Here is a 70,985-nt window from a genome sequence, read left to right as displayed (position 1 = left end):
TCATTACTGGTGGGGTTTCCCAATCTGTCTGGGAACCTGCATGCTCGGAAAGGTGTACTGGGTCTTGCTGGATGGGAACTGTAATGCTGTTTGTTTCTGCCACCCCCCGGGCCTCTCATCTGCACGTCAGGGCTTCCTGCAGACTCACCAGCATGTGCTCTGCCAGCCACCCTTCCTCCTTGGCCAGCCGACTGGCTATCCTGAGAGCAAAGCACTTCTTCCCGAGCAGCGAGTTCCCGCCGTACCCACTGCCAAAGGAGATGATCTCTCTGCGGTCAGGCAGGTGGGCGATGAGCGTCAGCTCCGGGTTGCAGGGCCAGTTGTTGACCAAAGGCTCTGTGAACAAGGACCCCTCCCACGTCAGTGAGCCAGGGCTCTGTTTGGGGGTCCCCGAGGCACCCGCTGGGGTTTGTTGTTCAGCTTTCTTTTTTTATTTTGACTTTTGATTCTGAAATAATACACTTACTTTGTAAAGGCAGAGGGCATCCCACAGAATGGAGGCATTTGACAAACTCCCCATCTCCCAGTGCTTCCAGGACGGGCGTGCCCATCCGCGTCATGATCCGCATGCTGGCCACCACGTAGGGCGAATCCGTCAGCTCGATGCCGATCTTCGACAGAGGCGAGCCCAGCGGCCCCATGCTGAATGGGATGACGTACATGGTGCGACCTACAGGGTGCGATGGGTAGGCACTGGTGAGAAATGACCTTGGATTTTGAACACAACCAGCATTGTTTTCCCAGGTAGACCCATTTTCACAGTCTTCCACTAACACCACCACACCCTGCTGGCCACCAGCCCCCCTAGGTTAGGGGAGGCCACTGGAGAGTGAAGAGCCTGCTGAAATTAAAGAGTTTTCATAAATGTGCAACCAGGTCCCACCAACCTATTTAAAACCCACATGCATGGAAATAGTTTCCACATTTGTATAAGACAGTCTGTAAAAGCAGAAGAGGGATGTGCATTTTCGATACGTTGCCAACTTCATGTATGGAACTGAAAGATGTCTGAGGTGGTGGGAGCTTCCATTACACTTTGAATTACCATTAGGATAGATGTAATAAGAAAAGGTTCTCTGCTATTTTTCCCAATCAAATCAATATTCCGCTCACCTTTCATGCACCCTGGGAACCTGGCATTGAACGCTTTCTCAAAATCCTCCTCTGACATCCAGCGACCGAGCTGGCTGAGGCCTGTTTTGGGGATGGGCACTGTGTCTCTTTGCTCTTGGGTGACGATAACTGTCTTGCTTTCAATCCTGGCCACATCCCTGGGGTCAGTGAGAGCCAACCAGCTGTAAAAATCACAGGCTTCCTTTCAGCCAAGCACCATGGGCAGCGAACCATCTCCTTCAATACCGTGGCTTTCCATGCCTAGCAGAGCACTGAGCATGCTAACAACAGTCCATCCGTGTGAACACACAGACCATCTAAGACATGGCCAGGTGGGCGTTTACTCAACTAGGAGCTAGTCTGTAGGAGAGGGGCTGTCTTTCGTTTTTATCAAGAATCTAGTTGGCAGAGCTTTTGTGCACACCACCTCATTTAAAGCTTGGGCTAGCCCACTAATGTCACAAAACTCAAATCTGTATTGTTCTGACCATTGCATTCAACTTCTCAAGAGTCTGAAACTCCCGAGAGGCCTTCATTCACCTTTCTCCACCAACTTCCAGGAGACGCAGGGGAGCCCTGCCTGCAGGGGCCTGGGGCAGGCAGTGGGGGCCGAGCTTACCAGTTGTCATACTTCTTCAGCCGCCTGAGGATGCCCTCCTCTTCCATCTGGCCCAGAAGCCGCGCGTTCTCCTCCTCGGAGCCGTCGCAGATGTGGATGTGATCAGGCTGACACAGCTCAGCACTGTTCTCAAGAAACTCCCTCACTGCCTTGGGCAGGCTGTCCAGGGTTCCCTGGACGACTTTGGCCGAGAGGTTCAGGCCGTTTTGCAGTCGAGGAGGCATTTCTGCAGAGTGCTGCTAAGGGGCACGAATGTGAGGTCACCTGAAATAGAAAACGCAAGCGTCCTGAACAAAAACAATAACAGACATCTTCAAACACATTCGACGGCCTTTAGCTGGGACCGTGCATTGCCAAATAGTTATTACTCTCAGGAAAAAAGTGAGTTCATCTTTGTAATTTTTCGAAATGTAAATGCAAAGCTCTACTTACCTTTCTTCTCTTTGGACGATCTCGAAGGGAGATCCAAGGTTTCTTTCCGGGTTCTTCCTGCTGGCGAGTTTGTGTTCCCAGTGGGAAGGCCGTGTTCCGTGGCAGAACCTCTCAGCTTTAAATACCGTGGAAAAGAATAGTCCTGCCCCTTGGCTGCACCCAGGGAGGCTCGCCACTGACATCAGGGGGCAGGTCTCTGGATCATGGCCAGGGTCAGTTATGCTTTGAGCCAACTCACTGCAACACGCCCCAGGGAGATAATCATTGAACAATAGTTGTTAATGAATGCTGGGAGACTTCGGGCCCTCAACCAACCGTAGTGAGTTTTGACACAACTTCCAATTGACTAAACCTTGACCCATTTTACTGCTGATGCAAAACACAACACTCTTTTCTTAACAGGCAGGTGGGGTCGGGGACAAGGCTGCCCAGGTCACCTACCGGACTTCAAGGGCTGCTGGCAGCACATTTTGTGTGCCAAGAGCTGCTGGTTGGCAAAACACCACAGCTATAAGATGTCATCCCACAGTCAAAGTTCACAGTCAAAGTGCATGGGAAGAATGCAACCTAACTTGGGCAAATATGTGGCTTATAGGCAAAGATTGGAAATACCTAACCTAACTGGGGGCTAATCACTCTATTGATTGTCTGCTGTGTGCCCCCAACCGCCCCAGATGTAAACTCCATGAGGGCAGGGATTTCTCCCTATTTTGTTCATTTTTCTATCTATAGTGCTTGGCATAGAGTAGGCACAGAATGCACACATACTGAGCACTGTTCTAAGAGCTTGGCATTATTACTACCCTCTGAGGTGGAGACTATGAACAACCCATATACAGATAGGGAAACTGAGGCAGAGACTGTGTAGCTACTCCCAGCTGGCTGGTGGGTGGCAGAGTGAGTATCTGAACACGAGGAAGTTGGGGCCTGGAGCACCATGTCCCTCCCTGTGAGGTACCATCAACTTTCCAGAACCTTCCCTGTGTCCTCCAGGGAGTTCTGGGCTGAGTGCAGTTACTCCTGCAGTCCACTAGACACTGTTCACTTCCCTGGCAAGTCTTAGAGTTTAGGGAGTGGAGGTGGCATGGCAGTTTTGCTAGATTATATGCTTAAGCAATGAAACCTTTATAACAGTTTTAAAGAATTTGCTTTGCAAGCCATCAGACTTTCAGTCCAATTTAATGAACTACGGAAGCTGCTTGCTGGAGTTTGGAGAACACGGGGTGAAACGTCAAAAGAGCAGGGCTAGGCCTCAACTCCCCACAGCCAGCCCACACTTCCGTGGAGCCTCTCTGCCTAAGATGAGGTCAGGTGGGGACTTGGCCCATCTTCCCGCTGGGATGTGGGATGATCCCGGAGATAACCCCAGGACTGGGCTTAGAAAGAGCCGCTCTGCAAATGCAAGGCACTGCGAATGGCAGCCTCCAACCAAACTCACTTAGAGGACCTTCCCAGGGGGCTTGGGTCACACTGTGTTGGGCATGCACACATCATCAAGTTCCACCAAAATTATCAACCCATTGCTAGGTTTCATTTAATCAGATTTTATTCAGCCAGTTGTGTCTTTCAGGGTAAATACGATATAAGGTGCATTTTGTTTCATTTGAAGTTATTCCCTGTTTAGGTCACTGGCATTCGTTATTAGTGGTGCTGTCATCCATACATAAGTTCGTGTTGTGTCTCAACCCAGCAGTAACGTGATGCTCAGTAGCTGAGGCCACTTCCTTAGCATCTGACATCAGGGAATTAGCCATTCCAATGCACAACCGCAATTCCATGACACACACATCACTCCTGGCGAGGCTCGTCCCACCAAATTGGTAGAAAGTCTCATTTTGCTGATAAAATGGTAACAGGTTTGAGTCCCTGAAAGAGCACATAGATTGAAAACAAAAATGGGAAAGCAGAACTCATTTGGAGTCCTAAATGCGACCCGTCCATTCAAGGTGCTTATGTTCTGAGTCTTCTGGGAGAGAAACAGCTAGTTCAAGTAAAATGTCGGAGCAGCGAGTCACCACCGACCCTCATCCAATCCTTTCGTTACCTGCGTTTACAGCGTGGAAAGACGATGTGACTCCCCCGCAACTGTCCCTTGTCGAAATGTTAAAAAGCAAACATTGGTTTACAGACTTGCCTCAAAGGACAGAGGTCTCTGGAGGAAGAATCACGATAGAGAGTTTTGAGGACACACAGGCAGAAGTATGGGTGCAGGTGCCTTAGGTCTCGGCAGATGATACCCTCGGGCCCCCATCTTTCGCTGTCCTTAGAGACCCCTGCCCCAACGGGGACTCATTGACAACAGTTTCAAGGGGCTGGCCGGAGGCATGGGTCTTGCCCATCTGACCGTCAGCTTACTTGTAAGTAAACCTCAAAACTAAGTACTCTCTGTTGGTTTCAACAGGGACTTGAAGAAGCAGCCGAACAGGCACCCTGCTGGTGGGATCCCTGAAGACCCCCGGTGAACCCCCGAGTGGACTTTGCAGCGTGTGCTCAGTGGGTGGGGCGTGGAGGTGACTCACTATGCCTGTGAGTTGCGTTGGTTGTTTCAGGGGCAGATGCTGTAGAGACCTCCTAGCTTTTTGGAGGCTCCTTAGGCTCAGATTTTCTTAGGTCCAAGGCTGCTCTTCTTTTGAAAAATGTATAAAAAGTTGAACCCAGGTACAAAATTAGGGAAGGAAGGAGAAAGAAAGACTGGACACTAAAAAAGTTTCAAACGAAAAGGGACTTCCTCCCTGCACCTTCCTGGGGCCACTCCATGTTTTGCTGTTACTCAGGTATATCAATTGCTTTTTCCCTGCTTTGTGACCACACCAGCTATATCCTGATACAAGATAATCAGACGGATTTAAAAAGATAAAGAGAAGTTTTACATCCAACTTGCTGCAATCTCATATTCTCTAGGAAGCCTCAGCTCAAACGTTTATTAAATGTCTGCTATGTCTCTAGCACTGGGCATAATAATCTTGATAATACTGGGCTTTCTCTGCATGCCAGAAATGGGATGCATTCCATGATTTTCTCTGATGTACATACCTTTGTTATCGTTCCCATTTTGTAGATGAGGAAACTGAGGGTCTAAACCCAGCTGGGTATAGATGAGGGTCAAGAAAGGAATCATTCATTCCTTCAACAGGGAATGAGCAGCTACTATCGCCAGTTCTCTAGATGTGTCCTCAAACTGAGAGCCCTTCCCTCTCTATACCCCAGCGCCTAGTCATCAAGCACTTGCTGAGCACCTACTGTATACTGATCCCAGGGTCCACTTCATAGTCAAGAGCATGCCTCACTCTTGGAAGGGGGCTCCTCTCTTGGGGTTTCATGCTCTGGGGTCACTGTCTGAAATTCATAGTGATCTTCTAAGTTTGTGTCACTTCTACATTTGAAGGGATGATGGGACATGCGGCGTGGCTCTTGCACAGTTCTGCCTCCCTCAGCCTTTCTGCTTCTGAGGATGGAGCCTCAGCCGCCCGCTCCCCTGTCTCTTCCTGCTCAGTGACCACTGCCACCCTCCACCCTGACAAGGGTCTGAGCACAAGCGCAGGGAAGTCAGGTCAGGGTTGTGCGCCCGTGAGGGTCTGCACTGGTTTCCCTGAGTATCCCCTGCCCAAGGGAGTGCAACATCAAACAGCAAATGCAAAATATGCTGCAACAGATAGACCATGGGAGAAAGGAATATGGGTTTTTTGTCCTTTTTGAACAAGGGGCCCTACGTCTTTATTTTGCACATGATCCCACAAGTTATGGAGCTGTCCTGCATAAGAAACAATTTCCTTAAAGACTTAAGATGGGGAGTTGGGGAGACCCACACCCTGATGTTAGAATATTTGGTTTATCATCAGACCCACATGATAGTCCAATTAAAGAAGTTGTACATGGCCAAGCGCCACATAGACAGTTCCAGTGGGAGAGCCAGGGCCACCGTTCGCTATCTAAAATGTAATCAAGACACGGATTTGTCAGTAATCAAATTTAATTTGTCTTGATTTGTAATCGAGACAGAGCTTTGGAGTTAGTGAGAAACTTCCCTGAGCTGCTCACACGTGGCCCCTGCAGGAGGGGGCCAGACAGTCATGGCAGACCTAAGGAAGCAAAGGGAGTTCCAAACACAAGTCCTCTGGGTCCCCTGGGCCAGGGTGTGCCTGTCCACCACACTTGGTCTACTGAGCATGTGTTAGGGAAGAAGTGGTCAGTGGCAGGGCCACCTCTCAGGTGTCATTTTGCACCTATGATGGACTGTAGCCCAGTTTCTCCCAGCAGGCTACCGTGAAGCGTTCTGGAACAGTGGGCGAACTGGACTTTGAAGAGCCTGTAGAATGTTGTGCAGAATGGAGCAGTGACAAAGACAGCAGAAAACACAGGCAGGGACAGCCAAGATGCAGCAGATGTGACCAGGGGAGGTGGGTATGGGGAATGGCTGCATTCCAGGTGAGCAACAGAAAACAAAGTCATGACTTTGGTGAGGTCTCACGGTGGAGGATTCAGGGGACAGTCTGATTGCAACACACGTTGGTGTTTCTTGGTTACCTGGAGGCCAATAAAAGAACAGAAATTCCAGGCCAGGTGCGGTGGCTCACGTCTGTAATCCCAGGACTTTGGGAGGCTGAGGCAGGTGGATCACCTGAGGTCGAGAGTTTGAGACCAGCCTGACCAACATGGTGAAACCCCATCTCTACTAAAAATATAAATAATTATCCAGACATGGTGGCACATGCCTGTAATCCCAGCTATTCAGGAGGCTGAGGCAGGAGAATCACTTGAACCCGGGAGACGGAGGTTGTAGTGAGCTGAGATCTCACCACTGCACTCCAGCCTGGGCGATAGAGTGAAACTCTGTCTCAAAAACAAACAAACAAAAAAGAACAGAAATTCTAAAGACTCTCAACAGCAGTGCTTGGAGGTTATGTAAAGTCAAGGTCCATGTTTTCCCAGCTGGGTTCTCAGTGATTTAGGGTGATTCCACTCACCCTTCACAGAGGAGAGAGAAAGGTTGCGGGAGACGGGCTCTAAGCCCTCCTCACCCATGGCATCTCTGATTTGACCTGTTGCACATTTTCAGCTTCCATATTGGATGTTTGTAGTACAAGGAATTTCACAGCTGGAACATGTTGAACCAAGTTGTGCTGAAGAGTCGAGAACCAGAGATGGCAAAGACACCATTTTCCCAAGCTAAGGCTCTCAAACACACAGCCACGACCTCCTCGTTTCACCCCAGCCACCGATGGCAGTGACAGGGACACCCAAGGGATGACCACAAAAATGCCCCTTGGTTCAGGAATCTGAATTTGCAGGAAAGCCTGACTCTTATCCGGTAAAGAGAAAAAGGGACAGTGGTTTTCCTGAAGGTGATGAGAAACACACAGTGTAAATCCTGTGTCCTGGGACGAAAGGTATTTACGCAAATCCGCCTGGGTCTCTGTTGCCAAGGATACTACTCACTGGACACCCGACTGGCCCCATCGTGAAGCTTCTGACAGCAGGAAAACACCAGTCAGCCTTGTAATGATCGGCCACAGAGTCATCCACCAGGGCGATTCAGGTCATCCACCCCACCTCAATTGTGTTTGTTAGGGACAAATATTTAGAAGTTTCACGTTTGTGGGGTTATCTCAATGTCTTTGCAGTCTGGAGGGTATCTTCACAGAGTTGAATGAGTCAAGTGCCTATTCTGATGTCATAAAATCCTATAATTGAAAATGTCCTTAAAAGATGACATTACTCCAGCTCAATGGGTAGGGATGTCTCCTCTGGGAATGATGAAATGTTTTGGATCTAGACAGAGGGGCATTACACGACATTGTGAATGTAGTAAATGCCACTAAATTATGCACCTGAAGATGGTTAATTTTATGTTGTGTGACTATCACCTCAATTTTTTAAAAAGATTATATTGTCCAGTCTTTAATTTTGAAGATGTGAGAGCAAGGGGTTGGAGGATGGTATCCAAAGCCCACTTAGGGTGCAGACAGGTCCCTAACACACCCATCACCCTGTCCAGCCTTCAACCTAATCATTCCCATTTCACTACACAGCTTGTGCTGTCGTAAGACAGTGAGCTCAGGGCTGGATGTACCCGGCAGAGACAATTCACATCCTCAAGAACTCTTTCCCCAGAAGTGTTGTGATCTTGTTTGTTCTTGTATTTTTTCCCACAATAAAGAAATAAAAATGAATCTAGACTTACACCACTTTGCTTGGTGCCTGTTATTAAAGCATGATTCTTGCTGCAAACATGTGCCCAGAAGACAAGTTAAATATCCAGGTGTTAGAACCTTTGAGAGGCCTGGGTGTCTCCTGTTTCAGTCACCACTGACCCACAGCAAAGTGACTCTGTAAAAGCTGGCTTATTTTCTTTGGAGCTTTCTCTGTCAGATTTATGGGGAGGCCTAATGGTGCCCCAGCCATGAGAAACCACGCATGTGCCACAGCCCAACATTACACGCCACCTCCATCCCAGGAAGGATCTCGCCCTTCAGAGAGCCATGTCACCTCTCTGTGACACTGACCATTCGCTTATATGAAGGCTGCAGCCCAGGGCGATAATAGGAGAATCAGCCTCAGAGTCAGGACAAGCAGATTCTAGAGCTACTCTCCTGTGTTAATCTTCTGGGTACTTCATAGAGTATGAGATAGAAGCATCCCTTGTCCTTTAAGCTGTTTGGAGTTGGGTGGCCTTGTTGTTTGCACCTAAAAGCATCTTAATGAAGACAAGATCCCATAGTCAGTTTACAAGGAACAAGACTCAAGAGACCCGGGTTGGTTCCAGTCTCAGCTCCCCCAGAAACCTGCCCAGGCCTCATTCTCCTCACTTGGGCGGTGCAGACGTGGATGAGACATGCTCTAAGGTCATAGCCACTGGGGATGTCCTGTCCCTTTATCTCACTGTACACATTCCCTGCCGTAGATCCTGAAGCCCATGGTGGGTTTGATGTCTGCCTCACTCCCCTCTCACCTGTGCTGGATGATTGGCGGCCCAGTGTCTGCTAAGCAGCCCTTCTTGTTGGAAGCTCGGGAGGTCTTTGCTCCTGTGCAGCATGTGCATGTGAAAATGGGCTGCTGAAGAAACCTTCCAGGTAATTTAAGTCCACAGCTACCTTAGGTGGAGAGGGATGACTAAGGAGGACAAGATGAAAAGCAGTGTGAAACTCAGGCTTGCCCCCATTTTTTATAGGCCTGCCTGAGTTCTCTCCTTCAGTTTGCATATCGTAGAGCATATCCAGATTTTTATTAACATCTTTCCCCATTCCCATTTTTTCCCAACCTTTGTTTGCATATGACTTTTAGAGTTGAGGGCACTAGGTGGCTACATGCGGTCTTTTAAAATGTGTGCATCATCTGTGTTAGAATCTAGAAGGATCGACGGAAGATCTGGTACACAAACAGATGGCTCCATCATGGCACTGCTGGGCATGAGGTGTCCGTTGGGCAGCTCACTAGGCTTTGGTTTCCGTTTCCTCCTCCCTAAAATGGAGACGGCCCTGGGGATCCACAGTGCCCTTGATTTCAGGTATTACAGAGTAAGCAAGTCCATTCTCTGAGTGAGAACAAATTTGCCACCGAATACTGTTTCAAACACACTCACAGAGAAAAGACAGCAGCACCAGGCAAGGCATGAGCAAAAAGAACTAATTGCATAGTTACCACAAAAACAATCCAATGCGCTTATTTTGCAGTGAGAAAATGGATCCACTTTGCAGTGCAGTTAACTCTATTGGAAATAAAGATAATTGCTTGAGAACTGAACGCTACCCTTCCCCGGAGCTCCCTGGTAACTATGCAAATTGTTCCGCTTGCCTGTAATAGTGCAGCGCGGAACAAAAATGTCTTTTCTGATCCACGCTGGGGACAATTCCAAAAACTCGGTAAATCTAAGTTACCCTGTCAGCTCCTCTACCAAGGAAGGTAGAATTCACATTTGTCAAGGCTTGGGCGATTGGACACATCTCCCAGGGTAGGGGTCCGGCCTCTGCATGTCTTGTCAGGGTCAGGGGCCTCTATCTTAACTATAGAAACCTGAAATATTTCCAAGTTGAAATCTAGTGGAAATTGAGCATCCTCGGGACTGCTGTTCTTGTAGCCTGGTGCAGAAGTAAGGTCCATTCTTCTGCACACAGAAAACACGATTTGTCTGAAAAATGACCACAGAGTCTCATGGAAAAAGGTGCCAGTTGACAAACGTCCTTCCCAAAACTAGCCTACATTGCTTTGAAGAAGCAGCCTAGCAAGATCAATGGCAACGGGGAAAGAAATGTATACTTTGGTGTTTTGAATATTTAAAAAGCAAAATCGTGAAGCAGATGAAAAATCTGCTATGGGATAATAGAATCACAAGCCAACACAGATAGGGAGGGCTCATCTTCTCAGTAAGTTGGTGTTTCAAACAGGAACCTGGGAAGCAGGGTTCAGGGACACCTGCACGTTCTCATATATAAGTTCTGTAATTCTTTAACTTTCGATTCCATGGATTTCCACCCTCCAGTTTTCTGCCGAAAGCTGGCCTAGGTTATACAAGTTTTCTTTCCCTGGCTTGGCACAAGGAAGCGATGATGCAAGAGGCCTCCTTCCAAATCCCTCGCTGCCTGTTGGGAGCTGACATGGCAGGGCCAGCAGGGTGAGGACATGGCTATCTGTTGCAGGGGCTGGCCTCAGCTCCCAGGCCTTTGGAGCTCTCTCTGTAAGTACCAGAGTCAAGTGCTCATGAATTGGAAGACAATAGGGTCCCTGGACTTTTGGACACTCACTTCTATATGGTCTAATCAACTTCACTGAGCAGTTGATCCCACTTGGTCAGTAACAGCATCAGAAGTAAGGATTGGGCCGAGTGTGGTGGCTCATGCCTGTAATGCCAACATTTTGATAGGCTGAGGTGGGAAGATCACTTGAGTCCAGGAGTCCAAGACTAGCCTGGGCAACATAGCAAGACCCCATCTCTATGTTAAAAATAAAATCATTTTTTAGAAGAAGTACAGATTGGCTCAATATTTTTTATCTGTAGGGTCCATGGGGTGCTTTGGGGAGGCAGCGTCGTGTAGAGGCCAACAGTGTGGGTTCCGGAAGCAGGTGTTTCCTTTTACATCTTGACTGTGTAGCCCTAAGCCAAGGCACACCCTCTCTATGCTTCCTCGGTTTCCTCATCTGCAAAATGAGGATAATTATGGCACCTGCTTTTTCACAAGGATTAGATTTGGGAACCCAAATAAACATACTTAACATAGTGCCAGGCACATCTGAGCTGACACTCCTAAATTCTAGAAGGGGGAATTACAAATCACAGTTCTTTCGGGATGCAAATTTTTTTATTTATTTAACCATTGGCTCCTATGGAGTGCTAAGTATGGAGGGGACAAGAAGTCCAAGCAGAGTTGCCAACTTCTAGGAGTCTGTGTTCTCACTCCTCTTAGCATCCTCATTGCCCCCAAACCACACCTGGCACATAGTAGGTGCTCAGCAAATGTCTGCTGCCCAGGCCCAGCCAGGAAGACCAGCTCCACACCCGTGGGAACTCAGCTGCACAAGGCTACGAATGACTAAGCAGCACGTGTGTTGTATGGACAGTAAACACACCCACTCCCCAATAAATCTCTAGACATAGAGTAATGGTGATAGCAGCTTGGGTTTTTATTTAACTTTTTCCATATGCTTTCCTGTCGACTCCTCTTGTCTCTCACTTTTTTGAATCAGATTTATGTTATTATGTGCGTGGAATAAGCGGCTCGTTTTTCACTCCTGACGCCGCTGTGCCCCTTGCTTCTTCCCCTCCCCAGAGCACATGCCACCTGGACTTCCTCAAAGGCTCCCGCCCTCACGGAGGCATTTTTCTGAACTGCACTGGTAACTTTTCTGGAAGTCCCACTGTGCATTCTCATAAGTGTCAGCATCAAGAGTCACACTTAGGCGAATTCAGTAAAATAGGTATGCGAAGTCACCCAAGTCGTTTCCCAAGTCCTCTGAGTTACAGTCGAACGAGCTCCCATTAGCAGAACTCGGAAGCTCGTGGTGAACACTGGTAAACACTTCTGGTGAGAGACCCGTCCTGACAGCTTTGATGAATGGCCGAGTTCATTTTCCACCTGGCCCGACTCATTCCAATTGCATGCTGCTGCAAACAGCTTTTTCATCTGCCCTTCGCTGAGTGCTGAGGCACGAACAAAAGTCCATTCGCTAGCTGGGTGCCTAATTTTTATTAATAATGTCTTTACTCTATCAATCATTGTTAACTAACGGGAACATCTGAAGAAATGAATTTAAGCCTGCCGAAAGGAAACACGGCAGCCGGTACACACCCTCCCAAGTGGATGCTGAGGCTCCGGCCACATCCCAAATGTGCACAACAAGTCAGGCTCGCTGGGCCCGATTTTCCCCAACAGAGGACAGCCGTTCCCTCAGAGACAAGGTGCTCTGTACAAGTGGGCTGTGTCAGCAAAACAATTTCTTAATTGCTTCCCGTACCCCACCTTATTCCCAGAAGCCTGGGGTGGCTGCAGCCCACTCATGATGTGGAGGGCTGGCCCGAGCATGAGAGTGTGCTACCCACTCAAGTCAGCTCTCCACATTTTAACCCAAAGACAGAAAGTAGTAGAAGAGGAAGACATAGTAGAGGCTAAAGAGCTAAATGAATGACAGGTATGGGAACAGCTGTAAGGGAGCCCCTGACTCCCTTGCATCCCTGGGTATCCATCCCCTAGACCTGCAACGTCCATTCAACCTGAGACACTGCAAACCACAGCAAGCCTAGCGTTTGTCTCCCCACGTCTGGAACATCCTGGGAACAAGATGAGTGGCGGTCACCTCATCTTTCAGGGGCTCGTGTTCATTTCTATCCGGTCAAATTCAACGTCCAGGACACAAGTTTAAGGAGGTACACAACCACCCCTGCACACTGAGTGCTTCTTTAACCAAACGGAATGTGTACAGTCACAAAACAGGCCAGGCTGGATTTTCAATGAGCTGCCTCATGGTGGTAAATAAAATGTTCGGGTGCTTTGAGTCAAGCATGTCTTTAAAATACATGTATTTTTCTACATGTGTCAAACACTTCTGTGTTTAGACATTCCTGCAAACATATTGAATGTGCGAAGCCTACTTAACAGCCTTAATGCATTGTTTTTTCATTTCAGGTGAAAAGCCCAAGTGTCCTTTATATTAAAATGGGTCTTCGCAGCCTCCACTTGCAGAAAAAGAGAAGGAGAGGGAGAGAGAAAGAAACAGAGAAATTAAATAATTGCATTTAGTAGGCGACCACATATAAAGTAGCTTGTGTGAATTAATGATAAATTCTTTGGAAGAAAAACTTCTTGACTTTTTTTGTTGTACTTTTAACAATTGAATGCAATACTCATCAGATGGCTTCTTGTGAGCTGTCAAATTATTTAAATGAGAGCATATCTGACATTTCCAGAGGAATGAGCTGGGTGAGTACTGAAAAGACAGTGTTCTCTGTGCTGCTTTGATGGGCACCGTTCGGGCTTTTCAAAATAAAGGTTTTGAGCACTTTAATTTTGGAGTGACTTGCCATAGTTCAACACAGAGATTTAAAATGCTCTCAACTACTTTGGCAAAGAATAGAGAAAAAGTTTTGTGCTTCACGACAAACAGACGAACACTCCACAAGTGACATTTGAAAGGCACTGATGGTGGGTAATAACTGCTCAAAATACACTCAGGAAAGCGCAGCTCCCTCATTGTTCTTTATGTATCTAATTATTCCAGGTATTGTCATGTCAAAAAAAAGTTTTATGTGACATGTGTTGTTCCTTAACAAAAAAAAGTCTAAGTCAGAGATGAAAACTAATTCTCCCCGGGAAGCCAAGGCCTGCATGGGCCATCTTGGTGAATGGAGAAAGCTGATCATCTGTGGCTACAGACACTTGCATTCTAACAAAAGTATTTAGCTACTGCAGGGCTGTCCAATCCACTCCACTCTGCTTTCTGCAGTGCCGCGACCATTTGTTAACATGTATCTGAGTGCGGTCAGCAGTCCGGGCACCATGCCAACAGCTTTGAGGGGTGAGACAGCCATGGGAAATCACATAGAACAACCAGAGGAATCCTGAACATTTCAGTCCATTGCTTTATTAACCTGTTCCGTCTGCTGATTCTCTGCTCTGTCTCAGACCATGGTCCGGCCTTCGAAGCTACAAGGAGCTCCTTTGAATTTCACAATCAGCTCCCCCTTTGTGAGTTGAACTTGATCGCATCCTTGAGCCACCCTCATCCCCAGTTCAAGGCCTTTGCACCTGCTGTGCTTTTGCATGGAGCACCCTTCCTGGCCTGCACATGGACGGGTCTTCGGGTCATCCGGGCCTCAGCCTTTCCCAGCTCCTGCAACACACGCGCCTGTTGTGTTTCCTTTCTGACAGTTACTATTTGACATTTGCCTTCTTCATTTTTCTAGGGATTCAATCCCAGAATCTACGACTAACTAGAACTTAAGCTCCATGCTCGACAAAGGTGTTGTCTGTCTTGGTCACAGCCCTGAAAACAGTTGCTAGACCAGAGTAGGTGCTGACTAATATTTGTTGAATGAGTGAATTATTTCAGTTTCTGTAAACAGCACATTTGCTTGATTCTCTGGCCCTGAGCCCCTGGAATTGAGCTTTGGTTTCCAAAGGCCATGTGGATCCTGGAGACCAGAAGCTCTCGGAGCCAGCTCAACTCTGGTTTGAGCACAGATCAACATGTCAGCTTTCTTGTTCTAGACATCGCTGTCTTGAGTTTGGTTTAGATGAGCATCCCTTTAAGAGCAATCTCCTCCTAGGATATGAAAAGCTGGAGGTCATAACTCTGAGACCTGGAAAGATTAGGTAGACGTGAGTGTCTCCCAGATGCACTTGGGACACCTTGACCAAGGCTCAGCCTCTGTGCACTACTCTACCTTGTTTGAGCCTCTAAACACATCATTGAGAAGGTTCTGGGTTTTATTTGCATGGATCACTTTTACTTCTCTGTTTTCCTGAGACCTCCCAAGCCTCTTTCTGCAATCATTCTTTATTTAGAAAACAAAATAAAATAAACAAACTGTGTCTTGCTGGATTTAAAAACAGCACTAAATTAGATTGATTACAAGTTAATCCAAGAGAGACAAATGGGCACTTCACAGCCTGTGCACATGGCATCTTTAGGACTTGGCAGAACCTTACTTTGTGAACATGTTCTGAACCTGAGGCAGATCCCTCATCACCACCTGCCAAGGGGCTGCCTTTGAAACTATGTGGGAGTTTGGGGGGTTGTCACAGAGTTGGGGGGAGCGCTACAGGCACATGGTGGGTAGCAAATCCTCCACGTGGTGCAGAATGCTGAACAGGCCATGTCACGGTCCTGCCCTGCAGGGCGTCTCTGTACCTTTAGTCTCGGCGGAGGGCACTGAAGGTGAACCCTGCCCACAAGAGGTACTTTGCATCCTCCTGACACATGGGATGACCTCCCTCGGGCAGGCAAACCTGCTCCACACCCCATCTCCTTTCAAGGGCAGTACCATGCAGTGAGTCACCTTAGACATCAAAGCATGAAGCAGGAGCATACTTTGTATTCATGATTGAGTTATGTTTTTGAAATTAAACAATAATTTCCCTCATGCTCTGCTCGTTTACATAACCATACCGGTAAAAACTCTTATGAGTCATAAGGAGACAGTTCAGGGGGCTTAAGTTCATCTTTCATCATAAGAGAGTCAGCCCCCATCCACCGAATGCCAGCTGAGCGTCCCAAACACATGCTGTTTTAATGAGACCCTTCTCTGGGCATTGTTAATTAATGTATTCATTTATTCATTAAACCTTTCAGGGCAATTTACCATCTGAAAAGAGAGATGATGGCAGAACTATAGGCTTGTTGCAAAAGGTCTACAGTATAAGCCTGAATGAGCCAGTTTAGAAGATGCTGAAAAGGTTTTCAATATTGAAAGTACAAAAATTAATTAAGAAAAGAAAAACAACATTTGTGGTGGTAAATCATAATATGCTAATATAAAAGAAAGGCAATTATATATTCATCATTTTCGGTAAAATGGTTATTATAGTGTGGTATTATAACAATGACGCAGTTATTTTAAAATAATAGGAAATTTATCTTACCTTTTCTTGCATTAAGATATAATAAAATTATGCTCTGAAAACAAATGATGCCTTCTATTGTCCTCATGAAACATTAGGTAGGCCTGGACGGTACGCTAGGAACTTTCTTTATTTTGCTGAGTGTTTCTTTTAGTGGAAACCTGCTCAGGAAATGCCCGGTCCATGGGCATTCCCTGAGGTCTTGCAGCAGGGAAGACAGGAAGAGCAAAGCAGGACCCTGCATGGGGGTGCAAGAGGCCCACACTCAGTGTGGTGGCTCCAAGGATGGCATCAATTTCAAAGGAAGCATTCCTTTCTTCATTTGGGTATGACATTTGAAACTAGAGAGAAGCTTCTGGAAGGACAGAGAATCCTTCCTCAACCTGCAGAGGCCACTGTGGCTGAGCATGGTTACTGACCTCAAGATAGGCTCAAGAGCACGTTTGCAGGAGGAACTCCCATCTCTCTAGATCCCACTCTTACCACGCTCCCAGAGCTGAGCTGCTCCACAAACTTAAATCTTATCCAAACTTCAAGTCCACCAGGGCTGGCAAGGCACGGCTGGTGTTTGAGTGTGATGGAGTTCTCTGTGCAATGTGTTCCCATGACACAGCGAGGGTCACGTTTGTGCTTGGGCAATGCGTTATTTTGACTGAGAACCTGATAGAACTATTGCCAATGGAGGAGGGAAAAAAGGCAACCAAATGCCAAAGAAGAAAAAATGTTCAGAGTGGCCATGCCAGTTTCCTTTCTGGTGTCAGGACAAAGGAAAACAATGTCATCCAACTCCAGGTGGGCCCTGAAAACGCCTCCCTGTGGCTGCAAGCCACACACCCGCCCTCGTGGGAGATGCACATTCACGGTGATGCAGTGGCTTCAGGAGGCAACCTGGGCAGGCAGGTGTCAGGGAGATCGGAAGCAAGAGTCCTTGCTGCTCATGTGATCTTGAACAAGCTCCTGGCCTCAGTTTTCTCATCTGAACTAGAGGGATAAAACCAGCACCTATTGCATAGGGCCCTGGTGAAAATTCAATGAGAACACCCGCATTGGCCCAGGGCCCTTAAGAATGTTAGCCATGTTCTTCTGCTCTTTTCTTTCTGAACAGAAGAATCAAAGAGATCCAATGAGCCCCCACGCATCCCCTCAGTCTTGCACTTCATCGCCACCTGCAAATGTTGGCAAGTCCTGGTCCTTCCCATGTCAGGTCAGAGCGAGCTACTCACAGGCACCTACAAGCCATGATCACTTCACCCAGGAGCACCCATCTCAGACTGTCTGATCATGTTTCCAAATGAAAGTACACTTATAATTTGTCTGCTTCTTAATTTCTCCTAAGACAAAGTGACAGACTCCTCTGCTCTCCCCCTCTGTGTTGGCTTTCATTATTCTCTCTTTATTTTTCCATCTCGCCCACTCCTTTCTGTGGCTCAGCCTCCCTGCTGCACTGCCGTTATCACTTCAGTATGAGCCCACTGTCTACCTGGCAACCCACTATTATGCACTTATTTTATTACTTGGTTTCCTACCCCGATCTTGTGATTCATTTCTAACCTTTACTGACTGCAACATAACTCCTTTGCCATTCTTTCTTTCCTCCTCACCCCGCTCCTCAACCCTCAACTTTCCGATATCAGTATCTGTTCACACCTAGTGTCCTCATAGTACAGAAAAAAAGACTTATCACAGCTCCAGGTGGACAACCTTGTTTTTCACTCAGAGCAATCTATTTAATAAAATGAAGTGCTGTACTGGGTGTTTTCCTGTTCCTTTGAGTAGGAGCAGGAGAGATAAACAGGAGTTAAGAAGGGAAATGAGGTGATAAATGGGTCCCAAGGGCAGATCCTGGACCCAAGACAAAAGTCAAGACACTCCTCTTTTTAACGTGAACTTCATTGCCTGATTACATAACCAAGTGATTATATAAATGTGGGTTAATGTTCACAATTCAGGCAGTCCATACATGGAGTTTCAGGGTATTTTCAGGATCGTACAGGACAGTTTAAAAATAATGACGAACATCCTGTGTTAAGGATGTCCCACTCAAAGAAATCCCAATGCAGTAAACATACAAAGTTATAGAACAAAATAAGTTCTTTTCGTGTAAATACTGGAAAGTAGATGTCAGAGTGGGGTTTTCTGGATAGATGCTGGGAAGGAAAATGACCAGAAGAAAATCTTGGAATCACGGGGTACTAAGAGCTGGAAAGGCAGCCAAGAATCTCCACACTGAACTCCCTACTATTTAGACAAGGAAACTGAGGCCCTGAGAGGTTAGGAGACTTGCCCAAGAACTAGAGCCTGGTCTCTTGACTCCAACACCCAAACTCTTTCCAGCAGTCACATTTATTTGTAAGTGTGAGGTTCAGATTGAGAATTTAGATAAAAATTCAAATCTGGCTGGGTCTGTTGCTGTCTAGTCCTATGAGCTCTCCAGTAGAGCCAGCACATGTGAAAATGAATTAAAATTTCCTTTCAAAAGTATTTATTTGCCAAGTAAAAAATCAACAGATAAAACAGGACACAATTAAAATGGGGTGCATGGAATTAAATGATGTGAGGCATCTATAAAAACTGTCATCATGTGAACATTGTATATGCCGGAAATGTAGAATGTTCTGACATTTTGAGTAAGTTCAACAGAATGGAAGTGAGCCAACTAAACCTTCTTAATTCTGGATAACTCTAATTCATAGTGATTCTGACAGAGGCTGGGTGGAAGTTTACCTTTTAAGATCTTAAAGAAAGTCTTTGCTGAGCAAATTAACAGTGTCAACAGGATTTTGGGTGACTATTGAAGCTACTTAAAAGCATAAGTTGTTTTTAAACACGGTAAGCATGGTGGGAGTTATAAATGAGCATTTCTCAGTGGGTATTTTATATGGACATAAAGCGAGTCATTAATACAGAGCTTACAAAACAGAGTTCTGAATCATTCTCTTCTGGTTACTTACTGTTTCCCTAAAGAATTTTTTTGTCATAGCTTCCTAGCCCCATTCTCGCTGGGTTTGAAAGTCATAAAATATCTCTTTTTTAATTGGAAAATAATTTGACCTTTTACTCATGCAGGCCTTCTCAGACATTAGTCCAAATTACAATGGGATGGGCTATTCTGGTCATGATACAGAGATTTGCAAACCACTAAGTTCTGTTGGTAAAGAACTTAACATTTTAAATCGGATAGTAATGCAGATAAATACAGGCATAGGGAGAACAGGATTCTCAAAAAACTTAAGTTTAAACACATTACGTAAACTTCTGTCCTTAAAAAGCTCTTATGGCAAATACCAAGAGGCCATGGTGAGGTGCCTTTGCAATTTAGAATAAAGTTATCATTGGAAAGGAGAGAACAGGGGTAAGAGCCTACAGAATCTCAGTTAATCCACTTGCAAGCACCGCTGAAGGGAGCATATCATTATCCCCATTTTGCATAGGAACTTGAGGTCCAGGGTGGTTCATGTGTTCCCCCAAGGTTTTCATGCTAATAAATATCATCAGCATTTGCACAAGGAAAAAGGTGCACTCTTGGAAGAAGTATTTAATAATACACTGCAGAGAAGTTCTGCCTTCAGAGAAGGGCTGAGCAGTGGCTTCCCACAGACGGCAGGGTCGTTTAGACAGCTGTGATCTAGTCAACAGCATTGTGCCTCACATAGGGAAGGGCAGTGCTAAAGAAGGGGCTGAAGGGAAAAGGTCTGTGAGGTGTCCCTGGGGGCAGAGGCCAAGCCTTCTTCTCCCACAGATTATGCCCAGGTGCTTGTTCATAGTGGCCACTCAGTCTTTGTCATCAAATGGACTAAATCTAGGAAAGAGAGAACTGAAGCAAAGCATCTGGCAGGTAGGAGTGAGTGCAGGTGCAGGCACCGGGGCGTGCTTTGGAGAACCACAGGTTTCCCTGTCATCTAGGTGACGTATTCCCCCAGACCAGTGGTTCTCAGCTGGGGTGATTCTGCCCCTGCCCAGGGACAATGGCAGTGTCCAGAGACATCTCTGGTTGTCACAACTGGGTGATGCTATTGGCACCTAGCGAGTAGAGGCCAGAGATGCTTCTAAACACCCTACAGTGCACGAGAACAATCTGTCTAGCCCCAGACATTGGTAGTGCCAGGGCTCAAAAGCCCTCTACACAGTCCACCTCTGTTCCAATTTCATAGTCACCGACTGACCTGCACCTCCTGGCTGCTTGTGTTTCTTGCTGGTGGTGCCACAACAGCTGCTACTATGCTACCATCAGAACGATTAATTTTCCCAGTAACAATGAGAGCTGCCATTCATTTGAGCCCTTACTGTGTCTGGTCATCATGCTATGTGCTTTCTATAGAGCATCTTATTTGATACAACAACAGCAACAAGCCCACGAAGTAGATAACATTCTGATCCCAATTTAGTTTGTGGATCCCAAATGTTAGAAATATACAGGAGTTGATTTCAGGCCATGCAGTTGGAACAGGAATCCACACACTGGCTCCAGTCTGTATTCTGCATCTGCCTGTCCCATTCAAATGATTCAGTGCTTACTCCTGGACCCAGCAGTTTACATATGTGTTCCCCTTTTAGCTTTCCAACAACTCCCGTCATAGGAGGCATGATCACCACTTACACATGAGGAAACTGAGGCTCAGGAAGGTTGAGGCTTCTCCAAGGTCATTAGTGGAAGTGGGACAAGTCTTCTGTGCCAGCTCTACCTTTCCACCCTATCATGGCTGTCTCTAACCTGTCATGACTGTCTCTAACAGTAGCTGCAAGGAGCGGGGCAACTTGGGTGGCAGACCTGGGGTCTGTCTCCCTAGAAAAGCGGTGCTTTTGCTGTAAACTAAGACATTGACCCCCTGGTTGATACACCAGTGCTTCTGAGTCTGTCTGGCTCTGCCACAGGGTCCTGACAGCACCAGGTTCCTGGCCTCCAAGGCTGCAAACCAGAACCCAAGCCCAAGCAACAGCTCCCAGATGACCCCCAGGCCTTCTGTGACATTGCTTACCACGTGACATCAAACCATGACAAGATGCAACAACTTAACCAAGCAAAATGTCACACAATTGCAGAAGAAAACACAAAAGCCACCTTATAAATATTATTGTGTATAAGTTTGACATTTCTGCAGACAGCAACTGAAAGGAAAACTTTCACTTACAGATTAAAGTTCCTGTGAAAAAATGTCCCAGTGATATCTTTAGGCATTATTATCTAGAATAGGCGTCAATAGCTATTACATCTTTAACGTTTGTACTGACAATTCAGACTCAGAAGTGTTCCATCAAATGAAGATGAACATTTTGATATTGCTAAGAATGCAGACGTCCTTGAAGCGTGTTCCTTTCATCAGTTCTGCTAGCTTAACTTCCGCAGCTGGCCCTGTTTGAACTCCATTCTCAAGCAGCCAAACTCTTCCCAGCACTGTCCCCACATTAGCAAAAGAAGCAGAAAGTTAATTGGTTTTTAAGCTGCTTGTCTCCCTGCATTCATCACCAAGGCACAGGACCAGCTCCTGCTGTAGCGAGAACTCATTTCTGCCCAGGCAAAGACTCGGCAGTCTTTTGTCTCAGTTTATTTGACAACTGCTAGTAATTAGAAAATTACCTCTAAATTCATCTTTCAAAAACAACTAAAGTCCAGTCTAATTGCCGAAGGGTAGCTTAGTCTATAACTCCCTGACAGACTGCTGGAAAGAGGCCAGGGGAAAGTCTTAGGAAGAAAGCAGGCCGAGGGTGGCAAAGTCAGCTATAGATAAAAGGTGCGTTGGTACACATTAACCACGGAGCCCAGAGCCCTCCGCCTCATGCCTGTGCCATGGAGTCCATTTGCAAGAGCCGAACGCTCGCATGGGGCTGATGACTGAGGAGACTGAGGTTAGGGAGTTACGTGTGCTGTGTCTGTGGTTGTCAAGGTCAGAAACACCAGCAGTGCCCTGCCTCTGGTTCACAGCAGGAACTCAAGACTCAAACGTGTGGGTGGCATTTGGACTTTCTACGTCCATGCAGCAGATGAGTGCCAGACACTGCTCAAAGCTCTGTAGGAAACTGGAGAGCAAGACAGACAGGGCCCTGCTTTCCTGGGGTCTGTATGCTAAGGGAAACAAACAACCAACAGCCAAACACATCAACAAGAAAGCAGATAGGAAAGATCCAGAACATGGGATTGTGATAGAAATTGTGTCTGGTGAAGGGGAATATTTTAGAAAGCAGTTACTTTGGAGAAAGTGCAGTTTGGATAAGAAGGAACGGGCCACGTTTACATCTCAGGGAAGATCTCCTCCTCAAGTGGGCCTGAGCTGGGTGTTCACAAGGAAAGCTGAGGCTGGGGAGGCTGCAGCTCAGGGAGCGGTGTCACAGGAAGGGAAGGAGGCACCAGGCCAAAGGAGCCACTGGCAAGCTGGTGCACACAACCGACGTGGTGAGCCGAGGTAAAATGATGCTACCTGAGAAGAAGAAGCCAGCACCTCATCCTCCTTCTAGATCAAATTTTCAAGGTCACCAAACCAAAGGCTAATTCCCTCATGCTTCAGCCCAGACTATTTAAAACAATAAAGACTAAACAAGTCCCAAGTGGGCATCTCCATTAAGAATAACCTGATAAGAAAAATGTTTCAGTCATAACAATGTTTGTGTCATTCAGGCCTCGAGCTGGGGATCAATTCATTCATGTTTCTGATCTTACAGCTGTAAGAAAATAATTACAGCCTCCTGACACAGACGGCGGCCGGCCTGCCCTGCGCTGTCACTGCCGCTCACTGAGTAAAGCACATGCCAGCAGCACCCTCAGTACAAGGACACCTTGATCAACTTCTCTTCTGCCCCGACATGAAGATACCACAGACATTCCAGCTGCAAAGATCACAACGATAATGATGAAGTCAAAAGCACCATCCTAGGTACTCTGGAGACAAGATAAGAAAGAACAAGAAAAGAATGTTCTGAAATATAAATGGTTTCAGCCAGGCACAATGGCTCACGCCTGTAATTCCAGCACTTTGGGAGGCCAAGGCAGGCGGATCCCTTGAGGTCAGGAGTGTGAGACCAGCCTGGCCAACATGGTGAAACCCTGTCTCTACTAAAAATACAAAAATTAGCCGGGCGTGGTGGTGTGCACCTGTAATCCCAGCTACTCAGGAGGCTGAGCCAGGAGAATCGCTTGAACTGGGGATGTGGAGGTTGCAGTGAGCCGAGCTTGTGCCACTGCACTCCAGCCTGGGTGACAGAGTAAGACTCCATCTCAAAAAATAAAAAATAAAAAAAATACATAAATGGTTTACGGCTTCATGTCACTCCCTCATTTAAACCCTCCAAAGACTTCCTGGGGAACATAAATAGAGTCAAACTCCTTACCGGGGTCTGTCTACATAGCTCTACAGGAGCTGGCCTCTGTCTCTTCCCCAGCCTCATCAGGGCTCTGAACAGAGGGAGAAGAGAGGAGAAGGTGCTCAGAAGCAGCCAGTGGGACCCAGGGAGACACAGGGGAAGGGAGACTTGAAGGCGTCATGAAGGATGCTTGGATTAGACTCAGATAAAGAGAGGGGCAAGTGAGAAAACAGCTTGGGGAGGAAATGTGTGTCAGTGTGTGTGTGTGTCTCAGTATGTGTGTTTCTCCTTCTGTGAATGTGTGTGTGTTAGGGGCGGATGTCTATAACAAGGTGTGTTTGAAGGAGGTGAGATAAAATTTCCTATGGGAATTACGTTCTGAACACAGTCAAAATTACATATGGTCTACATTCTACATGAAAATTCCTCAGAAAGGTGCAATAACCTCTCAGTTTCAACACAAGTTCAGCACAGCCAGCTGCTCCTCTGTGTTGGAAACACACACTATTTCTCTGACTGGCACCACTGAAGTAATCGTCATGTCCCTGGGAGCTCTGGCAAGACCGTCGTAGTGCCCCCACACCCTGCTTTTGTACGTACCTGTGGTGACAGCTCCGTGTGTGTTCAGGCTCCCCAAGCTCCAGTGTGGAGCCCAGAGTATCCTTCTCTGCCTAAGGGCCTTCCTCAGAGTGGGCATCCCTTTTAATCCATGTGCAAACACAGGAAGTGGGGGGACACCCCAAGAGCACCCCTTGACTGCAAGCATGAGAAGGAGTGGTGAACACTCCTTGCCCACAGGCCTTCTGGCAGACAATCTGGGAAACATTCTGGAAGCTTTTCTGGCATTGAAGCATCCATGGACTACAGCAGTGGCCTAATAATTTTCCCTTATGCTGGCTTTCCCTTCTTCCCCGTGCCATTTCTCTGCTCCCTCACTTCCTTCCAGAATCCTCTCCAAGTAAACTACCTGCACCCTAGCCCTGGACTCTTAGCGCTGCTTCTGGGGGAGCTCAAACTAGTACAGGGCTAAGACTTGAGGACAGTGCTGAACCCCTCAGACTGACCCACCCCAAAAAGAACATGGATCTGAAACTGACTGAGAGTGAGCTGCTGGTTCATGTCTTTGACTCCACACTCACTTGGGGGAGTGAGCATAGTTGGTGGGGCTGAATTCTCCAGCTTGGGGCCAGAAGGGTCAGAAATGCCTGGCAAAGAAAACTGAGCTCTGCTATAGGCATACTGGTTTGGGGACAGGAAGCCAAAAGAAAAGAGGATTGGGTATGGGATTGAAGTAGAGCATGGGATCTGAAGTCAGTTTTGGGTTCAAGTCCTGGTTACGCCACCCACCTCCCTGCTTTGAGACCTTAGACAAACTATCCATGCCTTAGACAATCTATCCATTCCTTTCTAGGAGGAAAATCAAGGCAGTGTATTCCAACATGACTTTGGTAAGCCTTACAGCATTATGCAAATATTCATTATTATCATTTCCACAGCTCTCATTTCAGAAAAGCAATGACTTAATAGGTTAGTAAGTGCTTACAAGTACTTTCAGGATGATTTCTTCCTTCTGTGTTTTCTTGTTCTGTGACTTAAAAAAATGAAAGCAAGAAAGAGAGAGAGATAGGAAGAAAGAAATAAAAAGAAAGAGAAGGAAAGAAAGAAACGAAGAAAGAAAGAGAGAGAGAGAAAGGAAGGAAGGAAGGAAGGAAGGGAAGGAAGGGAAGGAAGGGAAGGAAGGGAAGGAAGGGAAGGAAAGGAAGGAAAGGAAGGAAAGGAAGGAAAGGAAGGAAAGGAAGGAAATCAGTGAAGAAATATCCAGGATAAAGGTCACCAGCTGGCAGTGACCAAAACTAGTTCACACATATATTTTGTCTGGTTGATGAGAGAATTTGAAATTTCTATTAATTAATTGCCACTGTTTGAAAATCAGAACGTACCTGGGACAGAGGACACCTGTCCCTCTCCAGTTGCCAAAGTCATTGACTTGCCTGGTTCCTGAAGGCAAATCACTCTGCAACTTTTGTCCTAGGTTTTAAAATATATCATTTATTCATAATGTAGAAACCTGTGATGTCTCATTTATGCAATCAGTGTCACTGCACTAAGTAGAATTTGGGGCTGATGAAAAAGATGAACCCCCCGCCCATGCTCACCACCTCCTTGATGCCTTCTTCTCCCTATCCATGGATACCCCTTATGCTCAAGGACCCAGACTCAGCATGGCTCCTGTACACCATCCTGCCCCTCACCAGAGACTGTCTACCAATGCAGAAAGGGGTTGGGCACCACTGTTTTTGTGAAATGAAAGGACTTTGGAGTATGAGCTATTCAGTATTAAAATCAATAAATGTCCTTTTCAGTATTATCAGCATAGTTTCAGCATTACAGTACAGCAACCCAGATGGCCCTTCATATCCAGATAAGATAGGCATGAACCTCCCATACAAGCCTTGTGGAAAATGCTAATGTCCTTCCCAAGACTTCTGCCAGTTCCCAAAGGGTTAAATTCTTACAGTCATCTTGGTGGGGTGAAGGAAGAGGCTGGATGTGGCTATAAATGGGTAGCTTAAGGGATCCATGTGGTAATTGGCTATTTTGCATCCTGATTATGGTGGTTTCACATGTGATAGACACACACACACACACACACACGGGCAGGGAAAATTGGTGAAAGTCTAAACAAACTCTGGATTGTGCCAATGTCAGTTTCCTGGCTTTGATATTGTACAATAACACATAAGAAGTGCCCATTAGGAGAAATTGAGGGAAGGATACATGGAACTTCCCTGCATACTTTTTGGTTTTGTTTCGTTTTGTTTTGTTTTTTGTTTTTGCAATATCCTGTGAATCTATAATTATTTTCAAAACAAAACACAACACAAAAGCTTGTGTTTTTTTGAAAAAACACAAGCAAAATCCCAGTTGTAGACATTGTGCTCAAGCTCCCCACTCTGGGTTGATTCTGTGTGCTGATCAGTTTCCCCTTCCCACAATGCTGTCCTGCCCTGCATGCGCTCCATGAACAGGGAACTGTAAGAATCAAAGAAAGAGGAAAGAAACACGAAAGGTAGCTTGACTGTCAAGACAGGATTATTTTAGAGAAAACAAACCTGAGAGGGGCGTCTGGCCACGTTAGGTCAGAGGCACACTTTCTTACAGACTAAGAGTTTTTAAGGATTTAGGGTGGGAGAGTTTATCTGAGGCTTGGACTGCTTCTGTGTCTCTTTGTTGTGCTTATCTGGGAGGGAGAGTTGTGTGTCTGTTCCTATACATCTTTCTGTAGCTGCAGGCACAACCCCCGAGTCTGCTTTTACATTCCCTATCTTAGTGCACCTAAAGGGAAAGGAATGTGCTTATTAAGGCCACCCCCCACTGTTTTACTGGGGCCCATGGTATGAGGGTAAAGTTTGGCAGTTATCCAAGAGAGTTTCCCCCACCTCCCTTCTGGGCCCGAGCTGTCTTACCCGTGTTTTAATGTCTACTCTTTCTGGCTACTTGTAGTTAGAAGAGAAGTGATTTCCTTGAAATACATGAGGCTAGAAAGGGAGTTGGAACTTAAAGTGGTGGTGGTTGTCTGAGATGACGGTGCTCCTGCTCTGTCAGGAACCAGCCTCTTTGCTACACCACACCACAAACACACACACAAGAAACCACTCCCCAAGGCTTTTGAGAGTGCCGCAGAGCATGCTGACAGCTTGAAGAAGACACGCACAACCAGTCCTTTAGTAAGATAGATCTTTAAATGATATTTTGGCCATTTTGCACGATGGTTTGGTCATCCTCTTTCCCCATTTCCTCTCTGCTCTTTTCATGTCCCACCTCTTTGAAATTATACACACAAACAACAAAAAGCAAAAATGAGGAGTTCTCCTTTCCTAACGCGGAGTCCTTTGGCTTTCTTCCTTCATGTCTTGATCAGGGTCTTTCCTTCCACCCTCAAGTAAACTGTCAAGGTGATTTCCTGAATCAGGACAGTTCTGCTGTCAAGAGAAGAATGGGGCAAGCTGCAGCAAACAACGTCCTCTCCCCTGGTCCCTGGCTCCGAGAGCGTGCCTCTCCCCTCATCCCCGGCTCTGAGAGTGTGTTTCTGGCTGGAGCCGCACCCTTTGGGAGTCCTGCTTTATCTGCCTTCTCCAGCCTCCCTCTGACCCACGGTGGGCTGCTTGTTCACTGCCAACATGCTCTGTCCTTCTTTCCTTCCTTCCCTTTGCAGATACTTGGTCAGCCTCTCCCCAGGGCAGCCCTGAAGACCCAGAATTGAGGAGGAGCCCCTCAGCATATGGAAGACAAAGCAGTCTCTTCCCATGAGTTCTCTTATTGACCTAAATGTAGCCCTTGTTCCAAATGAAAATTGTCCCTTCCCTGTCTAGGTCAATGATTCTGAATTTTAATTCTGGAGAAAATATATTTTGGAACCTGTATCAAGAAGAAGCCAGAGGTAATTTGAGCAGGAAAGGTAAACCATGAATATATTTTCAGCTTCAGTTTGGGGATTCTGTTTTATATTGTTTTATTACAGTAAGCAGCCTTTACAATTTCTACAAATAGAGCTGTTAAAGAAGTGCTAAGGCGCATGTTATGTTAAACTTAAATATAGACAACTAATCTTAGAGATAAACCAAACCCACTGCAAATTTATTTTGAATACACAGCTCTTAGAACCAGGTAAACTTATTGCACAATTATACTTTCATGTTCATTCGTTCAACAGACATCTGTTGATTGACTGGCGTGTGCTGTGCACTGATCTGGTATTGAGGAGAGAATCACAGCAGAAAGAACCCTCGCCTTGTCCTAGGGCAGGCACGTTGTACATTTTAATTACATTTACCCATAGCAGACCACAAGCACCCAATTTTTTTGGAGGAGATATCAGCAACTTTTTTTTTTTTTTTGAGACAAGGTCTTACTCTTTCACCCAGGTTGGAATGCAGTGATGTCATCACAGTTCACTGCAGCCTCTGCCTCCCGGGCTCAAGCCATTCTCCCACATCAGCCTCCCGAGTAACTGGAACACAGGCATGTGTCACTACACCCAGATAATTTTTGCTTTTTTTTTTTTTTTTTTTTTTTGGTAGAGATGGAGTTTTGCTATGTTGCCCAGGATGGTCAACTCATGGGCTCAAGTGATCTGCCCACCTCAGCCTCCCAAAGTGCTGGGATTACAAAAGTGAGCCACTGTGCCTGGCCCCAGCAACTTTTAATCCTGGGGAAAATAAAGGAGACAAGGAAAACTGGGGTTGCAATTTTTTAATTTTTTTTTTATTTTTTGAGACAAGGTCTCATTCTGTTGCCCGGACCAGAGTTCAGTGACACAATCATAGCTCACTGCAGCCTCGACTTCCTGGGCTCAAGCAATCCTCCTGTGGTTGTAGTTTTTAATAGGGAGGACTGGGAAGACCTCGGAGACAGAGCAGTTGAACAAAGACTTGCAGAAAGTGAAAAAACAAATATTGCTACTGGGGGGAAGAGCATCCCCACAGAAGGAACAACAAATGCAAAGTCCCTGGGGTGACAGCAAGCGTGGGGTGTCTGAGCAACAGCAAGAGGCCACGAAGTGGGAGCAGGTGGAAGACAGGGTAACCCACTGTGATGTCTGAGAGAAGGGCACCGTGGAAGGGTCCTGCCTGGGCGTAGTGGCGTTGGGCGTGGTGGCGTTTGGAGTGGTGGGGTTTGGAGTGATGGCGTGATAGATGGATCGGGGGGGGGCCTGGAGGTAAGGAGAGGTGGCCAGATTCTATAGGCACTTTTGAGGTAGATGCATTTGCTGATGGAATAGATTCAGCTGTGAGAGAAAGAGGAACCTCTAAGGTGTTCAGCCAGTGCATCTAGAAGGATCCCCATTAGCTGCGATGGGAAGACTAGGTAAAACAGCATTCCAGTGGAAGGAGCAAGTGTTCTGCTTTGGACAAGCTACATTTGCCCATTAGACACTTCGACAGGGATGATGGGGGCCAGATGGGTCCCAGGGTCTGGAGTCAGGGAAGCAGTCCCCATTGGAGAGGGGAAGCCACCATGCATACACAGTTCACTGAAAACGTTGAAACTGGATGAGATCCCCAAGGGAGAGTGCAGGGAGACAAAAGATTCATGGGCTGTGCCTGGGTTCCCCCATCTCTTCTTGAGAAGCCAGGAGGAGAAACCAAAAGCAGCACCTAGATGAGGTGGTAGCTGTGAGGAGGGAGAAGCAGAAGTGTGGGGCATGTTGGATGCAGGAAACTCCTGTACCAGTTTCCCCCAGCTGCTCTAATAAATGACCACAGACTGAGTGGCTTAAAGTCCTGGAGGTCAGGAGTCTAAAATGGGTCAGCAGAGTGGTGTCCCTTTTGAAGGCTCTAGGGGAAACGCTCTTTCTTTGCCTTTTCCAGCTTCTAGAGGCCACCACCATCCCTTGGCTTGTGGCCCCTTCCTCCATCTCAAAGCCAGCAGCCTCTGATCTTCCAATCTCTGTCTCTCTGCTTCCTTTTCACATCTCCTTCTGACTTGGATTCTCCTGCCACCCTTTCATCAACCCTTGGAATGACATTAGGCCTACCTGAAGAATCCAGGATAATCTTTCCACCTTAAGATTCTTACCTTTCTCTTTGCACTATTAATGTATATTTTTTAAAGCAATTATGCAAAAGAGAAAAAGTCGTCCTTCACATCAGCCCCTTCACCATCCGCCACCCAAATGACCATTTGTGGGTTAAAATGCGCTTTCCAGATTCTTCTCCCTCAAGATGCTTGCTTTCAGACCTCATTTAATGTGGGCAGGAAGGAGACCTCCAGTTGAGTATACTAAGCACATGACATGAGTTACTTCTCAAATATTCCAGAAAGTCCTATGGGGGGGCAGTATCATAATCCTCTTTTCACGGATAAAGAAATAGAAAGGTTAAGAAGCTTGCTGAAGGCCAGGCAAGGTGACTCACACCTGCAATCCAAGGAGGGAAGGTAGGAAGGTTATAAAGCTTTTATTTGCTTATTTACCAATGCTTCTTCATGAATAAGTAGGAGAAGGAAGAGGTTTTAATGATAAAGTTCTGGAAGGTTCCAGAACACCTGGCACACTTGTACATAACTGTCGAATTCCCATTCTTTACTCTACCCCTTCCTCTTTACAAACATTACAAACAATCTTAAAAATTCTCTCTTGGGCCTCATGTGTCCCAAAACTGCTCACATCTGTGGCCAATTCCATGAGCAAAGCTGAACTGCTTGTTCAATAAGGGTACACCCTCTCTGTGTTCATATCAAAGTTCAAAGTATAGTGCTCTGTATATAAACAACATTTGCCCAACAGGTTAACTGACATGTTCTGAAATGGACACTCCTTTGCCATTCATTGGTTGAAATCAGGTGAAAGAGAGCTAAACTTGTTTATGTACTTTTGTGGTACAAATTATCTTTATAACACTTACAGGAGCCAGACACCACGTAAGCGTGGATGAAATAATAGTTTACATTTGAGCTGCTGGTCAGGCTTCAGAGTGAGTGATAAATAAATACAGAAGAATCAACTGTGCAGAAGAAAAACTTGGTGTCTACCCTCTAGTTCTGCCATTTGACAAGGTAGCAACCCACTTCCAGCTGTTTTTCCTGAGAATTGAGCTGTTTATACTAACACATGCAGTTGAGGCAGTACTAATATATCTTAACACTAAAACCTATTTCCTGGCCTGTTATGCGTTAAATTCTCTTTGCCTTAATGCAGGTCCATAGTATATCTAGGGGAACCAACACACAAAGTGTCAAAGCTGGAAATTTTGGGCACCAGATTACATTTCAGAAAAGACTTCTGGGCCGGGTGCGGTGGCTCATGCCTGTAATTCCAGCACTTTGGGAGGCTGAGGTGGGTGGATCACTTGAGGTCAGGAGTTCAAGACCAGCCTGGCCAAAATGATGAGACCCCCACGTCTCTACTAAAAATACAAAAATTACCTGGGCATAGTAGCATGCACCTGTAATCCCAGCTACTTGGGAAGCTGAGGCAGGAGAATCACTTGAAACCAGGAGGTGGAGGTTGCAGTAAGCCAAGATCATGCCACTGCACTCCAGCCTGGGCAACAGAGCAAGACTCCATTTCAAAAAAAAAAAAAAAGAAAGAAAAGAAAAGAAAAAGAAAAAGAAAAAGAAAATAAAAGCCTTCTGAGCACTCCGTTTCTCCACAATATAGATATCACAGTTCATTATAAATACCTATGGCATGAATACACAACCGTCGAATGGAGTAAAAAGTTCTTGAAAGGTTTCTTAAAATGAAGAGGCCAGAGACATCATTAAATTGTCCAGGCAAATATCACTGCAGAACAACAAGAGAAAACTCATCATGACATTTACTTGTGTAAGGCGGTGGGATATAAAACCCAGATTCACCCTTCATGTATGCCAGAGAGGCTGTAAAAAAGAGTGGGCAAAGGCCAGTGGACTCCAATACTCAGTTATTCCACAAATTGTTGTCAAGGATCCTGTCCCAGGCACTTTGGATTCAACAGTTAATAAAACTCACAAAGATCCCTACCCATGTTGAGCTTTCTTACCATATATATTACGTAGTACATATATGGGCAACATATGTAGAAATGTGTATTTAATATATAAGTATATATAATATACATTTAAAAATGTATATATACATATATATAATTTCCCATGTGGAAATTAACAAGAAGCATAATAAATAGCAAATTATAAAGTATTTAAGACAAAGATCTCTGAATCACTGTTTCCACCACTTGAGCAAGCTTTTATTTTTTACTTTTTTTGTTTGTTTTTGTTTTTGTTTTTGTAGAGACAGGGTCTCGCTATGTTGCCCAGGCTGGTCTCAAACTCTTGTCCTCGAGTGATCCTCTGGTCTCAGCCTCCCACAGCACTGGGATTGCAAGTGTGAGCCACCATGCCCGGCCTTAAGCAAGTTTCTTAACCTTTCTATTTCTTTCTCTGTGAAAAGAGTATTATGATGCTGCCCCCTCACAGGGCTTTCTGGAAGATCTGAGAGAGAACTCATGTCACATGCTTGGCATAGTCAGCTGGAGGCCCCCTTCCTACCCAGACTTTAGGGCCATTCCAGCCTTCACTCACCATTTCATTATCGAGCTCTTTTATCCCTTGGGTACTTCAAATACTTATGTGCCTACCAAGTGCCTCATAAAGATTTTACAGTCAACTTAGGGGAGCCAGGGAACAACTAAGTAATAAACCTCATGACACTTACTTTGAAACCAGTGAACACGGAATTTTTTAAAGACAATGACAGTACTCAATGGCCTGTCTCGTCCACTGCTGCCTCATAGAATTTTTTTCAAAATATTTTTACATTTCTGATTTGTCCATCTCTATTTGAAACTATGGCAGTTCCAAATAATGCTCTAGAGCTCATCTGTCTCCAGGCCCACCCAGTCAGGCACACGCACTGGGGATAATTCTTAGCCCAAAGGGCTGTCTAAGGGGAACATGTTCCAACATTTGCTTTCAGCAGCCACGCAGTAGCACAGCCTCCCATACTCGGTCCCATTTGCGTGGTGTGAGCCTGCATTGGTGCGACCCTGCACGGGCGTGAGCCTGCACTGGTGTAAGTCTATCCTGGTGTGTGCCTGCACTGGTGTGAGCCTATCCTGGTGTGACCCTATCCTGGTGTGTGCCTGCACTGGTGTGAGCCTGCACTGGTGTGAGCCTCTCCTGGTGTGACCCTATCCTGGTGTGAGCCTGCACTGGTGTGAGCCTCTCCTGGTGTGTGCCTGCACTGGTGTGAGCCTATCCTGGTGTGTGCCTGTACTGGTGTGAGCCTATCCTGGTGTGTGCCTGCACTGGTGTGAGCCTATCCTGGTGTGTGCCTGCACTGGTGTGAGCCTGTCCTGGTGTGTACCTGCATTGGTGTGAGCCTGTCCTGGTGTGTGCCTGCACTGATGTGAGCCTGCATTGGTGTGACCTTGCACTGGTGTGTGCCTGAATTGGTGTGAGCCTGCACTGATGTGAGCCTGTCCTGGTGTGTACCTGCACTGGTGTGCTACAGCTGCTCTAACAAAACACCACAGACTAAATGGCTAAGAAAACAGATGTTTATTTCTCATAGTTCTGGAGGCTGGAAGTACAAGAGCAAGGTGCTGGCAAGTTTGGTTCTCCCGAGGCCCCGTTCTTGACTTGCATAAAGCCATCTTCTTGCTGCTCTCACGCAGCCTTTCCTGTGTGTGTGCACTTCCCTCGTGTCTTTTCTTATAAGGACCTCAGCTAGGTAGCACTGGGGCCCCATCCTCTCGCCATCATTTCAATAATCACCGCTTTGGAGGCCCTAATACAGTTAGGTGGCTTAGTTCTCCCCCACCCCTACGGCCCCCAAAGGCCTTTGTTCAAACTCAATTACCTCTTTAAAGCTCCTACCTCTAAATATTGTGACATTTTGTACCCCCAGGCACTGGGGGTTGGGACTTCATATGAATTTGGGGGGACACAGTAATGTGTGTATAGCCCCTACCTGTGCCACATACTTTGCAAGGCCTTCCTTTCCTTTGAGCACATTGCCTGATAAACTGATAGTGTGGACCCGCCACAAAGCAATACCACCTGCAAAATACATGCGCCACAGCCAGCTGGCAGCTGGGAGAGCAAAGCTCACCTGTCCACTACATGAAAATCCCCAAACATCAGGCACAAAAGGCATAATAAATAGCATTATCACCTGGAGGAGGCAAGTGACCGAGCTCCACAGCAGGCACTGGGGGAACCCATGGCTGGCCTGTCACCACACCTGGGCATCTGTAAGAGACCGAATGGCATTTGCTATGAGAGGGCCTGGGTCTCAGCAGGTTTTAGATGCAAGGAACAAGACACACTCTGTCCCCTTACATCCACTTCCAGCACAGCCCCTGGGGATAAGGAGGTGATGGGTCTGGATGGAACAGAGACAGAACTCTGTAGATGAAAAGGCTGGACAGGTGCACGGCTTTGGTTAAAGGGGGAACTGAAGCCCATCTGAGGAACTGAGACTTGACAAGGAGGGTGTGGGCCCAGGAGTCCACTGTTCTTTTCACGTGAGACTAAATGCAAACACCTTGCCTTGCAGTCTATCTCGATCCCCTAAAAAACAGAGATAGAAGGTTTACCCGGTCGAAACTGCTCCACACACTCAGGGTACAAATAGGATTCTACCTCCTACTTTTCTAAACAGTTTCCTGGGCCACACAGGCCTATGAGCAGGAAATCCAGCAGGTCTGGCTTGGAGTGCCTCCCCGCAAATATCATACAAGAATGCAGGGAAGGAGCAAAGTTTAGCAGCTGCAGACCTGTCTCCCCTGCCTGCTTGGCCCTCTCTCCTCCTCTTCATCCCTCCCCTTCCATCTAAGTCCCTTTGTCCCCTTCAAATCTAACTCAGTTTCCCCTTTCTCTATCCCACCTCCCACTGGCTTTATATCTCCTTTTAAAAAACGACTTTTAAATTTGTATTTGAAATTTTCTAAACATGATTCTATAATACAAACTCTGAAAAACTTCCTAGCAGCATGAGTGTCACAGCCATCATGCAAAATTACCCAAGAAGGCACTAAATAGGTGCTGATTGCTTAAGCAGAAAAACTAATTTAAATGATTTAAAATAAGTCATTATAGCACACTATTTTCCCAGTGACCTTCAAATATTTATTTTCTTTGTATAGTACATATACTGTGACAGAAACCCCAGACACCATGAAGAAACTAGGGAGCCAAGAAAGTCACTGGCAAATGTATTACCACTGGTACATGGGTGTCTTTCAAAGCTGAATTTAATTCTATCTTTTATACTATTGAAAATAAAAATAATATTTGATTATATATTATTTGCAAATGACAAAGAGGGAGCTGTGGAAAGCGGGCAAACGTATAGAAAGCACTTTGATGGATACAGAAAGTTCTCTGGCTATGGATGGGAGGGAAATCCATCCCTGGGATTGGAGGATATGTTTAAACAAAAGAAGGCCAAGAGAAAGTCATTTCTTCATCCAGGTCAATTTTCGTCACTCCAGGAGTTTTGGGGACCAATCTCCAATCTCCTGTTTGCCACACTTTCTCCTTTGAGCTGTTGGTTTTGGATTTGCTTTTTGCAGCATACAAATATTTATTCACAATCTGCAAACAAAATGCCATTAAGATTTTGAAACAAAAGTGAAAACAAGTAAGAACAGTTTCCTGGAACGTTGTAAGCTGTGCCTTAAAAGAAATCAGTGAGGTACAAATTATTTCATTTACTCGTTGGCTCCAAATTTGCATTTTTTAAATCTGGTTGCAGGTGTCAACTCAACTTCTTCTGGAGACCATCGATATGATGAATTTCCATTAAAAGTAATTGATTGAAGTGAAAACACACATAAAAAATGAACCACTTTAGAGTGAACAGTTCAGTGGGCTTCAGCCCGTTCAGTGTTGCCGCCCCTCCACATCCCCCACCCTCCCACCTGCCCTAAGTGAGCTCCTGGGAAGTACGTGTGAATTCCGAAGCACCCCTGCTCCATCTGCTGCCTCCTCTCCCTTTCCAGCCCCCACATTCCTGCCCTTTCTCTGCTCAACAACCCCGTCTTCTCCCTTGGACGGTCGTCCTCCTCCACACCTGCCTACGTTCTCCCTTTTTTGCCCTCGTCGTCCCCTCTCTTCCTCGTTCCTCGAGCTCCCTCTGCTCCCTCGAGGGTACTCAGGATTCGGCAACTCTGCACACCTCCGTGCCCCGGAGCCCTCGGAGTTCCTCCCCTTTCCCACCACGAAGCCTCTTTTTTTCCATTTATTTCCATCCCCATTTCCCGACCCCCACCTCTGGGGTCCCTGTCAATCTCCATCATCCCTGATGCCCTATCTCCCCCTCCTTCCACGTCTCCTTTCCTGCACATTCCTAGCCCCCACCTAGCCCCTGCTCAGGTCTCCGGGGCTCATAGAAGGCCCTCCTCATCCTCCACTCCTGCCCTGTCCAGCCCACCCCAACCCATCTCTTGGAATCCTTGTAAGGTCTCTCCCGGCCCAGTCTCCTCTACGTCCATTTCCCACCCAAGTCTCTAGGCACCCCCTTCCCCCTCCTCTCCCAGTTCCCCTCCTTATCCTCCCCCCACTCCAGATCTGCCAGCGCCCCCTGCAGGGCCCTCCTGCCCTCCTTATCCATTCCCTACCCCCGCCCCGCCCAGGTCTCCCAGCGCCCCCTGCGGGCCCTCCTCCTCTCCGTGTCCACGCCCCCCAGGTTCCCCAGCACCCCCTCCAGACCCTCCTCCCTCCTTCTCCATTCCCCTCCACCCCCGCCCAAGTCTCCCAGCGCCCCCTGCAGGCCCTCCTCCCTCCTTATCCATTCCTCTCCAGGTCTCCCAGCGCCCCTTGCAGGCCCCACTCCACTCCTTATCCATTCCCCTCCATCGTCTCCCAGCGCTCCCCTGCAGGCCCCCCGCCCGCGACGGGACTTCCAGGGCCCCCTGCAGACCCTCCTCCCCTGGTCCCCTCCTATTCATCCCCCAGGTCTCCCAAGAACCCCTGCAGGCCCTCCTCCCCTCATTATCCATTTCTCCCTCCTCAGGTCTCCCAGCCCCGCTGCAGGCCCTCCTCCCCTCCTTATCCATTCCTCCACAAGGTCCCCCAGCGCCCCCTGCAGGACTCTCCTCCCCTCCTCATTCCACCCCTCCCCCCAGTATCTCAGGGCCTCCTGCAGGCCTTCCTCCCCTCCTTATCCATTCCCCTCCCCCAGGTCTCCCAGCGCCCCCTGCAGGCCCTCCTCCCCTCCTTATCCTTTCCTCCCCCACCCCCCGCAGGGCTCCCAGGGCCCCCTGCAGACCCTCCTCTTCTCTTTATCCATTACCCCCTCCTCAGGTCTCCCAGCGCCCCCTGCAGGGCTCTCCTCCCCTCTTCATTCCACCCCTCCCCCCAGTATCTCAGTGCCTCCTGCAGGCCTTCCTCCCCTCCTTATCCATTCCCCTCCCCCAGGTCTCCCAGCGCCCCCTGCAAACCCTCCTCCCCTGGTCCCCTCCTATTCATCCCCCAGGTCTCCCAAGAACCCCCGCGGGCCGTCCTCCTTATCTATTACCACCTCCTCAGGTCTCTCAGCCCCCTGCAGGCCTCTCCTCCCCTCCTCATTTCCACCCCTCCCCCCAGTATCCCAGTGCCTCCTGCTGGCCCTCCTCCCCTCCTTATCCATTCCCCCACAAGGTCTCCCAGCGCCCCCTGCAGGGCTCTCCTCCCCTCCTCATTCCACCCCTCCCCCCAGTATCTCAGTGCCTCCTACTGGCCCTCCTCCCTTCCTTATCCATTACCCCCCAACCAGGTCTCCCAGACCCACTGCAGGGCTCTCCTCCCCTCCTCATTCTACCCCTCCCCCCGATCTCACCCCGGATCTTAGTGCCTCCTGCTGGCCCTCCTCCCCTCCTTATCCATTCCTCGTCAGGTCTCCCAGGCCCCCTGCAGGCCCTCGTGCCCTCCTTAGCTCCCTACCTGGTCTCCCAGCACCCCCTGCGGGGCCCTCGTGCCCTCCTTAGTTCCCCCCCAGGTCTCCCAGCACCCCCTGCGGGGCCCTCCTCCCTTCCGCATCCACCTCAACCCCGAGGTATTTCCGTGCCCCCTGCAGGACGCTCCTCCTTAGGCGCCCCCCTCCCAGGTCTTCCAGCACCGCAGGCTCTCCTCCCCTTCTTATCCACCGCCCACCAAGGTCTCCCAGTTCCCCATGTGGGACCCTCCTCCCCTCCTCATCCACCCCCCCAGGTCCATCGGTGCCCCCTGCGGGGTCCTCCCCCTCCCTACTCCCCTCCCCCTCGCAGCTCCGCCTCCCCCCAAAGTACACCACCCCTCCCCCAACCCCGCCTGGCTCCACCCCCTTCGCGCCCCCTCTTTTCCGCTCCGCGCCTGCGCACTGCCACCCTCCACTCTCGCGCCAGCCCTGCGGCGGCGGGCTGTGGGCTGCAGCACGCGGTGCACGAGGCAGAGCCCACAAGCCACAGACTGAGTGGGCCGGGCACTCCGGCCACGCCTTCCGCGGTGAGGGGCCAGTCCTGGGTAGGGTCAAGCCCACCTGTTCTCCTCCAAGAGCATGGGCTGTTCTGGGTGTGGGCGGAGGGAGGGGCTGGACGGAAAGGCCCAAGGGCGGGCGGCAGACGCTGAGGGGCTACCCGGGAGGGTCGGGGCGGGGCGTGTTGGGCAGGGTAAAGCAGGGGCACTGCCAGGCCTCCAAAGGAGTGTGCTTGGCCTCGTCGAGACCTGCTTGGCCAAGTCTGGGTGGGCTCGAGGCCACTAGGCCCAAAGCCCGCCTTCCTCTGAGGGTGCTGTGTCTAGAACCATGCACGAGGGGAATGCCTGCTCGGGGCCCGAACCTCGCTAGGCCCAGCCCGAACCTCGCTAGGCCCAGGAGGTGCACTGGCCCAGGGCCTGCTCGGGCCCAAACCTGGCTAGGCCCAGGTTGTGCACTGGCCCAGTTCCTGCTTGGACCTGAAAGTTGCTAGGCCCAGGATGTGCACTGGCCGAGAGCCTGCTGGGCCCAAACCTTGCTAGGCCCAGGATGTTCACTGACCAGACCTGCTCAGGCCTAACCTTGCTAGGCGCAGGATATGCTATGCACTGGTCCAGAGCCTGCTCAGGTGGAACCTTGCGAGGCACAGGATGTGTGCTGGCCCCAAACCTGTTCGTTTCTAGAGTTTTGTACAAAATCCTGCTTTAGCCTAAATCCTGCTTAGCCTCGACCCCCTCCTAGACCCAGGCCAGATCAGCATTGTTCTGACCCTACTAGGTCCAAAGCCTTTTGAGGCCAGACCTTGTTTCAACTCCAAAGCTTGCTAGGCTTCAGCACCCCCCATCCCTCCTCATATCCTCCCCCCACACTTCTTCCCCTATGAAAATCGCTTATTTCTCAAACAGGCCAAATCATCATGGCAGCTACTGAGATTTCTGTCCTTTCTGAGCAATTCACCAAAATCAAAGAACTCGAGTTGATGCCAGAAAAAGGCCTGAAGGAGGAGGAAAAAGACGGAGTGTGCAGAGAGAAAGACCATGGGAGCCCTAGGGAGTTGGAGGCCGCGTGTACCTCTGGGGCCCTCCAGGACAGCGTCCTGGAGGAAGAAGTGGAGCTGGTGCCGGCCACCTCGGAGGAGAGTGAGAAGCACATGTTGACCCTGCAGACGGTGCACTTCACTTCTGAAGCTGTGGAGTTGCAGGATATGAGCTTGCTGAGCATACAGCAGCAAGAAGGGGTGCAGGTGATGGTGCAACAGGCTGGCCCTGGGTTGCTGTGGCTTGAGGAAGGCCCCCGGCAGAGCCTGCAGCAGTATGTGGCCATAAGTATCCAGCAAGAGCTGTACTCCCTGCAAGAGATGGAGGTGTTGCAGTTCCACGCTCTAGAGGAGAATGTGATGGTGGCCAGTGAAGACAGTAAGTTAGCGGTGAGCCTGGCTGAAAGTGCTGGACTGATTAAGGTAAAGCTGGTTTTAATAAACAACGCCTTACATGAAAAAGAACAAATTGAAGTCGGCTTTTATGCAATATTATGTCTGGACAAGGTATTTTGCAGTTGCAAATTTAAAGGCAGTAAAAATACGTCCCAGGAAAATCCTGAGAGTTCTTAGGTTCTTTTTTTAAAAAGTTTTAAAAGTTGTGCTAATTGGAATACTGTAAGGTGCATTAGGTTTTAAAAAAAAAGGTGTTAAGTTTCACTGCCGTAACCCTGACGCTAAATAATTAACATTGTGATGCATAATCTTCAACTTTTGCTTTTCTTTTTGTATTCTGTGGTTCATCCAGGCAAAAATCTAATTATATTGAAATTAATAGTATCATATTTGTTTGAATATTTATTGTTGTTTATTAGCTCCAGGAAGGGCAGGAGAAGAACCAGTTATTGACTGAAAGATTGGCTGAAAGAACAAAGGAACAGCTCTTTTTTGTGGAAACAATGTCAGGAGATGAAAGAAGTGACGAAATTGTTCTCACAATTTCAAATTTAAATGTGGAAGAACAAGAAGATCAACCTACAACTGATCAAGCAGATGTTGAAAAGGCCAAATCTACAAAAAATCAAAGAAAGACAAAGGGTAGGCCAGTTCATCTCATAGAATACACTCCATAAAACTGGGCCGCTGTTTTTCTTTATGGGAAGGTGATGGTAATTGAAGTTTTAAGTGGTCGACTTTTAGTTACTTTCAAATTGTCAGGAAATGGGAGAAATTTTAAACTAATATTCTGAATTGTGAATCAAATCCAGAAGGGTTTTGCACTTTGCACACAAACGTTTTGAAAGCACAGTAAAAATGTTCCCACAAAACCTTGTGCACGTAAGCAAAGAAGGCCAAGCCCTGGTCTCTGCTGTCTAGTTTGCAGCCCCAGAGGGATATGGGGGACAAGTCATTACAGGACAGGTGGTGAGGCCTCGTGTGCTTCAGGGGCAAGAGAAGGAGCAATTCCTCCTTCAGGAAGCAGTGGAGGGTGCCTTCCAAGGGAGGTGATATTTAGGTGAGTCCAGGACAAAGAAGCCATTAAGATGGGGATCAGGATTCCAGGCACTAGGAAGTGGTCTGGGTGTGTAGGTCTGGAAGTATCTACTTTGTATGTGAGGGTGGAGAGCTCTACTGTGTCTATAGAGCTGGGTGGGTGGGAGGTAGGTGCTCAGAGAGGTGGATGGGTTCAGATTAGGAAGACCCTGAAGCAATATTAAAGCCTTATTAAACTGAGATTGCATTCCAGCAGCCCACAGGATGGATGAGTTTGTCCTACGAAAATGATTTGTTTGGCTTTTTTTTTTTTTTTTTTTTTTGAGACGGAGTCTCGCTCTGTCACCCAGGCTGGAGTGCAGTGGCATGATCTCGGCTCACTGCAAACTCCGCCTCCCGGGTTCACGCCATTCTCCTGCCTCAGCCTCCTGAGTAGCTGGGACTATAGGCTCCCACTACCAGGCCCAGCTAATTTTTTTTGAAGTTTTAGTAGAGACGGGGTTTCACCGTATTAGCCAGGATGGTCTCGATCTGCTGACCTTGTGATCCGCCCACCTTGGCCTCCCAAAGTGCTGGGATTACAGGCATGAGCCACTGCGCCCAGCCTTATTTTTTTTAATATTAGTTTCTCACTAATATATTTAAATCAACATATTTCACCCCCAAAATTGCAATTTCTAGCTCTTTTAAATTATATCTGGCAACATTTGGCACAGTTTCCTTCCTCCTGGCAACAGGTGCCTGGGATTGGAAGGTGACTCAGTTTAGAAAAGGAGAATGCCGCCCAAACACACTGCTACCACCACCCCATTCTTACATGTGGTCAAGACCTTTCACTCAGGTTTCTGGCCTCTGCCTTCCATAGGTGGTTGAGTTTGCAGCCTTTTGATATATGGTAGTTTCTCATGTGTTTAAATCAAGAGTTTTATACTCTTAAGTTTTACAATTTTTAGCTCATTTTTAGGTTTTTGATGTATTTACAAATTTGTGGAACCATCACCACTGTCTGAATTCCAGAATATTTGGATCACTCCAATAAGAGGCCTGTACCCATTAGGCAGTCACTTCCTACTCCATTCCTGGCTACCACTAATCTGCTTTTTGTTTCCATAGATTTTCCTGTTCTGCACATTTTCCGGAAGCTGAATCATATATGTATACCATGTGCCTTTCATGTCTAGACTCTTGAGCTTAGCATAATGTTTGGAGGGTTTGTTGGTATTGTAGCATGTGTCAGCGCTTCATTCGTTTTTAATGGCTAATAATCCCTGTATGGGTACAGCACATTTTATTTATCCATTCCTTCATTGATACACACCGCAATTTTGTCCACCTTTCAGCAAGTGTGAATGGTGCTGTTTTGACCATCTGTGTACAAATTTTTTGTTTGAGCACCAGTTTCCAATCCTTTTGAGTATATACTTAGGATTGGAATTGCTGGATGATGTGGTTACTCTGTGTTTAACTTTTTGAGGAGCTGCCACACTGTTTTCCATAGCAGCCGCACCAGTTTGAATTTGCACCAGCAGTGTGTGTAGCTTCCAGTTTCTCCACATCCTCACCAACTTACTTTCCATTTGTTGTTATCATTTAATTATAGCCATCCTAGCAGGTGTGAAGAGGTATCTCGTAATTTTGGTTTCCATTTCTCTAATGACTAAGGGTGTTGATTATCTCTTCATGTGATCATTGGCCTCTTACGTATTTTCTTTGGAAAAAATGGCTATTCAAATCTTTGGCTCATTTTTAACTGGCACTGTATCGGCTTCCCAGGGATGCCATGACAAAGCACCACCAACTGAGTGGCTTCAAACCACAGAAACATACCTCTCACAGTTCTGGAAGCTACGAGTGTGAAATCGAGGTGTTGGCAAAGCCATGCTCTCTTGGAAGGCTGTCGGGGAGAATATATTTCATGCCTTTCTCTTAGCTTCTGGTTGCCAGCAGTCATGCCATTCATTGGCTTGCAGATGCATTACTCCAGTCTCTGCCTCTGTTATCACATGGAATTATTTCTGTGTGTCCCTGTGTGTATCTCTTTTCCTCTTCTTATAAGTACTTATAAGTATAGTACTTATACTTATAAGTACGCCAGTCACATTGGCTTATGACCCACCTTCATCCAGTATGACCTCAGCTTAACTTGATTACATCTGCAAAGACCCTTTTTGTTCATAAGATCACATTCACAGGTATCTGGCCTGAGGACTTCACGTATTTTTGCAGGGGTCACAACTCAACTTGTAAACCTTCTATTCCAAGTTTGTTGAGTATTTTATCAAGAAAACGGTGTTGGATTATATGAAATGATTTTTCTGCATTTATTGAGATGATCATGTGTTGTTCTATTTTTCTTCATTCTGTTAATATGGTATATTACACTGATTGATTCACATATGTTGAACCACCCTTTTATTCCTGCAGAAAATCTCAACTTGGTTATGGTATATAATCCTTTTAATATGCTGCTTGATTTGGTTTGCTAGTGTTCTTGCTAAAGATTTTTGCATCTGTATTCACTAGGAATATTGGTCTGTAGTCTTCTTTTGATGTCTTTGTCTGGCTTTAGTATGTAAGTAATACTGGCCTCGTGTAATTCATTGGGAAGAAGTGTTTCCTCCCTTTTTTGAAGATTTAGAGGATTGGCATTAATATTTAAGCACTTGGTAGACTTAATTGGTGAAGCGATTTGGTCCTGGGGTTTTCTTTCTTGGAAGTTTGTTGATTAGTGACTCACTGTCTTTACTGATACAGGTCTATTCCAATTTTCTGTTTCTTCTTATATCATTTTTAGTAGTTTGTGTGTTTCTAGGAATTTTCTATTTCATCTGTATTATTTAATTTGTTGGCATATAATTGTTCATAGTATTCCATTATAAACATTTTTATTTCTGTAAGATTGGTAAGAATGTTCCCACTTTTCTTACTGATTTTAGCAATTTGAGTATTCTCTTTTTTACCCCCTCAGTCACAAGTCTAGATAAAGGTTTGTCAGTGTCGATCTTTTTGAAGAACCAACTTTTGGTGGTTTTGTTGGTTTTCTCTAATTTTTTTCTCTCTAATCTTAATATTTTCTTTTTCTACTAGCTTTGCGTTTAGATTTATCTTCTTTTTCTAGTTCCTCAAAGTGTAAAGTTAGGTTATTTGAAATATTTCTTCTTTTTTAATGTAAGTGTTTATAGCTAAAAATTTTCCTCTGAGCACTGCCTTGGGTACATTCTATAACTCTTGGTATCTCATGTTTTCACTTTCGTTCATCTCAAAGAACTTAATAATTTTCTTGTTATTTCTACTTTGACCCATTTGTCATTTGGGAGTGTGTTTTTGACTTCCATGTTTATGTGAATCTTCTGAATTTCCCTTGGTATTCATTTCTAATTTCATTTTATTATGGTCAGAAAACACAGAACATATTTTGATTTTTTTGGTTGGTTGGTTGGTTGGTTTTAGAGACAGGTTCTTGCTCTGTTGCCCAGGCTGGAGTGCAGTGTTACAAGCATAGCTCACTGTAACCTTGAACCCCTACTTCAGCGTCGCAAGTAGCTAGGACAAGAGGCACACACTACCACACCCAGCTAATTTTTAAAAAATTGTAGAGATGGAGTCTCATTATGTTGCCTGGGCTAGTCTTGAACTTTTGGCCTCAAGCGGTCCTCCCATCTGAGCCTCCCAAAGTGCTGGATTACAGGCGTGAGCCACCATGCCTGGCTCAGTTTGTCTTTTTAAATTTATTAAGATATGTGTGTCTCAATATGTTTATAACTTCACATGTGGTCTATCCTAGAGAATCTTCCCTATGCACCTCAGAACAATGTCTATTCCAGTGTTGCTGGGTGGGATGTTCTGTAGATGTCTGTTTTGTCTATTTGGTTTATAGTGTGACTTAAGCCTCTGTTTCCTGACTGACCTTGTCTAGTTCTGTCCATTGTTTAAAGTGAGGTGTTGAGGTCTGCAACTATTATTGAATTACCTGTTCCTACCTTCAATTTTGTTCCATTTGCTTCAAGTATTTTGGGACTGTTATTAGGTGCATCTATTTTTGGCGGGGGGTGGGGGGAGTTTGTTGGCTTGTTTTGAGATGGAGTCTCACTTTGTCGCCAGGCTGGAGTGCAGTGGCACAGTCTTGGCTCACTTCAACCTCTGTCTCCTGGGTTCTGGCAATTCTGCCTCAGCCTCCTGAGTAGCTGGGATTATAGATATGCACAACTACACCCAGCTAATTTTTGTATTTTTAGTAGAGATGAGGTTTCACCATGTTGTCCAGGCTGGTCTTGAACTCTTGACCTCAGATGATCTGCCTGCCTCAGCCTCCCAAGTGCTGGGATTACAGGTTTGAGTCACATATGCGCCTGGCCACATATATGTTTATAATTGTTGTATCTTTATGATAGATTGACCCGTTCATTATTATATAACGTCCTTTTGTCTTTTACAACAATTTTGTCTTAATATAGTCTGATATTTGTGTAGCCATTCTAGTACTCTTTTGGTTACTGTTTGTATGGAATATCTTTCTCTATCTTTTTACTTTCAGCCTATTTGTCTTTGAATCTAAAATGAGTCTTTTGTAGAAGACAAATAATTGCATATTGTTTAGTGTCCTTTCTGCCAGTCCTTACCTTTGCATTGGAGAGTTTAATCTCTTTACTGATAAAAAAGGACTTCCTTATTTCTGTATTTGTTTTTTAAATGTCACATCTTTTATTCTTCAGTTCTTTCATTACTGCTTTCTTTTGTGTTGAATAGCCACTGCCAAGTGTATCATTTTAATTATTATTTATTTTACTGTATATTTTTGAGTTATTTTCTTTAGTTGTCCTTGGTGTTACATTTAACATCTCAATTCATAATAATCTGGTTTAGATTAATGGCAATTTAATTTCAATAGTATGTAAAAAAACTTTGCTTATATAATTCCATTCCCCACTCCACTTTCTGTTGTTATTGCCACAGAGCGTATCTTTATAAATTATATGCCATCAACATAGATTTATAATTATTGCTTTATTCTGTCTTTGAGTCAGATAGGAAAAAAGAGGATTACAAGTAAAAAAAAAATGCATGAATATTGTCTTTTATATTTGCATATGTTGTTACTTTTATCATTGTCTTTATATTTTCATATGGATTTGAGTTGTTGTTTGGTGTCCTTTCATTTCAGCCTGTTGGAGTCTCTCTAGCATTTTTCAGAGGATAGATCTGCCAATGACAGACTTGCTCAGTTTCTGTTTTTCTGGGAATATCTTAATTTCTCCTTCATTTTGAAGGGTGGTTTTGTCAGACATAGAATTCTTGTTTGATGTTTTTTTTCTTACGGCACATTGAATGTCATTCCACTGCTTTCTGGCCTCCATGGTTTCTGATGATAAATCAGCCATTAATCTTATTGACAATCCCATGTATGTGACAAGGCGTGTCTGTCTTTCTTGCTGCTTTCAAGATTCATTTTTTGTCTTTCAGCAGTCTGATTATGATGTGTCTTGATGTGAATCTCTTTGACTTTATCCTACTTGAAATTTATTAAGCTTTTGGATGTGTAGATTTTTTGTCAAATTTGGGGAGTTTTTGGCAATCATTTCTTCTCTTCTCCTGTGTCACCTTGGGTCTCCCATTGTGCATATGTCAGTGTGCTTGATCATGTCCCACAGATCTCTTAGGCTGTTTTCATTTTTCTTTGTTCATTTTTTTCTTTCTTTCCCTCAAACTGAACAATCTCAGTTAACCTGTCTTCAGGTTCACTGAGTCTTCCTTCTTTTTGCTCAGCTCTGCTGTTGAGTCCCTCTGTTGAATTTTTCATTTCACTTATTGTATTTTTCAATTCCAGAAGTTCTCATTTTTTTTAAATAAATTTTACCTACTGGTATTCTCAATATGATGAAGCATCATTTTCATACTTCTTTTTGTTTTTTGAGACAGGGTCTCACTCTGTCACTTAACTGACTAAATGTTTAATTACATTTAATTTTAATTAAAGTCCAAATTTAAGAGTCACACATGACTCATGGCTATGGTTTTGGATGGCACCATTCTAGATGGTTTTTCTCGCAGTGCCCTGGCTGGAGAGAAGGATGCAGGGATGGGACGGGTTGTCTTCAGTTCACCCTACAGAGAATGCAGGGCCACATTTTTATAGGTGAATCTCTTCTTGGGCGCCCCACTTTAGGTAGGTGGTGTGCCTTTTCTCGTGTCTTCTTGGGTCTACAAGACATTCTGAAATGTTCAGGCATGTCCTCCCTAGCATTTTTTTTCTCAGAAAGAAGGGTGAGCAGAGTACCTAGTCCACTCTGCACCCAGAAACCAGACATTGGTGCATCTTGAAACAGCGAAAATGCATTATCCAGGAACATGGCGTCCTGAATTGCTTCCATCAGCTTATGAATATAAATAGCATGTTCTATTGTTCAGTTCCCATATTAGTTGAAAAGATGATGTGCTGATTTACTTTCAAGTGTTTAAATGGAATTTGAACTTCTAACATACATAAACTATTTCCTGCCTATAGGAGCAAAACGAACCTTCCACTGTGATGTCTGCATGTTCACCTCTTCTAGAATGTCGAGTTTTAATCGTCATATGAAAACTCACACCAATGAGAAGCCTCACCTGTGTCACCTGTGCCTGAAAACCTTCCGTACAGTCACTCTGCTGCGGAACCATGTTAACACCCACACAGGTAAAACTGCTGGGAGGGCTCTTTCTGTGGAATAATGTGTGTTAAGGCTTATGTTAAGAATGTGAATCCACCGATTTCTACAGTAGAATCGTGTAACATTTTATACTGTAGTTTTGTCTTTTTTTTTTCTTGAATTTCCATCAAAAATACTGTCACAAAGATTTTTCTCACATGCATCTGCGGTATTTGTAGTTTAGAGAGCCTCTTCTTAATTTTTAAAGCATTTTTGAGACTGAGTGTAATTAAAAAGCTATGAATTCCTTGGAACTTTTGTGGTTAAGTCTTGTTTTAAAAGTATGAACTATGTGATCCTACAGGAACCAGGCCCTATAAGTGTAATGACTGCAACATGGCGTTTGTCACCAGTGGAGAACTCGTCCGACACAGGCGCTATAAACATACTCATGAGAAGCCCTTTAAATGTTCCATGTGCAAGTATGCCAGTGTGGAGGTAAAGCCACTCTTGGACTTGAAGCTTCATGGCATCTTAGTAGAGGCTGCTGTACAAGTTATGCCAAGTATAACTAACAGTAGAATCTGTTACAAACAGGCTTTTTATTATTCGTATAAAATTTATGCAGAAAATAATATGCATTCTCTTTTATGAAGTTAAAATAGAAAATTGGATTTCTATGTTTCTTTGATTAATAATTAGTGAAAATAATATGTAAAGGTGTACAACTTACAAATAAACTCCTTGTGGTCAAGAAATAAGTCCCAGATTTGTTTAAAAGTTCTGCATTTTATCTAGTACTCAGGGCCACAGAATCAAAATGTATTTGCTTTAATGTAGAATGCAGATCCAATCTGAATATTGGCTGAAATTTTTTAGCTTGATTGGATACAAAGCAGCTTGCTTGAAGATTTAAGCAGAGCCATTTCTGTTCTGAATTAGAGACCGCCCTTTTCAAACTTCAGGTGTGCCGTAGTCATTTTAATTAATTTGCTTTATTTGTATCTTCTAATGGGTTTAGTGGTACTCACGTGAAACAGGCAGAGTGCTGCTTTTACTAGGCAATGCCAGTTTCCACCAGTTAATTTTCAGGGTCCCACAGTGTGTTGGGAAACAGACTGAGGCCCGGTTTTGAGCCTGGTCGGGACTGGGTCAACAGTACACTCAAATGGAACTAAGTTAAAGGGAACAGCTGAAGATTAAATGTAGTAACAGTGCAGCCGGGTTTCACAAATTAGGAAATTTCATGGTTAGGGTCAGAATTTGATTCCAGGAACTTTTTTCTGCTGTTACAATTTTTTTTAAAAATTATTTCTCATCTGAGTTAAAGGTTGTGATTGTAGTATGAGAATGCAAAATGGAGGGTTCAGGGAACAGAGTCACCTGGGGATCCTAAGCCTGGAGTGGACTTTTTGTTGGTGCCCTGCCAGTGCTCAATACAAACTTCCCAGGTCCACGAGACCCTCCCCCAGCACCAGCGGTCTGCACGTGGCCTGTGGGAGGTGGCCTCAGCACAGGGGTCTCTACTGCTGCCATAGCCCCCCATTTTTGCAGTCTCCTCAAGTCTTCCCATGCTTGTTTGTTCCCTCATCCCATCCCGTGACAAAAATGCCAGCAGGAATGGATCAGAGCTGTGGTGCAGATGTGCCCCTTTTTTTAAAAAAGCTTTTTAATTGGCCAGGTGTGGTGGCTCACGCCTGTAATCTCAGCACTTTGGGAGGCAGAGGCGAGCAGATTGCTTGAGGTCAGGAGTTCAAAACCAGCCTGGCCAACATGGTGAAATCCTGTCTCTACTAAAAATACAAAAAATTAGCCAGGTGTGGTGGCACATGCTTGTAGTCCTAGCTACTCAGGAGGCTGAGGCAGGAAAGTGACTTGAACCTGGGAGGCAGAGGTTGCAGTGAGCCAAGATCACACATTCTAGTCTGGATGAGAGTGAGACACCATCTCAAAAAAAAAAAAAAAAGCTTTTTGAACTCCCTCGTCCTCCTATCCCACCTTTAAGAGTCATCCATAGTCTTTTTTAATGGCCTTCTTTGCTCATTCACACCACTTATCTTCCTCAAAACTTTCATGCTATACAGTTTTTTAAACTCTTTTTGTTTTGCTTTCTAATATACTTGAAGGCATTCACTTTTCTTCTGAAAATCTAAGTGAAATTTTTTGGCTTGGCTATTGTCTTCCATCCTAAGCCGCCTTTTGTTCTTGAGTGTTCCTTAGGCTTCTGTGTGCTCACCACTTACTGGGGAGACAGATGGAGTGTGGCATCCTTGGGTCACCAGCAGGACTGATGCAGCCTCCTGATGTCTGTTGTCCGCCTATAGCTGATGGCCCCATTTCCTGCTAGCAGTAGATAAGGGCCTGTGATACACAAATACAGAATAAGAATAGTTCTAGAAGGCAATAAACCAGTCAGGCAGTGAATGCTCAAATGGGAGGTATTATGTTGTTTGCTATTTAACTGATTGCCTGGGATACATAATTATTCAAATTAGAATTTAATTTCTTCTACTTAAAATTTAATTCTCTATAGGACCCCTCTGTCACACAGCCCCAATGCTGAATAGCCAGGGATGCCTTCCTCCACTCACACTGTTACGCTGGGGCCAGCCAGGGTGGAGTCTGCAGGACTTGTGACCATGAGGCGACACATACAGGTGTTCCTCCATTAAAGAGCTAGGGTTTCGTTTTTATTTTTATTTTTATTTTTGTGAGATGTGGTCTCACTCTGTTACGCTAGTTGGAGTGCAGTGGCATGATCTTGGCTCATTGCAACCTCAGCCTCTCAAGTAGCTGGGACCACAGGCGTGTGCCACCATGCCCAGCTCATTTTTAATTTTTGGTAGAGAACAGGTTTTGCCATGTTGCCCAGGCTGGTCTCAAACTCCTGAGCTCAGGTGACCCACCCCTCTCAGCCTCCCAAAGTGCTGGGATTAGAGGTGTAAGCCACCACACCTGACAAGAGCTAGAGTTTGAAGATTTTCACTTTATGCAAGGAAAACAAAATGTTTGCCTTTGTGCGTTTACAGTGTAATCTAAATTTTGTAACTATTGGGCATGTATTGCCTTAGAAATGAAAATACAATCCTGTGTGGCATTCAGCAGGTAGGGTTAAAGTGAAGGTGAATGCGAAAGCCTTCAGAACTGCTGCCCATTACCCTACAGGAGCTTATACGCACACACATCAAATGAAATAAAATCACCCATAACAGATGATCAAAAGTAATGACTTTTTCATGTTTTTTGCAGTGAGTGAAATATGCTCTGGTGCTCTGATGTTAAAATCTGATTAATTTAAATCTCTTTTATAATGCTGATTAATGGAAGACTCTGCTACTTTTGAGTTTCTATTTCTATGAACATCATTTATGTATTTATTAGGCAAGTAAATTGAAGCGCCATGTCCGATCCCACACTGGGGAGCGCCCCTTTCAGTGTTGCCAGTGCAGCTATGCCAGCAGAGACACCTACAAGCTGAAACGCCACATGAGAACGCACTCAGGTAAGGGCTCTGGTGCTGAAGGCTTGATACCTACAGTGTTAGCTCTTAAAGCAAGCTTTAAAAAATTACTTTTTATGGGCACAATTAAAGTTCAAAGGTCAAAGTGGATTTTTGTGTGCCTTTGTGATACGAGGATCTTGATCTGTACCTTTACCTTTATTTAGCAGTAAGAGAGTCTACATAGACATTGTGCCGCAACCCCACTGTGTGGAGTAAAACACAAAGTATTCGCTTCCGTAGATTTTTCGGGTATTTAAAACTCAACTCCTGGCCAGGCACAGTGGCTCAAACCTGTAATCCCAGCACTTTGGGAGGCTGAGGCAGGAGGATCCCTTGAGTCCAGGAGTTTGAGACCAGCCTGGGCATCCTAGGGAGACCCTGTCTCTACAAGTAATTTAAAACTTAGCCGGGCCTGGTGGTGCACACCTGTGGTCCCAGCTACTTGGGAGGCTGAAGCAGGAGAATCACTTGAACTCAGGAGGTTGAGGCTGCAGTGAGCAAGCATTGCACCACCACACTCCAGCCTGGGTGACAGAGTGAGAACCTGTTTCAAAAAACAAGTAAATAAAAATAAATAAAAGTCAACTCCTTAATTCATTCTTCAACTTTAAGGCAAAACATAAAGTGTGCTGGTTTTGTAACAGAGGTACTTGATGTCTTACTATGTAAGGAATACATTTATGTGTACTTCTTGGTTCTTCACAGCCCCATGGATGTGAACCACATAGAACTCTTGCGTAGCCACCAGATGCGAGGAAGTCGTGTGTCTGGTCCATCATGGACACAGCCGTACTTGACATAAGCTGTCTGGGCTTGATTTGGGAGTCTCATACTAATTGGGGGTTGTCCGGTGAGAAGGGGGTTGATAAAGGAGGCTTACGGCAAAAGAAACACTTTCAGCACAGGTAGCCTTTGGCAAGGATCAGGCCTGGAGGGGGAATCACTTTGTTGTCTGCATCTCAGGTGAGAAGCCTTACGAGTGCCACATCTGCCACACCCGCTTCACCCAGAGCGGGACCATGAAAATACATATTCTGCAGAAGCACGGCGAAAACGTCCCCAAACACCAGTGTCCCCATTGTGCCACCATCATTGCACGGAAAAGTGACCTACGTGAGTGTCTGGTTTAGTGATGTTTCTTTTACTACAGCATTTGCTGGCTCTTTGGAGCGAGGCCCTATGTACCTGCAATGTACTGGCCCTGATACTGGGAGGCGGCGGGAACTTGGCCCTGGGACACATTTTCTTCAGAGGTCCTGTCGCACCATCTGGTGGCTGGATCTCATAAGTGCATTTTATAGCATGATTTTAGAATCCCGGCCCAGGCCTGTTCCGTATGCACGTGATAAGACCTTTCACGGATGGGTATTATTTCTTTCCACATTGGGCCTATTTTTCAGATGAGGAGGACACTAGGGCTCAGAGACATACAGTAACCTGCCCAGGAGTCACATGACCAAGGGTGCTAGGAGGCGGCTGGATTCTGGGTTCCTGTTTATCAGTGCTCTCTCTGTGACACCCAGCAAGCTTTTCTTAAACCCTGGCTGTGGGCCTAAAAAGTTTTGGGAGCAGAAGGTACAAAAGACACAGTTTTTCCCTTAAGACAGTCACTTTGGGAAAGGAGGTGGGCCTGTAACGCGTAATCTGCATCTACCGTGGGGAGCCTTTTAACTGTCAGACCCCCCAGAGTGGGAGTGGAAATCCAGAGGCTCTGAATAGCAGGCTAGGAGCTGGGATTTGATACTGCCTGTGGGGAAGCCAGCCACTGTTGAGCAATGGGAGGGAGAGTGTGGGTAAGTGTGAGCCAATGAGTCTCTTCTTTTCTTCAGGATTCCTAGGCCTCCCTTTTTCCATGATCTTATTTCTCTTTCCAAAATATATGACACAAAACATATGACACAAAATATGTTAGCAAAAGAAAAAATTGACCCTTTTGCCCAAAGAAATTCTGGAGATGAGATGAACTTTTTTGAAAACCTTTCTGAAAGGTGAAAGGTGTTCCACAAAGTCTTAACTTTTATTTTTCATCTGGACCATTCTGTCATTGTTGCCACAGTTACCAGCACATCACAAAACAGCCCAGTGGGGCTTGCTGGGGCACAAGTCTAGCCAGTTGCTAGACTTTTTTGACACCATGACAAAATAACACGGTTTATATCTATCTTATGCCAGTGGGTGATACACTGCATAGCCCTGTAAGATGCTTTATAAACACACTAATTCTTCTTTCCCATGACTATATGAGAAATCAAGCTCTCTAAATGTCTGAGTCACTGTGGGTAAGGTGGAATAGCTCCATCACAGAGCTGTCAGTTGTCATTTGGTTTCTTACACAAGTATCACAAGACCATCATGTATTAGGCATAGATGAGCAAACCCATAGATGAGCAAACCCAGCCAGACCTCACCATGTGTCTCGGGTTAATTTCAACATGGGAAATAACAGGGCACTGACTTCTAACAACATGTGGATTTTTTAAGGTAAAATAAAGATGTTATATCTTTTTATATAAAACCACCTTAACATCATCCTAACATTGACCTACCCCATCATAAGGTAGTGCTCAAAGCGCTTTGTTAAATAAACATTTTAGGTTCAGTATGACATACCTTACATAACATTTAACTCCACATTGAAAGAATATTAAAATGGTATTTCAGCATTCTGTTCGTTTAGAGCAGTGGTTCTCAACTGGGAATGATTTTACCCCGCAGAGGACAGGTGGTGATACCTAGAGGTATTTTGGCTTTCACGACCGGGGAGAAAGAGGTGCTGCTGGCGTCTGGTAGACAGACACCAGGAGTGCTGCTTAACCTCCTCCAATGCACAGGATAACCCACCCCGCCCTGCCCAGGAAGGAACTAGCATGCTCCAGCGCCAAGGCTGAGAAACCCTGGTTTAGAGGAGAGGGGAAGCAGGTTAACAGAAAACAACACTCTTGAAGTCTATAATGTTCTGTAACCATTTTAGGTGTGCATATGCGCAACTTGCATGCTTACAGCGCTGCAGAGCTGAAATGCCGCTACTGTTCTGCTGTCTTCCATGAACGCTATGCCCTCATTCAGCACCAGAAAACTCATAAAAATGAGAAGAGGTTCAAGTGCGAACACTGCAGTTATGCCTGCAAGCAGGTATTGTACTTTACTTAATTTGGAGAGGCAGTGGTGCATGGAAGAATGGAGGGCTGGGGTAGGATTCTTTACCACCTTGAAAATACTGAGAAAGTCACGCTTTTAATAGAGTATCCTATTCAAAATAACCAGAAAGCAACGGTGAACCGGTCGTGGAAAACAACAGTTCTTAAAGTATGTTCATGTACTCCCAGAGCTCCCTGTGACCAACTAGGGTCCCATAAGAGCCAAGCCCTTGTTATGATAATGGAAAGGTGTCATTTTGAGACACTGACATTTGCACTTTTGGTGCCAAAACAAAGGTGGTCCTTAGCCCAGATCAAGGCAGTGACACACAGTGAAACTGGTCACGGTGGTGGTCTTCACCTTCATACACTGGCAGCAAAAATAAAGGGCAGTTTTACATGACAGTGTCCTTGAAGAGGCAGTAAAAGTTGTTAACTTTATTCAGTCTTGACCCGGAATACTTTCTTTGTAATAATCTTTGTGATGAGATTAGAAGCTGGCATATGCACCTCTGCTGTCTTCCACAGTCTGGAGGAAAAGCATCTGGGGGCTTGAGTTTCCAGCTCAACTAGCCCCTTTTTCAGTGAATGTCATTTTCACTAAGGAACAAGATAAACTCTATTTACTCAGTCATTGGGCATTGGTGGACATTTTTTTCTAAATGAACAACGTAGGCCAGGTGTGGTGACTCACACCTGTAATCCCAGCACTTTGGGAGGCTGAGGCGTGCGGATCACTTGAGGTCAGGAGTTTGAGACCAGCCTGGCCAATATGGTGAAACCCCATCTCTACTAAAAAACACAAAAATTAGCTGGGCGTGGTGGTGCACACCTGAAGTCCCAGCTACTCAGGAGGCTGAGATAGGAGAATCACTGGAACCTGGGATGCGGAGGTTGCAGTGAGCTGAGATCATGCCACTGCACTCCAGCCTGGGAGACAGAGTGAGACTCCATCTCAAAAAAAAAAAAAAAAAATAGATTGGAGTGATTTTTTAAAGCAATTTTTATATTGTATAATGAAATGTGTTAGCATTTAGAAGATCTGCATAGCTCAGTAAACTAGTATTTTCCAAATGACCAATCCATGATGTTACAGACTCACACACAGGTAAAAGATCCATTCAAAGGAAAAGACCAAGAGGTTTTAAAGTTACAGAGAACAAGTTCCTTGGCAGGGTTTCAGATTCCACATTGCAACCCATGGGTAAGAAATTACCATGACCAGACACACAGGCTCACACCTATAGTCCCAGCACTTTGGGAGGCCGAGATGGACAGAACTCTTGAGCTCAGGAGTTCAAGACCAACCTGGGCAACATAATGAGACCCTGTCTCTACAAAAAAATACAAAAATTAGCTGGGTGTGGTGTGCACATCTATCCCAGCTACTCAGGAGGCTGAGGTTGGAGGATCACTTAAGCCCAGGAGGTTGAGGCTGCAGTAAGCTGTGTTCTTACGACTGCACTCCAGCCCAGGCAACTGAGTGAGACCCTAAAAAAAGAAATTGCTACTAACTGAATTTTAGTGTAATAGAGAAGAATGGCCACAATTACTTGGAAGAGCTGGTGAAATGTTGATCTCTTTTCAAACTACATGTCTATGAGACCAAATTTTCTTTATCATTTAACATACTCCAGTGGACTGACGGAAGAGCAGAGATAGGAATCCATCTGAATGCCTTTTTTTTTTTTTTTTTTTTTTTGAGACGGAGGGAGTCTCGCTCTGTCGCCCAGGCTAGAGTGCAGTGGTGCGATCCCTGCAAACTCCGCCTCCCGGGTTCATGCCATTCTCCTGCCTCAGCCTCCTCCCGAGTAGCTGGGACTATAGGCGCCCGTCACCACACCTGGCTTATTTTTTGTATTTTTAGTAGAGACGGGGTTTCACCGTGTTAGCCAGGTTGGTCTCGATCTCCTTACCTCATGATCCGCCTGTCTCAGCCTCCCAAAGTGCTGGGATTACAGGCATGAGCCACCGCACCCAGCCCTGAATGCTTTTAATAGAGTTGCCAGACTTAGCAAATAAAAATACAGCACACCTAGTGACATTTGAATTTCAGACAAACAACGAATAGTTTTATATACAAGTAGTTGCAGCCTGTATTTTAACTGGCAACCTTATCTATTGAGACAGACATTAGGTTATTTTTGTTTTGAAAAATAGATAATTTTACAGAAATAATATGTAGTTGGTTTGTTATTATTAAATGAGTTAATAAATGTTTTTTTTTAATACTTAAGAATTCCTCAGTTTTGCTTTCTAAGAAAGTAAATACTAATACATGCCACCTGTATAAATAAAAGCTCTTCAGAGGCCACAGTAATCTTTTAAAGTTTGAAGGGCCCTCAGACTAGAAGTTTGAAAACAAACCACTGCTTTGAAGCATTGCATGCTATTGGTTACCAAAGGTGAAAATCAGTGCTTCCTGTGTTTCGAAGTGTGGGCTATAAGCTGTAAATGCCTTAGATAAAGGAAAAAGTTTTTCTGGTAAATTTTGAACAAAGAATATTCTGTGGCCCCAGGCTCATGTTTCTTCAAATGAACTAGGAGGGCTTCCTGAAAGATGGATGAGACTTGGAAAGGATGAGGGGGTCCTGGAGCAGGCATACAGCAGGTATGTGGGAGCAGAGAGTAGCCAGGCAGGCCGTGGCCATGGGCAGAGGCTCGGAGCACTGCTGGATGCTCCTGGCTGCCGCAGTCCTTGAGAGCCTGGCTCCCAGCAGGGAGAGCCAGAGATGCTGTCCCGAAGGAGGGTGATGAGGTGAAAGCTGTGCGTGGAAGAGGGTGTTCAGTGAATTGGATGAGAGAAAGATTAGAAGAAAGACCATCAGTTAGGCCACTGACAGTAATGCAGAAATGGCCGAATATATGTTTAATCCAAATTATCATCACATTTTAAATAAAACAAAATATATGCATTTGTTTGACTTCATACATATTTTTGTCCCGATTTCCCAAATTATTTTCTCCTGTCTAAGATAAAATCTCTATTTAGGCCAGGTACAATGGCTCACACCTATAATCTTAGCACTTTGGGAGGTTAAGGCAGGAGAATTGCTTGAGGCTAGGCATCTGAGACCAGCCTGGGCAAAATAGTGAGACCCTGTCTCTACAAAAAATACAAACTGAGCTGAGCATAGTGGCACACACCCACAGTCCCACCTACTCAGGAGGCTGAGGCAGGAGGATCACTTGGGCCCAGGAGTTTGAGATTGCATTGAGCTATGATTGTTCCACTGTACTCCAGCCTGGGTGACAGAGCGAGACCCTGTCTCAAAAAAAAAAAAAAAAAAAAATCGGTATTAAGATCTGTTACAATACTATTGGGAAGTAAATGGAAAAATGTTTAGATACTTAACATACTTGCAACCCCAAAGTCCCGTTGAATTTAAACTCTGACATTTGATTTTTAAGTTTGCAGGTTCTATTTGCCCTTTGTAAACTCAGGTAATTGCAAATAGTTGTATAGAAGGAGGACTCCCAGTAATGAGGGGACAAAGGACCATCCTTTCACGCCCTGCGGTGTGTACTCCCACATCCCAACAGGACTGGAGAGCCAGCAAGGACTCCACTGCAAGACCTTTGTCATTTGCTGCTGCTGTATACGAGTTTGTTTCCTAGACGGCCACTTACTGAGAGTGAATGATGCCTTGTTCAGAATGTGTTTGCAGTAATTCTGCTTAATAGTGGACTCATCTTTGGGGAGGGAAATAAAAGGTATTGTACGATAAACAATGTCTAATATAGAAAAAAACCCTTTGAACTAGACAAGCTGCTTTCTTCCCCTTCCCTCTTAGGAACGTCATATGACTGCTCACATTCGCACCCACACTGGAGAGAAACCGTTCACCTGCCTTTCCTGCAATAAGTGTTTCCGACAGAAGCAACTTCTAAACGTTCACTTCAGGAAATACCACGATGCAAATTTCATCCCGACTGTTTACAAATGCTCCAAGTGTGGCAAAGGCTTTTCCCGCTGGGTAAGCTTACTTAAGTCCCAGTAAATCCCCCATGGAAAGATCCCTCTATCTCAGGAGGACAGTGTCACACCAGGAGAGTTTAAACCCGATTATAGAAACCTGCCAGGACTTCAGGAGCATCTGTCATGCCTTAGGAAAGTGCTTATTAGTTTTTTAAAATCAAAAATTCTTGAAGAATCCTATGAAAGTGTGGTCTCCTCATCCCTTAAAAAAAAAAAAAAAAAAAAAAGGACAATCCAACACACAAAATCTTACAAATAGTTTTAGAGAGTTATTAGACTCCCCAAAAAACCCCAGCTTTTAGTGTAATATTTTCAGATTGTTCCAGTGAACTAGATTTAGGCTACTTGACAGAGAGAATGCAATTTTCACACAGATGTCCCTAGAATAACGTTATTGGTGTCTATAATCCCAGCTACTTGGGAGGCCAAGGCGAGAGGATCACTTGAGGCCAGGAGTTTGACATCAGCCTGGACAACATAGGGAAATCCCCACCCCTCCAAAAAAAATTAGCTGGGTGTGGTGGTGCACGGCCTAGCTGCTCAGGAGGCCGAGACAGGAGGATCACTTGAGCCCAGGAGTTGGAGGCTGCAGTGAGTCACGATCACACCACTGCACTCTGGCCTTGAAGACAGAGTGAGACCCTGTCTCTAAGATAATTTTTTTAATAATAATTTAAAAAAAGAATAGTGCTATTGGTGCTGGGGTAAGGAATACAATTATGGTTTTATTCTTTTAGGTGTTGTATTAGTTATTTATTTCTGCATGACAGATTACCTCAAAATGGAGTGACTTAAAACCACAAACATTTATCACCTGACAGATTCTGTGGGTTGGCTGAACTGGGTGGTCCTGGCTCAGGGTCACTCCTGAGGCTGCAGTCAGGATGTCCTCCAGGGCTGCATCATCCGAAGGCTGGACTGGGGCCAGAGGATCTGCTTCCAGGACAGCTCTGCCACACAACTGCTGGCACCGGCCTCAGTCCCTTGCCACAGCCCTCTCTGCAGGGCTGCTTGAGTGTCCTCCTGACTCAGAGCAAGTGAGAGAGTGCAAGGAGGAAGCCACGGGGCCTTTTGCAATCTAGTCTTAAAAGCAGCACAGCAGCCAGGTGTGAGGGCTCACACCTGTAATCCCAGTACTTTGGGAGTCCAAGGCAGGCGGATAATTTGAGGCCCGGAGTTCGAGACCAGTCTGGCCAACATGGTGAAACCCTGTCTCTAAAAAGAAAAAAAAAAAAAAAAAAAAAAAAACTAGGCGTGGTGGTGTATGCTTGTAATCCCAGCTACTTGGGAGGCTAGGATGGGAGGATCACTTGAACCCAGGAGACGGAGGTTGCAGTGAGCTGAGATGGCACCACTGGCCTCCAGCCTGGGTGACAGAGCAAGACTCTGTCTCAAAAAAAAAAAGTAGCACATTACTTCTAGTCACAAGAAATGAACCATGAAGTCCCCCTACACTCAAGGAGGGGAAGTGAAGTTTCTTTTGAAAGGAACAGCATCAAAGAATTTCAAAACGTTTAAAAACCACTGCACATGGCTAGCTAGAGCCCTGGACCATGTCGGCTTCAGCCTAACTTTATAAAAAGTTTTATAAAAGTTGAATTGCCTGAAGTTGACCATTTTTAAAAATCTTTCCTCTTAAAACAGTAGGGTAGTTGTGTTTTTCTGAGTAGCACAGTGGGGTAGTTCCGGAATGTCAACCCTATTAGTTTAAAATTTCAAATGAAAGCTGTGGCAGTGCTCCCAAAACACCATTGCTCATGCTAAAATTGTAAAGAGTTAAAATTAACGAGTAGAATTCTAAAGAGAAGAAACTGCCCTTTGGTGCAAGAAATAAAAATGTAGAGAAAAGAACAAGTCTGCCTCATGCGGTCCCCTCAGAACATAAAATTTTTGAAACTTCTGTTCAAGAAAGCATATTTGGACTTGTGTCTAGAATATAAGAACTCTTAAAACTCAGTAAATAGACTGTATTTACTGAGTTTTTATTTATTACAGTAAAAAACAGGTAAAGTATCTAGGCCAGGCATGGTGGCTCACGCCTATAATCCCAGCACTTTGGGAGGCCAAGGCAGGTGGATCACAAGGTCAGGAGTTCGAAACCAGCATGACCAACATGGTGAAACCCCGTCTCTACTAACAATACAAAAATCAGCCGGGTGTGGTGGCACATGCCTGTAATCCTAACTACTTAGGAGGCTGAGGCAGGAGAATTGCTTGAACCCAGGAGGCGGAGGTTGCAGTGAGCTGAGATCGTGCCACTGCACTCCAGCCTGGGCGACAGAGCGAGACTGTCTCGGGAAAAAAAACAAAACAAAACAGCTAAAAGTATCTAAATAGACCTTTCTCCAAAGAAAACATACAGGTGGCCAGTAAGCACAGCGTCATTAATCACCAGGGCAATGCAAATCAGTTTCTGCCACAACTTCTTAAGTCTGCCCTCGTATCACAGAAGCAGCTGTGGATGCAGTGTGTAAGTGAATAGACGTGGCTGTGTTCCAGTAAAACTTGCTTTCACAAACAGTTGGCAGCCAGATTTGACCCACTGGTTGTCGTTTGCCAACCCCAGTGTCTAAGCATAAAATGGAAGAAGTTTAAACAAGCTGTTACATCACCCCCATTAGGTGTAAATTCTTCCTCCTTCCATCATAAACGCAGACAGTCCCGTTAAGCACAGTGGGAAAGTCAAAATGGGAATCAGGCAGGATGCTTCATATAATTTGCAAATTTAAACACCTGTTACCAGTTTTTTACTTTTGCCTGGGACCTTTTCAAAAAGTGAAAATTTTCTCACTTAAGATTATCCTAAGTGTTCGTTGGATGAGAATATGTCACGAATAGGCTTGACTAGGGGAAGTCTTTGACTTTTATTCCTGAATGTTGTATACAGTTTCATAGCTGCCACCCATGACCTCTGCTCAGTAGCTTCAGGAGAGAGGAACAGAAAAGTAAAATCTTTATGGTATGTAGTTGATGGTTATAAAATTGACTGATGTATTGAATTTTTGGTTCAATATCGATCATCACTTCAGAGAGTAGAAACATTCTAGAGAAATAAATTTTGTCTTCTCATTGATTTCTGTTATTAAAAAAATACTCAAAGCAAGCTAGCTTTTGGCTAGACCTAAACACAACAGAAAGGGTCACCTTTAAAAAGTCATCATTTTTGCACAAGATTATCAAAGATCCATGTTACCCACAGTTTTCCCAAAGCCTATCTCTTTAACTGTGTGTTTCAGTGCATTTGGGGAAGCTGACTCTTGTAGAACCAAACTGGGGTCTGCTTGCCTGGTGCAGTAAGACCAGATATCCACACCGCAGTTTGCAGCAGGAGAAAGGAAGGTATTTATTTGCAGGGTGCCAAGCAAGCAGAAGCTACAGACAAAATCATAAATCAGTGCATGGAGGATACCTTGTCCTAAAAGGGCAGGATATCTTGCAGCAGGGGCTTACAGGTTGTAGGTAGATTCAGAGACTCTGGTTTGCAGTTGGTTAAGGAAGAGAAGTTTTGCTTAAAATTTTCGGAAAAGAATGTTAGCTCTGGTTCATGGGACATGACCTCCTCCAGGCCTCTCAGGAGGAAATTAAGAACAAAATTAGAACAAATTTAGCAGTGGTCAGATTTCAGCCCCCAGTTCCCCCTTGTCTTAGGTCTCCCTGCCGGTGGGCCTGTTTGGTAAAGAGCCAGGTTTCTAAAAAACAACTCAGGGACGGATGTTAAGATGTTATCTTGGCCGGGTGCAGTGGCTCACACCTGTAATCCCAGCCCTTTGGGAAGCCAAGGCAGGTGGATCACTTGAGGTCAGGAGTTTGAGTCCTGCCTGGCCAGGATGATGAAACCCTGTCTCTACTAAAAATACAAAAATTAGCTGGGCATGGTGGCGCTCGCCTGTAGTCCCAGCTACTCGGGAGGCTGAGGCAGGAGAATTGCTTGAACCTGGAAGGTAGAGGTTGCTGTGAGCTGAGACCGTGCCACTGCACTTCAGCCTGGGTGGCAGAGCAAGACTCAAATCTCAAAAAAATAAAAATAAATAAAAAAAACTCAGGTTTCTGTAAGGGAACCAAACATCCTGAGTCTAGCTTCCTTGGCTATTGTTTTAGGTTCCTATTACCTTTTCTTTTCTTTTCTTTTCTTTTTTTTCTTTTTTTTTTTTTTTTTTTTTTGAGATAGGTTCTCATTCTGTGACTCAGGCTGAAGTGCAGTGGTGCAGTCACAGCTCACTGCAGCCTCGACCTCCTGGGCTAAAGCGATCCTCCCACCTCAGCCTCATGAGTAGCTGGGATCTCAGGGCACATGCCACCACAGCTGGCTAACTTTTTATGTTTTATCTTTTGTAGAGCTGGGGTCTCACTGTTGTTGCCCAGGCTGGTCTCGAACTCCTGGGCTCAAGCTACCCTCCCCTTTGGCCTCCTGAAGTACTGGGATTACATATGTGGGTCACAAAGTCTGTCCTCCTTTTACCTTCTTGCTTATCAAGTTGCTCGTTTACTTCTTAGGGCTAGTGAGGTGCGTGGAATTTCCTTCGAAAGAACTCAGGATTTTCCTTTATTTCCATGCTTGGAGGTCCCCACAGGCCCCCAAGAGGGATCCCTGCCCTATTTCACTTGCCTTGTGTGTTCCGTGTCAATTCTCCGACAGAGTAACATGCATAGACATTCAGAGAAGTGTGGCTCAGGGGAAGCAAAGTCGGCTGCTTCAGGAAAAGGAAAAAGAACAAGAAAGAGGAAGCAGACCATCCTGAGGGAAGCCACGAAGGGTCAGAAGGAAGCTGCGAAGGGATGGAAGGAAGCCGCGAATGGAGACGGTACTGATTTTACACAGATTTGTTTTTACTGCGTCAGTGGTTTTCTGGTTGTAACTATCCTGGGTGCCGAGTGTTGCTGTCCAGGGGATGTGTCCAGAGCCCCTATTTGTCCATCAGTCGGTCCTGCGAGGTGGCTTGTGCGAGATCTCTCAGAATGGCAGCGAGCGTAGCGTGAGAAAGTCAGTGTGAGAGCCTCATGCAGGTCCACATGCGACCCCCACCCCCAGGACCCTTCTTCCATCACCCTGGACTGTCACCTGCAGCTACGGGGACTGTCCTGGGCTGTTGCAATAGATGACCACAAGCTGGGTGAGTTGGGACAATAGAAATTGATTTTCAAATAGCTCTAGAGGCCAGAAATCCTCAATCCAAGTGTGGGCAGGGCCGCCCTCCCTCTGGGGACCTAGGGGAGGATCCCTCCTGGCCTCTTGCAGCTCTGGTGGCTCCAGCGTTCCTCGCTTTGTGGCCACGTCCCCCAGTCTCTGCCTCTGTCTTTTCATAGCTCTGTCCTCTCTTCTGTGTCTGGGCCTTCTCTTCTGCCTCTTACAAAGACATTTTTCATTTAGGATTCAGGATTTCTTTTGAAAAAAGGAGGTCAGGTATGGGGCTTAGGATGTGGATATATCCTTTTAGGGGCCACTGTCCAGCCCCCACAGCCATCACAGTCTTCGTCCTCTGGCCTCTGGGAGCTGAAGTGAGTTCTCAGGTTGGCCAAAGCTGGGCCCTGTCCTGTGTGTCCTGTGAATGGCTCTGCTGTCAGAGGGACCGACCTGACACCTGCACAGGCAAACACCCGCTCTGTTTACTATCTCCGTTCCTTTCCTGTGAGAACCTTAGAACCATAGATGACTGGAAACTGTCCAACCTTACGGCACAAGCATATGCCCCACATTCTGATTCCAGACTCAGTCCCTGCCTTGCAGATGTTCCCACAGATGATGGTTGCCCTCCACCTGCCTTCCCTCAAGAGTTACCAGATCAGATAGAGGATGCCCAGCTCAATCTGAATTTCAGATGCACAGTGAATCATTGTTTAAACGTGTCCCATCACTATTGTGGATATACTTATACTAAAAAAAAATGTTCGACATGTATCTGAAACTCAAGTAGAAGCGGGCATCCTGCAGTCCTTCCCGCTCCCTCTGTGCGGAGTTGGTTCTGGGTCCCTGGTTCCAGTCGCTCTGTCCACAGGCCGCACTCCCCCGCTCTTTCTCTGTGTCTCACCATCTGGCAAAGCCCTAAGCCTGGGTGCGCCCCAGGCCTGCCTTTCCCATGCCTGCATCACGCAGCCAGGCCCTGCCTGAGGGGTCCCAGGCAGTGCCTAGTCGCTCAGCTCAGTTGGAACTCTTCAGAATTGTGCACACTGCCCGTCCGCGGAGCACCCTCCTTTATTCTCCAGGCATCAGCAGTTACCACTGAGAGCTCACAGAGTGCCTTCTTATCCTGACCACAGCCCTCTGCAGGGGACACTGTCATCCGTCTGGCAGGGAGAGAGCTGCAGCGCAGGGTGGGGACGAGCCTGCCCGGGTGCCCAGAGCCCTCATTCTGAACCTCAATACCAACAACTTTTCCACTGATTTCCAATGAGCACCTTCATCCCAAACTCCCAGCCCCTGCCTCCCTCCCTCTGGGTGGAGGCCTCGCTGACTCTGCACCAGCAGATGGGCTCTGCTGCCCGCTGCCCTGGCATTCCTGTGTTGTCCCACTCCCAGCTGGAGTTCCCGCCATCCTCTGCCAGCTTCTGGGGCTTCTCCATCCGGCCCCGCAGGGCACAGGGCTGTCCACAGTGCTCATCGGGTCAGATCAGAAGAGAAACCAGTGTCCCACTGATGGGTATCAAGTAGTGAATGCAGCCTGGATTCCATTTGGATTCCTTTATACCAATGATGTTGTAAAATACCATTTTTCATATCTTTTTAATGGAGGAAGGGGCTGGTGGAGGAGCCACCTTTCCCATCTAAGGCCCCATCTGACTCTGAGTCTGGAACCCACCCCTCCGATCAGCTTTATGTCCCCCACCCACCCTCGTCAGCCAGCTCACCCCTCCTGGCCTGCTCTTTCCTATCAGCCTTGAACATGCTCCGTGTCTTCAGAAAAATAAAAGCACTTCGTGCGAGCACCCCCCTGGTCCTGTGCTGCCCCTCCCGTGCACTTCACGCTTATTTGGTTCTTTAATAAGTGTCAGACTCCCACATGCAGCGCACTGCAGGCTCCCCCAGGGTGGGCATGGCCCATCGGTCTGTCCCCAGCTCCTGGCACTAGGCCTGACCTTAGCGGTGCTCGTTAAGGCACTACTTGTTGAATAAACCAGTGAATAATAAGCACAGTCCTTTATTGGAGAAGACAGACTGGTGAAATTTCACCCACAATTCGTCAGCCCGCATTGCAGAAACCCAAGGCCAGGCTACTGGCCGCCTGAGCTCTAAGTTTAAGTCAGATCCTAAAAGGTGCATGGAGAAATGTGACTTACCCACTAATTCGGCACCTAAAGAGCCCTTCTGCAGTTCTCCCCATCTTGACACCTAAAGACACCTAAATGTAGTGGGGTTTTCTTGTTGTCAGTAATTTTCTCTTAAATGAAACCTCTGGAAGGCCAAATGGTTTGAGGTGAATTTTGAACGTGTCACCCTCAGTTGGTGACATTTTTGCTGTGGAGAAGAGTTGAGAAGGCTCTTATCAGCTTAAAAACTGATGATAGGAATTGGACATATACAAACTTTTTTCATATTTTTGATGGTCAGCGGTCATATCCAAAGCAAGTGTGAATTAAGGCAAATAACCTGGTAAAAAGCATGACTTAATTTGCATTTCAGGGTCTTTGTAGCCTGTGTTATCCAGATAATTGTCTCGCTTCTGTGTCTGCTCTGCTGGAACACCAGCATGCAGCACCTCTCCAGTTCATTGGTAGATCTCGACGGGTGACTCTGATGGTGCCAGTTTTTGGTTTTGTTTTTAAGACAGAGTTTCACTTTGTAGCCCAGGTGTGATCTCGGCTCACCGCAACCTCTGCCTCTTGGGTTCAAGTGATTCTCATGCCTCAGTCTCCCAAGGAGCTGGGATTACAGGTGCCTGCCACCACGCCTGGCTAATTGTTCTATTATTTTTAGTAGAGACAAGGTTTCACCATGTCTCAAACTCCTGACTTCAAGTAATCTGCCCACCTTGGCCTCCCAAAGTGCTGGCATTAACAGGCATGAGCCACCACACCTGGCCTGATGGCCCCAGTTTTGTGGCTCTCAGTGTTTCTTTTCATATCTAAGAACTGGATCTTCTTGTCCCCCTCCATCTACCCCCAAAAAAAGTACTTCAAGGAAGCATGGACAAAAATGTCCTCAGACAACTTAGAACTAACGTGAGGCAATCACGTTCTTCAGTGTGGCACTCTGTGGATGTTTGGGGAGTAATTTGGAAAATGAGTAGAGAGCAGGGCTCCCCAAGCCCCAGCCCATGGACCCGTGGGCTGTTGGGAACTGGGCCTCACAGCAGGAGGTGAGCAGGGGGTGAGGGAGCGAAGCTTCATCTGTATTTACAGCTGCTCCCCATCGCACACATCACCTCCCGAGCTCCGCCTCCTGTCAGATCAGTGGCAGCGTTGGGTTCTCATATTAGTGCGAATCCTGTTGTGAACTACACGTGCAAGGGATTTAGGCTGCACACTCCTTATGAGAATCTAATGCCCGACGATCTCTCACTGTCTCCCATCCCCCCCAGATGGGACTGTCTAGTTGCAGGAAAACAAGCTCAGGGCTCCCACTGATTCTACATTATGGTGAGTTGTGTAATTATTTCATTATATATCACAATGTAATAATAAAAATAAAGTACATAATAAATGTAATGCACTTGAACCATCCCCAAACCAACCCCGTCCCCCCAACCAGTCCATGGAAAAATTGTCTTCCACAAAACTGGTCCCTGGTACTGAGAAGGTTGGGGACAGTAGAGGGTTGGATATGGGTTGGTTCACAGTGGACTGTTTTAAAGCCACTAAGTTGTGCAGACTGGCTCCTGAGCTGCTGGAGGGGAAGCAGGTTGTGGATACACACCTGGCATTGGCTCCAGCATCCCTAGCAGGACGCGCAACCCAGAATCAGTACTCAGTATATGTCGATTGGCCAAAGGGACAAATCTCCTGCAGGCAGCTGGCTTTCTTCATGTAGGCAGCGTCATGCCACGGGTACTGAGACAAGACTTAGGTGAGCAACTCAGCCACGATATAAATCTCTAAGATCCGCCTCGATATAAAGCTTGTAAGATCCAAGTTCACCTACAGCAGCTGATGCCAGCTGGGAGTGACTGTGACCTCCCCCTTGTCACCTTTAGGGGACACTGGCAATGTCTGGAGACATTTTTATGGTTTTTGCAGCTGGAGAGGAGGGTGATACTGGCATCTAGTGGTAGAGGCCAGGATCGCTGCTAACATCCTGCAGTGCCCAGAAGAGCGCCCTGCCCCCAGCAGACAGCTCTCTGACCCCAGACGTCTGTAGTGCTGAGGCTGAGAAGCCCTGACTTAAGGCAGTAGTTGACATCAGAATAGTACCATCTTATCGATTAGATTGTTTTCTAACATGCTCGCTGCTGTGTTCACATTTAAGTGATAGTTTCCAGAATATATTTGCACAGTTTATAAATTCCAATTCCTTGACTTTCTGATAAATTTGCTCATCCTGGACTTTTTTTCAAGAAGCTGCTGCCGAGGAGGCTTCCGCCCCGAAGCGAGAACAGTTCCCAGGAGAGATGCTTCCTGGCGCCTGCGGAGAAACCACGGCCAGAGTCAAAGAGGACGTGGATGAAGGCGTGACCTGTGAAATGCTCCTCAACATGATGGATAAGTGAGAGGGATTCAGGTTGCATGTTCACTGCCCATAATTCCTAAAGCAAGTTAGAAGTTTTTAGCATTTAAGGCGTGAAGTGCTCCTCCACATGATGGATAGGTGAGAGTCAGGTTGCATGTTCTCTGTCTCTAATTCCTAAAGCAAGTTAGAAATTTTTAGCATTTTCTTTGAAGCAATTAAGTTCATGACAATGGATGACACAAGTTTGAGGTAGTGTCTAGAATTGTTCTCCTGTTTTTAGCTGGATATTTCAAAGAAACATTGCAGGTATTTTATAAAAGTTTTAAACCTTGAATGAGAGGGTAACACCTCAAACCTATGAATTCATTCACTTGATATTGGCAAGGTGGCCCACAATGAATGAGTAGTGATTTTTGGATATTTCAAAATAGTCTAGACCAGCTAGTGCTTCCACAGGCAAAGCTGGAAATTTTTATGTTGCATTATATACACCCATGATATTTCTAATAGTATGGTTTTAAACATTAAAGACAAATTTTATATTTTTATACAAATGAATTTTCTACAAAATTTAAAGCTACCATAATGCTTTTAATTAGTTTCTAAATTCAACCAAAAATGTTTTAATCTTATAAAAAGGAAAACTGAGTAGGAAACGAAAAACTAGATTAGACTAGAAAATAAGGAATAAATGTATCTTACTTTGGTATTATAGGAGCAAGGTTCACCTTTAGATTTTTGTATTCTCTTTTAATTATGTTCCTTGGCAGGTATGAAATTGCCCTGGTTACATTCCATTATTGCTTATTAGTATTTCACTCCATAACCCTTTTTTCTGCTAAAACTACTCTTTTTTATATTTTTAAAGTAATTGGCAGAGTGAGAAGAAACATAAAATCAGATAATGCAAATGTGTACCTGTAAGGAATTTGTACTTTTTCATAATGCCCAGTGATTAGTGAGTATTTCTCTCTTGCCAATTGACAAGATTTTTCCACCCTCGAGCAGCGTGAGAGGTGCCTGTTTAACACTTGAAATTCATTTCTATCTTTATGCGGAGCCAGATATTTCTTCGTTCTTAGTCCAGCAGTTTCTTTTGCTGCGAACCTCTCTCTGCCCCTGTGTTTCAGGATCACTGATAGGTCCTAAATTCAAATTCTTAAGGTATGGACCTTTTATTGAAAATACCACAAGTTCAGAAGCACTGTTACACAATGTGAATATGTGGAAATAATTTCCCAGCAGGAAGAGCATTATAGTCTCTTTATACCAGAAAATTAATTCAATTCAACTCACATGAGATTTAAATTCTGTGGGCTGTAGTATGCCATCATTGTGACTGAATTTTTGCAATGGTTTCTTAATTTTTTTACTGTTATTTAAAGATGTTTTACGTAATTCAATAAAATGAAATGACTTAAAATTGCTATATTTGTTATATGTCAGCATTGGTCCTTAAAAACGTCTTCTTTGTCTGGAGAGAATGTGGAGAAATTGGAACCTTTTTGCACTGTTGGTGGGGATGTGAAATGGTGCAGCCACTGTGGAAAGCAGTATGGCAGTTTCTCAAAAAAAAAAAAAAGAAAATAGAATTAGTATCTGACCCACCAGTCCCACTGCCAGATATACCGTGTACCCAGAAGAACTAAAAGCAGGGTCTCAAAGAGGTATTTGCACACCCATGTTCATAGCAGCATTATTCAAAAATAGTCAAAGATGGAAGCTACCCAAGTTCCATGGACAGGTGAATGGATAAACAAAATGTGGTATATACATGCGGTGGAATATTACGCAGCCTCAAAAAGGAAGGAGACCCTCACACATTCTGCAACATGGGGAACCTTGGGGACATTATGCTGAGTGAAATCAGCTAGTCACAAAAGGACAAGTATTATATGATCTCACTTATAGGAGGTATCTAGAGTAGTCAGATTCATAGAGACAGATGGTAAAGTGATGTTTGCCAAGCACTGAGGGGTGAGGGGAGAATGGAGAGTTAATGTTTAATGGACACAGAGTTTATTTGGGATGAAGAAGGAGTTCTGGAGATCAGTCATGGTGATCGCCCCACAACAGTGTGAATCTACCTAATTATTCCACTAAACCATACATTTAAAAATAGTTAAAATGGTAAATTTTATGTTGTATTAGTCCTTTCTCACATTGCTATAAAGATATACCTGAAACTGGGTCATTGATAAAGAAAAGTGTTTTAATTGACTCACAGTTCCACAGGCTGTACAGGAAGCATGATATTGGCATCTTCCCAGCTTCCGAGAGGCCTCAGGAAACTTACAATCAAGGTGGATGGTGAAGGGAGAGTAGGGACGTCACATGGTGAAAGCAGGAGTGAGAGTGGGGAGGTGCTGCACTCTTCCAAGTGACCAGATCCTGTGAGAACTGCCGCTGTCATGAGGACAGCAACAAGGGAATGGTGCTAAATCATTCCTAAGAAATCGCCCCCATGATCCAGTCACCTCCCACCAGGCCCTGCCTCCAACATTGGGGATTACAATTCAACATGAGCTTTGACCAGGGACAAATACCCAAACTATATCGTGTATTTTACTATGACCAAATGTATTTTAATTTCAAAAACAGATAAAATAAACATGTTTGAAAATGCAAGCCAAGTTGGTATCTAAACACTGTTTTACATAAATAAAACTCCTAGGCTGGGTGCAGTGGCTCACTCCTGTAATCCCAGCACTTTGGGAGGCCAAGGCAGGTGGATGACCTGAGGTCAGGAGTTTGAGATCAGCTTGGCCAACATGGTGAAATCCCACCTCTATTAAAAATACAAAAATTAGCCAGGTGTGATGGCAGGCGCCTGTAATCCCAGCTACTTGGGGGGCGGCGGAGGCAGGAGAATCACTTGAACGCAGGAGGCAGAGGTTGCAGTGAGCCGAGATTGTGCCATTGCCTTCCAGCCTGGGCAACAGAGTGAGACTCCGTCTCAAGATCAAAGCTCCTATAAACACACTTTTATAAATAGTTGCAGTGTTTTGTGTGTGTAACACCTGTTGAGATGTAAAACAAAATTCAGATGAGATGATCAGTACCTACTCAGTTACATGCGTGACTCTCACCCACACCTAGCAAGAAGGTGAAACACCTGGTCCTCAAGTGCAGTCAGTGCCTTTGATTCCAAAATAGAAGCAGTGACAATAGTGCCCGCAAGAGGGCAGTCACTTCTGTCTTTTCCAATATTGAGACAGATTCACTATTGGAGACTAAAAGCACACAAA

At 45.7% G+C, this 70,985-nt stretch overlaps 2 protein-coding genes across 4 annotated transcripts in view; one reads left to right on the top strand and one right to left on the bottom strand.

Moving 5' to 3' along the window:
* Nucleotides 1-2,257, bottom strand: part of PCK1 (phosphoenolpyruvate carboxykinase 1) — a 5,647-nt gene extending 3,390 nt beyond the window's left edge. The window contains exons 1-5 of one of the 2 annotated variants that reach the window (XM_005569429.5): nucleotides 2,165-2,257; nucleotides 1,733-1,996; nucleotides 1,114-1,295; nucleotides 467-670; nucleotides 149-336 (exon numbers count right to left, since the gene is read on the bottom strand). In XM_005569429.5, coding sequence (XP_005569486.2) covers nucleotides 149-336; nucleotides 467-670; nucleotides 1,114-1,295; nucleotides 1,733-1,956 — 798 coding nt within the window. In that variant the 5' untranslated portion in view covers nucleotides 1,957-1,996; nucleotides 2,165-2,257. The remainder of the gene's footprint in view (nucleotides 1-148; nucleotides 337-466; nucleotides 671-1,113; nucleotides 1,296-1,732; nucleotides 1,997-2,164) is intronic. The other variant, XM_074005587.1, reaches the window with a different exon arrangement.
* A 36,603-nt stretch (nucleotides 2,258-38,860) lies between these two features.
* On the top strand, nucleotides 38,861-67,874 carry CTCFL (CCCTC-binding factor like). Of its 2 annotated transcripts, none has more exons than XM_065523331.2 (10): nucleotides 38,861-39,884; nucleotides 40,277-40,499; nucleotides 47,398-47,568; nucleotides 47,886-48,019; nucleotides 50,903-51,023; nucleotides 51,987-52,136; nucleotides 53,995-54,155; nucleotides 57,955-58,137; nucleotides 62,776-62,941; nucleotides 67,626-67,874. In XM_065523331.2, exons 1-10 carry the CDS (start codon nucleotides 39,342-39,344, stop codon nucleotides 67,775-67,777), a joined length of 2,004 nt encoding a protein of 667 aa, XP_065379403.1. In that variant the 5' UTR covers nucleotides 38,861-39,341; the 3' UTR covers nucleotides 67,778-67,874. The 2 variants fall into 2 exon arrangements, with proteins under 2 accessions (XP_065379403.1, XP_045219102.2); XM_045363167.3 differs by lacking the exon at nucleotides 67,626-67,874 and adding an exon at nucleotides 65,923-66,094.
* The last annotated feature ends 3,111 nt before the right edge of the window (nucleotides 67,875-70,985 follow it).

This window comes from Macaca fascicularis, chromosome 10 (genome assembly GCF_037993035.2).
Source record: "Macaca fascicularis isolate 582-1 chromosome 10, T2T-MFA8v1.1".
Classification (NCBI taxonomy): domain Eukaryota; kingdom Metazoa; phylum Chordata; class Mammalia; order Primates; family Cercopithecidae; genus Macaca; species Macaca fascicularis.
Note: the sequence above shows the minus strand (reverse complement) of the source record. Positions and strands in the feature narration are given on the sequence as shown.

Excerpts from the sequence above, each read along its gene's own strand:
- CTCFL (XM_045363167.3), top strand. The coding sequence starts at position 39,342 with ATGGCAGCTACTGAGATTTCTGTCCTTTCTGAGCAATTCACCAAAATC. Across the intron at positions 40,500-47,397 it reads AAATCAAAGAAAGACAAAGG|GAGCAAAACGAACCTTCCAC; the intron begins GTAGGCCAGTTC and ends TCCTGCCTATAG. Across the intron at positions 47,569-47,885 it reads CCATGTTAACACCCACACAG|GAACCAGGCCCTATAAGTGT; the intron begins GTAAAACTGCTG and ends GTGATCCTACAG.